The sequence below is a fragment of the Melanostigma gelatinosum genome, assembly GCF_949748355.1.
Source record: "Melanostigma gelatinosum genome assembly, chromosome: 17".
Lineage (NCBI taxonomy): Eukaryota > Metazoa > Chordata > Actinopteri > Perciformes > Zoarcidae > Melanostigma > Melanostigma gelatinosum.
The window spans coordinates 8988090-9058788 of record NC_136650.1 but is presented as its reverse complement, the minus strand read 5'-3'; the positions used below and the strand labels follow the sequence as shown (position 1 = coordinate 9058788).

The 70699-nt window shown below is 42.4% G+C and overlaps 5 protein-coding genes across 7 annotated transcripts in view; all 5 read left to right on the top strand.

Moving 5' to 3' along the window:
* The first annotated feature begins 677 nt into the window (after nt 1-677).
* On the top strand, nt 678-4530 carry ciarta (circadian associated repressor of transcription a). The gene is made up of 6 exons (XM_079287975.1): nt 678-708; nt 1797-2147; nt 2253-2328; nt 2443-2521; nt 2659-2812; nt 3052-4530. Exons 2-6 carry the CDS (start codon nt 1797-1799, stop codon nt 3403-3405), a joined length of 1014 nt encoding a protein of 337 aa, XP_079144101.1. The 5' UTR covers nt 678-708; the 3' UTR covers nt 3406-4530.
* Nucleotides 4531-5644: 1114 nt separating this feature from the next.
* rprd2a (regulation of nuclear pre-mRNA domain containing 2a) lies at nt 5645-19776 on the top strand. 2 transcript variants are annotated; one of them, XR_013772743.1, is made up of 11 exons: nt 5645-6070; nt 9842-9971; nt 10526-10677; nt 10940-10992; nt 11151-11277; nt 11397-11572; nt 12385-12727; nt 14226-14501; nt 14845-15009; nt 15115-17203; nt 19645-19776. XR_013772743.1 is itself a non-coding variant. In XM_079287962.1 (10 exons), the coding sequence occupies exons 1-10, from the start codon at nt 5896-5898 to the stop codon at nt 16836-16838; spliced, it is 3321 nt and encodes a 1106-aa protein (XP_079144088.1). In that variant the 5' UTR covers nt 5645-5895; the 3' UTR covers nt 16839-17895. The 2 variants fall into 2 exon arrangements, 1 of the variants encoding a protein (XP_079144088.1); XM_079287962.1 differs by lacking the exon at nt 19645-19776 and having other exon boundaries at nt 15115-17895.
* Nucleotides 19777-23600: 3824 nt separating this feature from the next.
* On the top strand, nt 23601-46912 carry celf3a (cugbp, Elav-like family member 3a). Its single transcript, XM_079288090.1, has 14 exons — nt 23601-23707; nt 24563-24715; nt 26158-26240; nt 35968-36016; nt 37352-37480; nt 38628-38707; nt 39157-39300; nt 40470-40614; nt 42515-42664; nt 42865-42924; nt 43458-43580; nt 44043-44186; nt 44349-44481; nt 46748-46912. The coding sequence occupies exons 2-13, from the start codon at nt 24571-24573 to the stop codon at nt 44474-44476; spliced, it is 1380 nt and encodes a 459-aa protein (XP_079144216.1). The 5' UTR covers nt 23601-23707; nt 24563-24570; the 3' UTR covers nt 44477-44481; nt 46748-46912.
* Nucleotides 46913-49878: 2966 nt separating this feature from the next.
* cers2a (ceramide synthase 2a) lies at nt 49879-61018 on the top strand. The gene is made up of 11 exons (XM_079287988.1): nt 49879-50210; nt 54681-54854; nt 54988-55105; nt 55354-55472; nt 56165-56222; nt 56542-56592; nt 56792-56884; nt 57769-57897; nt 58196-58302; nt 59015-59168; nt 59269-61018. Exons 2-11 carry the CDS (start codon nt 54682-54684, stop codon nt 59413-59415), a joined length of 1149 nt encoding a protein of 382 aa, XP_079144114.1. The 5' UTR covers nt 49879-50210; nt 54681; the 3' UTR covers nt 59416-61018.
* Nucleotides 61019-64653: 3635 nt separating this feature from the next.
* The window catches only part of LOC306791286 (histone-lysine N-methyltransferase SETDB1-B-like), a 6317-nt gene continuing 271 nt past the window's right edge, over nt 64654-70699 (top strand). The window contains exons 1-8 of one of the 2 annotated variants that reach the window (XM_079287936.1): nt 64654-64724; nt 65128-65217; nt 65579-65911; nt 66062-66235; nt 66722-66923; nt 67078-67151; nt 69566-69756; nt 69848-70699. The exon at nt 69848-70699 is cut by the window's right edge and continues 271 nt beyond it. In XM_079287936.1, coding sequence (XP_079144062.1) covers nt 64706-64724; nt 65128-65217; nt 65579-65911; nt 66062-66235; nt 66722-66923; nt 67078-67151; nt 69566-69756; nt 69848-69952 — 1188 coding nt within the window. In that variant the 5' untranslated portion in view covers nt 64654-64705 and the 3' untranslated portion in view covers nt 69953-70699. Of the gene's footprint in view, nt 64725-64748; nt 64998-65127; nt 65218-65578; nt 65912-66061; nt 66236-66721; nt 66924-67077; nt 67152-69565; nt 69757-69847 lie in introns of those variants that run through there. The other variant, XM_079287937.1, reaches the window with a different exon arrangement.

Genomic DNA, 70699 nt, shown 5'->3' with positions numbered 1-70699 from the left:
CTGCTGGGTTTTGTGTCGTCATTTGGAAGAAGGGGGAGTAGAAGGATGGTCATGTGTTAAAAGGGCTTGTCATAGATGACCACGTTGTGTCTTTAAGTATTGTGAAATTGGACAGATAATGTGTCATATTGTTTTATATTTGTACTTTGTCTCACACAACACAGCCTATACACACACAGCCTGTGGCTTCCTACAGTAGGTGTCTTTTTAGAGAAATAGAAATGCTTTTTATAAAGGTAAATAGAAACATACATAACAAAAATGACACAATGAAAAAGCAGTGGGGTCTAAGAAACAAATTCCACCAGCCAACACCTGTAGTTGCTTTGTTATTTCCCCCTAAAAGTGTTGTATCTGTGAACGAAGGCCAAATGTGACCCAATTTGCATACCAACATTGTATGCACATGCTATTTGCCGCGTGCTTCTCCTCTCGTTCTCCAGCCACACCACCAACACGTGCTGCAGATAGGCGTGCGGCGGGATCTACGCATTTAGCAGCCAACTGGCGCTGCGAATGCTGCCGATTGGCCACGTTTCTGAGCCAATGAGGAGACGAGCGAACCTCTCTTCAGCCAATCGCGGCGCCGCATCTCACCAGCACGTGTAGCGTCCGTTGGGTTCCGTGGGTACTTGTCGAGCGGGCTTGAAAATCTGACAAAGTAAACGAAACACGGGCAGAGATAGCAGCACCAGGGCGGTACAGCACGTGTGTACACTTCTACTGTTGGCGTTTTAACGTTACTTCTTTACGACTTCAATTCGTTTGCTTCCTCTAAACGTTACCGTTTTGTTTTGACCGTTTTTGTGAATCCAGTTCTGCTCCGACTAGAAGGTAATAACTCCTCAGACTCTTTTCTGTTTTTAATGAAAGTCTGCTGTTTGTCAGACTCCACTTATACATTGTTTCACATTAAATATGATTAATATGATATGATAGGAAGCTAGTTAACTTTAGTTCTTAACTTCTAACATTATGTATTTACTATTTCGGACTAGTTCAGGATCAACCCGTCGTATATTATGTTTGTATTCATATTGTCTTTGTTTTTATTGCAAATATATCATAACGTCCAGTGGATAGCAAGTTAAGAGTTCTATAGTAATAGATTTATTAAGATGTAACGTCAGTCGGAGCTGAACGCGTCATGAAAACACGACTTCTAAAGCCAAACCACGCAGTAGGCTAAAGGTGTGTTATTGCTGGTGAGGTTAGATGAGGTGAACAGTAAACAGTGGACCAAAACATCTGTCCTCACATGACCGACTTTGTACACGAGCACTGAGCGCGCGCACACACAAACACACCTACACGTGCGCGCACACGTGCACACACACGCACACACACTCGCGTGTCTCTTTATAGGGTGACTATCAGAGTCGTGTCACTGCGTGAGTTTCTTTGTTTTGTTGAGTTTCTTTGCTTCTTAGGAACAGGTCTTCCTCTGTGTTAGTCTAAGAAGAATAGATTGGTTACCTTGTCTCCATTACATTGTGCTTGCTGAGACTTGGTGAACACATCACTCTGGCAACAAGTGCATTTTTTTTTTATTACACTGCATGATATTGACAAAAGGATCGTGTTTGGTTGCTTTTGCTGGATATCAAGATTGCGATATGAAAGTGGTTTATATGCACGATGTTTAATAAGAGTAGGGGACTTTTATATGAATGCTTATTGCAATTGGAAGACATCAACAGATGTCTTTTAGTACACTGATAATATGATACTCAACCATGGCTGTTGTATTTTGCCCAGTGTCGTTCTGTTTTGACATCATGTCTCTGTCTCCACAGATGAATTCATTGGGCAGTTCTTCCAAATGGCCGTCTTATGACTCGCTGAGCTCCACCTCTAGCCACCTCTTGAGTGAGAGCGAGCCAACTGAGGATGAAGCAGACATCTTCTCAGAGGGAGAAGGCGACGGTGGAATGAGAAAGAGTCTCCCCGGTGACAGCGGGATCACACTCTCCGGACAGTGTCTGGGTTTCCCGGCTCGTTCGGACCAGCTGCACGCGAGGTCCAAGAGCGAGCAGCCTGATCGCTGCTCTGACGACACCAAGCGTCCAGACCCAGCCGCCTCTCACGGAGCTGCCACGTTAGGCTCCTCTTCAGCGACACCCGGTGACCTGGCATTCGCACAGAAAGTGAGTGTCTTCAACCGATTTCCCACGTCTTCCCTTTAAGTATTTTTGTCAACCAAATAGCAGATCAGTCGTACTAAAACCAGATTTTTCTCCTTATTTTCTCAGTGCGCAGATTTGCGGAGGTTCATCTGTCCTTTGGTGGAACTTCTACACGGGCTGAAGACCGGGAGATTTGACAAAGGTATGTGGTTGAGCGACATCAAACATGATTTATCGTCGTTTAAGTTTTTGTGCTTCCTATCAATGAAGTGTCTATTTGCCTTGACGTTTGGGTGGTGCCTTTTAATTACTGCAGGTCTATCCAGTTTCCAGCAGAGTGTTGCCATAGACAGATTGCACAGGATTCTTGGAATTCTCCAGAGGCCTGAAATGGGGTAAGACGAACACAAGTAGCGAGCCTAATATTGTGACAGTAGTGAAAATGGTGATATTGTAATGGTTATCCATACCCAGCTTTGTCGTTCATGCTTGTCGCCTAACTCCTTTTCTTTCTTCTTTTTTTTTCCTGCAGGGAGAGATACCTCCAAAACCTGCTGCAGATAGAGATGATGCTCAAAATATGGTTCCCTCGGGTGGCATTTCAGTCCACAGTTAAACCAAGCCAGACCGGCACTCCCAGTCTCCGACCACACTGGTGCCAAAACCAGCTCCACATGCCAGTTAAGGTGAGCTTCATAATGGATGTTCCCTTTGTTGACATATGACAGTGCCTTTACAAACGTGCATTAATAACACCGTGGGCCTCGTGACTCTGAGATGTTGAAATACCAATACTAAAAGTTTAAAAGAGAGTGGTTGATGAGTAAATCTTGGGTTAGATTTCGTACCTCAACTCAAATTGTAATAAACTGTAGTTTTCTTCTAAGGCCTTGGTTTCTTATGGTTGTTTTTTTTTCCGCTACAGAAGAGAAAGCTGAGCTGGTCCGACCCCGAGGAACCCAGCAAAGTCCCAACAAAGCAGAAGCGCTATCAACACGGAGAACATGGGAGCCGCCAGGCTGCGACTCCACTTCCCACAGCTTCCACATGTCTACCAGGATCGCCGAAGAAGCAGAGAGCTCCAGAGGAAGGAACAGTTGAAGCTGAGCACGACTTTACATACAGCACTGTCACTTTAAGCAGGCCCTTATATTCATGTGGCACGAGAGAAAATGAGAATCGGAGTCAGTCTGAGCTGCCCAGCGCTTGTGAAAGCCCGGCCACACAGGACAGCTCAGTGTCCTCCAGTGACATCATGACTACAACTTACTCGGCTTAGCTGTCCTTAGATGCCCTCGCTACCACGTGGACGTGCCACTGCATGAGTGAAGAGGGCGGACTTGATTACATTAGGATAAAGCTTGACGCAGAGCCAGTCTGTGATGGCTGAAAGGCATGTAAAACAAGATGAGGAGGAGGAGGAGTAATGCAGTGGCACACTCGTTAACCCTTAACTCTCCGGTGTGTGTTTGTTTTTTATACAACACCTGAGTTATTGCTCTACAATACCAGGAACTGTGTATTGTCTGTCTGTAAGAGTATCACTTTTTGAATACATTGACTTTTACAAAGTTAAAACCATGTTGGAAATACTTTTCATGTGTAATGTTTTAAAGCAGTCCGTGCTCTGTTTTGTAATTTTTCACATCATTGTAACGCACTTTGACAGTAATAGTATAGGATTTCATAACACTTGTGAAAAACTTATATCGCTTTTATAAAAGTGAGGAAACACAGTTCAAGCTGAAAACATTAGTCAGTTGTCCATAAAATATTATTTTCCACCAGAAATGCCCCATATTTGCTAGTTTCAGCTTCTTATATAAGAGGAACCTTTCTTTTTTTTTTTTTTAGCCCTACTACACAGATGATTAAAATGTAATTTAGGGAAAGTTACAACTGTATGTTGGCAGCTGACTGATTGTGACATATAGTGGAGCAAAGGCATGTAGCCGCTGCCAAAATGTGCCAAACCAAACCGCATTATCATATCATATGCAACTTACTTCACTGCCACCACATCTATATTTATTAGCACGTAACAAACATACACACACAATATTTTAGTTTCTATGTAAATAAGAATAAATGTAGTTGCACTTTTAGTTAAAGAGCAACATGTTGCACAGGAAATACTACAACCTGACTGATCAATAATGATTGAGGCAGTTGAGGAATTATGAGCTCCGTGGCTAGAAGTTAACATCAGTCAGTTACTCCATCAGTCAGTGAGTGAAAACTTAACATTTTATTACACAAGTGAGATTAAAGTGACTATATTTTTATATTTTAGAACAGGCATAATATATTTGATCCCTTGTACATTGGAATTACCTGCATTTTGGATGATAATTTGTTAATGTCAAAGAGTTGTGATAATACTTATTAAAGATGTTGAAGAGGATCAGTCCTTGAAAATGTTGATTCCATCGACAGGTGGATGCTTCACAGTTCCTTGAGACTTATTTAGATTAAATTTAGCTTATTGTTATTACAATTTCCCACAAAATGCCCCAAATGCAAGAACATTATGAGGGGAAGATCACTGACTTGCTGCTTCAAATTTGTATCACTCAAAGCACTTTACTATTGTTTATATGCTACAGAATATCATGGGGATGTGCTAAACTAGACTATTTTCATTCTCGAGCACATCACTTCTTTTTTTGACCTCCACATTTTAAATCCGAGATTATTCATGTTGAATGGTGTTTCATCTCTGGTGGTTTGTCACCAGTCAGCCTTACTTTTTGTTAGAACTCAAGGTAACCATAAACTTTCATCATCTGTCATTCAAACAGTATAATAATTATTTAATGATGTTAAAGTCTTTACCGTCATTCATCATACGTCATTGCAAACCAAATGTGCTATAGATGTAGCTGTAGAGTCATGTTATTTAAAATGGAAACTGTAGGTGGAGAACAACAGTGTAGTGTTGTTATGGAATAGATAAGGTGGAATCCCACAGCACAGGTTGTGCTGTTCTATGTTACACAACTTTGATTTGTGCAATAGGAGAGAAACTGAACGTAGAGTCACAATATTATCATTTTTCTTGTTTTTGTTTTCATTTGTTTGATGTCACAATATTATCATTTTTCTTGTTTTTGTTTTCATTTGTTTGATGTATTGGTGAGTGATTGATAAACACATATTTTTATATATTAATTGAATGGCGTGGTTCATATAAATACAGTATGTTTGTTGATTTCTGGAATGAAAAAAACACTGACAGTCCAAACTTGTCTAAAGTTGGTCAGATTAATTCCATTTGTTCTGTTTTTAACAATTAAAGTGTACAATAAAACATTTTTATTGTACATAAAAATAACTAAAAGTCAAAAAAATAAACCAGAAGCTACCGTTAACACGCAGCAGGTGGCGCTAGTAAATATGTACTTCCGCGGCACTGGGTGGCGCCATAATCATATCGTGTTTGCGGAAGTGTCCTTCATCCCTTCACTAGCACGAGTAAACAGACCTCCAGGATGTCGTTAGACGCTATATTTTAGCATATGTTAGGTTACATAAACGACTATTTATGGTACCGAACCTCACGGGGGATAAACTCTAGACCCACAAAGTGATTGGTAACACATCATACCGACTATTTAAGATAGTGTAAGCGTTCAATGTGCAGCTGATAGGCTGCTGAAGGCGATGATGTTCGTGCTACTTTCGGCTAGCATGCTAAGCTAAGTGCTAGCCCCCAGCTAACTTCGGTGGGTGTTTGGAATGGTAGAGCGCAGCGCGAGCTCCTCCGGACATGGCAACGGGAGCACGAGCCGCTTCTGGCGGCTCTCTGGAGTCAACTTTAGAGAAGAAGTTCAGAGGTGTCTCCAACACGATGGACTCGATCCAAGGACTCTCGACGTGGTGCATCGACAACAAGAAGTACCACAGTGTGATTGTGCGACACTGGATGAAGTGTTTGAGGAAATGTGAGTAACTAACTGACGTTACTGAGTGACCGGTTCTGAGGTTTGATTTTGGGTCCTTAGCTGCCCTGAACACTGTATCAACCCGGAAAAGCACCAGAATGAGAACCGTTTATTATTATTTATACAAATGAATCTGACTAGGTGATTGGTGCAGAACAATACACATAATATACATAATTTAAACATATTACAGTTTACAATATAATATGTTAAACAAGCAAATAGCAGTACGAGAAAGGATGTGTAACAGTAGGACATTGTCCTGTGGATGTCAGTCAGTCAGGGTCCCCAAACAAGCCCAAAAAGTCCCAGGTGTCAGTTGTGTTTTGGCAGTTTAATAGCTATACATTATTTCGCACCACTAAAGTGCAAAATATTTTAAAGCTGCTATCTGTCGTGATGTGTGCACAGGGGCCCAAACCAGCTAAATCCATCCAAGGTACACTATTCTGTGTTGTGTTGTTCTTCTGAGCCGATGACCGTCACGTATTTGCAATAATCTCATATTTTAAACCGTGTTAATGAATTGCTTTATAGTGTACTGACTATAACTGACGGTTGAAGCAGCTAAACCATGATCGAATTGTTTTCAATGTATCTCTAAAACAAAACATTTGCTGAAGGTGCAATACTCTTCAGTCTGGTAACTTATGACAGCCTCTGTTATTATGTTTTGGTATTTGATAGTGATGAATTGGTTGTCAATAAAGATAACCGATACACCAGTTGATGATGCTTTTGATGTTTTGGGATGGTGGCAGAGGGAGTGATAAAGAGAGGCCGTTACATTTAATTTATACTCGCTAATCTAACCCAATTCAAAAGACTGAAGCATGAAAATGAATTCAATCGTCATTTGGCACTGCAAAGAGTTGGGAATACTGTTATTTTTCTATAACAGATGCAAATGAATAGTATATTTGGGATGTAAAATAGAACATTGCCTTTCAATATTTTCCGAATGTAAAGGAAGGAATTTGCCATATTGGAGGAACCAAAGTTGCCAGTTTAGATTTACAGATAATAAGTTAAGAAAATTGAACAAAACATGTAATTAATCTTTTAAGAGCAAGAAAAGCCAACGTTTACCAACGGGTATATAAAGATACAAATGCACAGCTCTTCCCAGCGTTGTACCTTGTGTGGCATTCACAAGCGGTCTCTCTGTTGAATTGAGGTGTTGAATCAATCACCGTCTTTGTTTCTGCATCTGTTCGGTGGTTTGTCTTTGTGTCACATGCTTCTTAATGTGGACAACACACGACCCTAAAGAGGGATCATAGAGTTTGTCACGGGTCTTCTGAGACGTTGTCTTTTTATTGCCCTTGGTTGCATAGCTGTTTATTGGGTATGTGTTGTCATTCAAAAACAAATATTGAATGAGCCTTTACTACAGGATTTGACAATATGTAACTTGTAGACCTTTTTTTCTGTGTATGTCTGCTGTGTAGGCCTGCTGCTGGAGTGAACAAAGTCAACTCTGAGATGTTTAAAAGTCTTTAATTCAAACATGAAGTCTGGCGATATATTTGTAAAATATACATGCTGTTGCAATAAGTAGAGATTGAGTACATGAAGAAGTCTACACTTAACAATTAAAATCACAAAAAATGACAGACAAACCGACAATGAACATGGTCGTTAGTTGAGTCCTTAAAGAAGACAAGACAGTACATCCACAAGAGTTCAATAAGCTTTTGGTGAAGTGCTTTAGTTTTAACAACATTTTCTGATGCTTTTTGATTTCCTGTGTGACATTTGATAGAGGTTTTTTAAAATTATTTAATCTATAGCTGCTTGGAATAACAGTAAAAATACGCTTACCAGACAATTCAGTTTTATGTAGAAAGGTTTATTGCGGCTGGTGTTGCGCTAACCTGAAGAGCTCCTTGTTGTTGTTTTTAAATTGAGAATCGTCTGGATTCTGTCACAGAAACAGGTGTTGATTTTAGATACAATAAAGTAAATAGGTGATTGACCCACTTGCATTTATTGTGATTTATGCAGGAAACTATCTTTAGTGTGTTGACTGAATTTAGTGTGTTTTTGTTTTTATTATTCAATTTGTGCACTTGTAGATGCCAGAGAATGGTATACCCCTGCATGGTATTGATCATAAGACAGCAGACAGACAAGCTCAATAGGTTTATAATACATTTTTAACAAGAATATGTGTTGTATTGTTAAATGTCTGTTTTGATGTTCCATAACCGTTTCTGTGTTGGTCACATTCACCATGGCTGCAGAAAAGACATTTTCTTCTGCTCTTCTTCGCCGCGGTTGACCGTTGACTCTGGTTTTCCTCCCGTATGTTTGTAAAGAGCGAGGAGGCCATGCCTCGTTGTTGTCTGTCTTTCAGATCGCGGTTTGTGTTTCAGGAGTGTGTTGTGAGTTTCAGTTTAAATGTAGTTTGAATAAGTCTCTGCTTCTGTTCTGCTGGATAGGTCACGCATGTTGTACTCATATCAATGTGGTACATATTTGTAGCTGTCAGATTGCTGTTCAATAACTTGATAGCGATGGTGTTTTGATGAACACTTAAACACAAATGACGGAGTACCTGTAGATGTTTGGTTTGGCTTGTTTTGTAGTTAAAAAGTTGTAACTCGTGAAGTTTGCGTAAGAAACTCTTTTTTTTTTTTTTTATCCCCTGGAGGATTTAAATGAGTCAACGGAAACTGTGTTTGCAGGGACTTACCTCTTTGTGTACATTTACTGGCTGTGAGTTTGTCAAAGGTTGATGGTTCAACCTTTGCTCACAGTTGATGTTTAAAGTGCTTAGTTTGCACCGTGATAAAGTGTGTTTGTTTTAAACAAGATAGTCACTTTCCTCGAGGTCTTTTTTGCAATGTGTTGCATTGCAGTGCACTACCGGTAATTGGATCTATTCATTGAGTTATTTATCATTTGTATGGCTGCTCGTTATTCCACAGTACTTTAAAAGCACTGAATTATGTGTGTAGCACATTTTCCAGTACAGATTACACAGAACGTTTGGTCCGATCATCAGGTTTGTTCACACATTCCTTGATGAGATAATTACATTACGCAGTTGAGTTTGATTCTTTCTGTGAATTAAAGAAAAGGTTTTGTGGGAAAAGCTGTAGTCAGTCAGTAAAGTGTAAATAAAAGTATTGATTTGGAGTCTGAACCACAAATTTAAATGACTCTGTGGACTGTGTGTGTGTGTGTGCGCGTGCGCACGGTTATTTCACTCCCTCTTGAAATCTCTTCGTAGTCGTCATAAAATAACTTTTTGTGTGATGTCATGGTGCGTCGTGTGATGCTGGTTTAATGTCATGTAGCCATTGATCTCTTGCATGACTTGCTCTTTCTTTCTTCTGACCACTTTGGATCTCTAATAAAAACAAGTTGATTGATTGACAGTTAGTCACAATTTTAATAACTCATGAATGGTTGTTATCATATATGTGTCTGTCTGTCTGTCATATATGTGTCTGATTCATTAATTGTGATTTGTTATTAAGTAAACATACCAAACATTTTAGATTTACAGTTTAACAAATACTTGTTTGCAAAATGAATTTGTTTTGATTTGTTTTTGCTGATACTTTATTTAGGTTCTGGTTATAAGTGATGGAAGCTTCTCATTTTGGACATTTTACAAAGTAGACGATTAGTCGGTTAATCATAATAATAGTCGATACATTGCAGCACTTCTGATATCTACACGTTTGAAAACTGTTGAAAGATATTTGCCTCTTTGCCGACCAGTCAAACTAACACGATTGTCTCGCTTTCCTCTAACAGCTGATCCCTCGCACAGACTCAACCTTTTTTACGTCGCCAACGATGTCATTCAGAACTGTAAAAGGAAAAATGCCATCGTTTACCGCACGGCGTTCGCCGAGATGCTCCCTGAGGCCTTCTTGCTGGTCAAGTAAGTCGTTGGTGGAGATGTGGTGTTGTGCTCTGTCAGCAGTTACGGTCATTGTCTGTTCCTTATGTGAGGAGTCCTGATACATGATGATACATGATGATACATGCACCTGATACATGATGATACATGCACCTGATACACTGTACATCATGTACAGATACACTGTACATCATGTACAGATATACTGATACACTACATCATGTACAGATATACTGATACACTGTACATCTGATACACTGTACATCATGTACAGATATACTGATACACTGTACATCTGATACACTGTACATCATGTACAGATATACTGATACACTGTACATCTGATACACTGTACATCATGTACAGATATACTGTTTGTGTATTTTGCCCTCGTCTTTCTCTTCTTTCTCTTCAACCTCATCTTTTGCTATCGTTGTCTCCCCTGTCCTTGATTTTATGTTTTATTCATTCAATGAATTGCCTCACACATAAAACACGACCGTCATTACAACAGCACCATATAAATCGCTTCGCTCCATCCTTTCTCATTCTGCCATTCCTTCTCCTTTCTCCAGCAATGAAGCTGACCCCAAGGTAGTTAAATCGGTGGAGAGGATACTGACCATCTGGGAGGAGAGGGGTGTGTATGCAGGGACCCTTATCACTGAGCTCAGGAGTAGCTTAGTCAAAGAGGAGTCTCCTCCAGAGACACCTGTAGAGCAAAAAAGTGAGTCTCTTTATTAATACCTCATTACAACATTTAAATTTTGTAAACATGTTCGATCCAGACTTTACTCACACTGTGGTTTTACTAGTCACAGTATGTTATTCTATTAGCTACTATACTTTATTCATATGTAAGCCTGTTTTTACCATGTCTGACATTGTATTTAATTCTATTCTATTTTCTTTATCAAAATACTAAGATTGCACACCCGTGTGGGATGCTCATTATTTTGCTGTTTGATGTGATCTCTTATGTTTTAAAGCTCCAGTTGAGTCTAAAGCAGATCTACACTCCAAGATTGTTGCTGAGTTTGTGGTAAGAAAGACTTTAAAGTTGAACTGAACTAAACTCTCACTGAACTGCAACATTGTTCATTTACAAATTAAGCTAATAAAATCTTTTATGCTTGTAGTTGCCCCTTTTTTTTCTCTCCTTTAATTGAACGTGCTGTTGGTCTGCTCCCCCTGCTTTAGCCCCAAGCACTAGTGGAGGAGCTGTCCAAGTACAAGAAGTCTCTGGAGGAGGTGGACCAGAGGGAGAAACAGCTGGCAGCGATGAGGATCGACATCTGCAGCTCTGATGCCCTCAAGAGACTCAAAGGTTCCTGCTTCAGTCTTCTTCTACCGTTGTATCGTTGGTTCTACTGCAACACACAGATGAGTCTTGGTTTCTCTCTTGCATTGCCTGAATACTCATCCTTGCATGCCTTATTCTCACAGATAAGGCCGGAGGAAAGAAATTCTCCAAGGACTTTGAGGAAGGAAGTGCACAACTACAGGAGTTTGTTAAGTTCTTTGACAAACAAATCGAAACAGGGCCCCCTGTCATGGAGGCCCTCAGGAACGCAGATATCTTCTACGAGATGCAATACAAGGAGGTCAAGATTGTTGCTAATGTGAGTGTATTTGTGGTCAGATATCTGTTGAATCACTCGACCTGGCACAGCGATACAATCGTGGATATGTAAGGAAAACTGAAGACAGCGTTGGAGAGAGGGATAGAGAGAGAGGTAGAAGTAGAACGAAAGAAAGACGTAGAGGTAGACAGAGACAGAGGTAGAGGTAGAGAGAAAGAAGTAGAGGTAAAGAAAGAGGTAGAAGTAAAAATAGAGAGGTAGAAGTAGAGAGAGGTAAAGAGAGAGAGAGAAAGGTAGAGAGAGAGATGGCATGTGAATAAAATTGAGTGTGAGGGGTTATAAGTGCAGGTAAATATGGATTACAGCAAACATACAAATTAATTTGTTGAGCACAGAATCGATTTGTTTTTGCTCAATTATTTAACTGTATATTTTCTCTTCAAATTGTGATTTATGTGCTTGCAAAATATATTGTTCTCTGCTCCAAATCTCCCAGTGCTCACTCAGGAAATGAGGCACAAATTTAAAGCCATAAAGTTCGTGCATAAAAGATTTTAGTGGACAAGGACGATTCAAAAGCAGCACTCCATGATATATGTGCAGTAGACGCATCATAAGTACAATAGTTTAAACGTATTAACTGTGACATGACAGCAAAGTCCACAGAGGAAGAAATATACAGCAATATAATTAAAATGACTAATATGCTGACTCAACATGAGAAATAGCTGAGTGATATTTAATAATTTTCTGGGTTGTGAGTTGAATTGTAAGTTGGCTGTAAAAGCTGTTGGTGGGCCGTGTTTTGTTTTGCTTTTCACGACTGACGCTCCGTGACTTCTCCTCTCAAGGCCTACCAGACGTTTGCCAACCGGGTGTCCCATCTGAAGCGTAAACTGGACACCCTGAAGGCCAACCTGCCGGACCTGGACGAGTCGCCCATCCCCTCGCCCTCTGCAGACGCACCGTCTCCGAGTGGATCGGAGTCCCCGTTCCGTGGTCTGGAACTGGCCCATCCCGATTCAGACCTCGATGGCTGCGCTATGGACGATGAGGCCGAGCCGCCGGCCCCGAGCCCTCTGTCCTCACCGGGAGGGTCCCCCAAACACACGGCGACTCTCGGGCAGAATGACAACCGCGAAGTGGAAGACATGGAGCTCTCTGAGGAAGAAATTGACGGCGGTGGCATCATAGGTGAGGAGTGGGCTGCTGATTAGGGACTTAAAAGGGGCAGTTCACCCCAAAATCTAAAAATACATATTTCCCTTCTTAACTGTTTCGGTGTTGAGTTGCCGTATTTTGGAGATATCAGCCGAAGAGATGTCTGCCTCCTCTCCAAAATAATGTGAGCGAGCAAATGCTACAGCTCAGCCGAGGAGGACGCAAGAGATGTTTACATCTCGATCTGTCCCGAGCTCAAGCTTCTCGTCTGCGTGGTGATACGGTCGGTAGTTGGGTAGAAAGAAAATAGTTCCTACGTGAAACTGCTCACGACAAGGTCTGTGGATTATCTTCAGTCACCAGGTCATGATTCCTGGAAAGACATTGTTGTTGAGTTTTGCAAATGTGTTTTTGAGCACCACATGCTAAGTGCCAGATAGTCCCATTATATTCTAGAGAAGGGAGACCTCGCTATAATAAAAGGCAACTCGCAGCAAAACAATCTGGACTGACATAGCACTACAGGTAAGAGGAAAGAAATGTATTTTTGAGGTTGAACTTTCCGTTTAATGACTGACCGCACAGTGACGGCTATTTAAGCGCATTGTTAATAAATGCTGAATGTGTCTGGCAGTGTTATCATGTGCAGAAAATGTTTTGAAATAATGAAAATGAGAAGCACACAACTAAAAATAGACGAGTGAATCATGCAGAAAAGTCGCACAGAACTCCGATCGCAGCCTTCACATGTCAACGAAGACGATCCAAGTATTCCTTCCAGTGTGTGCTGCAGCCAATTTGGCTGCGGCACTTTCCCCACCCGTAGAGCCATCTAATTAAAATCAGATCCAGTTCCACCACTGCAGACCGCCACTTGTCTGCTGTTCTAGTACATCTTCTGTCCAACACCTGCTGCTTACCTTATATATGATCTTTGTTAATAACCACACTCAACTCTGATGGGTTGAATGTATTATTTTACCAGTATGTATGTATGTATGTATGCACTTACATTTTGTATTTGTTAGGGATTTACGCGTTTGTTTAGCTTTGAGCTGAAACTGGACATCTAGTATTTATCATCTCAGAGAGGGAAACAATCAATTCATTACTTGAGAATATAATCAGCAGATTAATTGACAGTGGAAATTTATATTTTTTGCTGCCGTTCATTATTTAAACGTTACACATAATATCTTACAGACGGTACAAGATTGTTTTTCATCATGATGTCTGATGTTAAGGAGTTTTGTATTTGAACTTGGTTGCGCTCTTTTTTTATCTCATTCTTTTGATGGATGACTTGTGTATTGCAATTTAGTTTTCCATAGAAAGCTGGACTGTTTCATTGTTTTTGGCAGCATTATCCACTCTATTCATTTATTAGCATAGACTTCCTGGTCTCATAAATTATCTGCGCTTGTAGAAAAACAATGACAAAATAAATTGTGTTTCATAGAGTACATATCTAATAACATCAATCTCTCTCTCTCTCTCTCTCTCTCTGTCTGTGCTGGATTTTTCTCCTCAGTGGAGGAGCAGAGTGAATGCCGCACCGACCAAAAGCTATCCACTTCAAAAACAGAGACATCAGTGGCAATAGAGCAGCCTGTCACACAGGTCACGGCCCCTGTAGCGGCCCCTGTAGCGGCCCCTGTAGCAGCCCCTGTAGCGGCCCCTGTAGCGGCCCCTGTAGTGGCCCCTGTAGCGGCCCCTGTAGTGGCTCCTGCAGCAGCAGTGGAAAGTGTCGACCTGGGTAAAATTGGCTCCATCCTCAACAGTTTAAACTCTGTCATGAAGAACACAGGTGAGTGCTGGTGGCTATTCAAGCATCACAATTCACTTTCTTTCAAAATAAAATGAATTGCAAAAAGAGTATTTATTATGCCATGGACCACATAAGAAAAAGAAAGTCTTAGCCCTGGTGTGTCTCGACGCCTGCAGTGAACTAACTTTGCAAATGAACCTTTAAATATCTGCAACATAGAACTGAATAAGTCTGAATTCTGATTTACCGTTGTTGTCCCACACAAAAGATGATCCCAGCATCTTCCTGTAATAGTTCTGAATTCTCCGAAATCAAAAAGCACTTCCCGTCTAAATGATCAGTTATGATGGTTTTTAAGTGAGTGTCCCTCTTTGTCTCCCAGGACCGTTAGTGGAGAGTCCTCCTGCAGCTGCCCCTGCTGGCCCCTCAATGAAGACTACACCTGCTGTGTCTGTGGCCCCTCAGGATGCCAGTTCACTAGTTAAGCTCCTCTCAAAGGTGGACATGAGTCCTTCCGACCTCATCGGCGCTCTCTCCAAAGTCCAGGGTGAGAATAAGGAGTCCTTTGTTTAATTCTAAGAACAAAAAAACTTTATTTTGTGCCATGCAAGGTTGCTTAAAATAGATTTCTATACTCCATTTCTTCACTTAGGCATCACTTCTCTTATGAAAAGCCCTGCTGCAAATGTCCCCTCAGACTCCTCCAGAACAGGCAAGGTTCCTCCTTCTCCCTCATCCACATCTGCTTCAGCAGTACCCTCTCAGAGCCCGTCTCTCTCCTCTGTCGCACCTGAGCCTTCTGCACACAGCGCCACTGCTCGGCAGAGTACAAGCTCTCAAGCCCCCTCCCAGACTCCCAACCCGGCCTCTGCCCTGGTCCAGGCTCTCCATAGAGAAATGGATTTGCCAACAGAGACAAAACCGTCCCTGTCTTCTAAGAGTTTAGAGTCTAAAATCCACAGCTTCCTGCAGGGCAACCCCGCTTTCAATGCATTTGGCATCGGTCTTCCAACTACGAACCCGGCGCCGGGAGGAGATAACCTCAGCCCGGTAACTGGGACAGACACCCAGGGTGGGACTCCGGTGCGGGACGAGGGCGGGGGCACCCCAACTCAAGATGAGATCATGGACAAGCATTTACCGGTCCCATTCACTTCCAACGCAAATCAGTCGTCGATCGGAGAAACTCTTAAAACGGCTCCTGTCGCATACCAGAACAGCAGTCAGCAGAACCGCAACAATCCCCAACAGCCGGCTCACCTGCAGCCCGGCGTGGCTCAGAATGGGCAGCTCCACCAGCCGTACCCGTACGTCAAACACAAGATGTCCGAGCACGGCGTCACTACACCTGTTGCACATTACCAGCAGTTTTCTGCCCAAACAGGAGGACCAATGCCTGGAGAAAGAGCCCCAGGCAGCGCCGGTAGCACACAGACAATGGAGGACTTTCAAAGGGTGAGTGAGAGGGGTTGGTATGGTGACGCTCACCCAGAGGGGAGCTCCCAGCAGCCCAGGGGCTACAACGTGACGGCGCCTGGAGGGGCTGGAGAAAACAACAGGTCAGGACTTTATCCGTACCAAACGGAGAATTTTCAGGAACCTCAAGAGTTTCCCTGCCAGCAGGGCGCCTCCGCTTCCCCTGAGTTCTTCAGAGGCAACCTCCCTCCTGTCCCAAAGTTCCCTCCCCCTCCTCGTGTCTTTGACGCCCCTCCTCCCGTGCCCGGCGGGATGATGATGCCGCCGAAGCAGCAGCAGCCGGGGCCCGGCGCAGGCCGAGGCGAGGGGATGGGGGCCAGAGGCGACAGTGTCATCAGCGGGATGGTGGTCCACGACCATCAACACAAATCCATATTTCATCCCGATGAGTCGCTGTATGAGCACGACCGACCTCCCCCTCCTCACCCTGAGGATTTCCCCCCTCACCCAGACAACCTCCATTACCAGGACGAGCACCATCACCGCGACGCGCTATTCTTTCCAGACGACACTTACCACCACCCAGAGGATCCGTACTACGGACCAGGCAGCCCGCCGCACCACTTCCCCAGAGTTCGGGGGCGCCTCACTCCCCCTCTCTCACCCTCAGAGGACCCTTACTACACCCCTGACTACCAGCGGCACAGCCCCCCTCCTCCGCACTACACTCCGATGAGGCCTCCACCTCATTTTGAAATCCGTCATCCCGGTCTACGGCCTCCACATCGGCCTCCCCTCCCGGGACTCCACCCGCACCCCAGAGGCCCCCCACGTGCGCCATTTCCTCGGTTCCACGGCCCCAACCCAAGGTTAAGAGGCAAGCGTCTGGGTCCAAGAGGAGGTGGGAATCCTGGTCCAATGTTCCCCCCGAAAAGACCCTTTCCACCCCCGCGGTACTGACCGGACATGTAGCTTTGAGCTCTTCAGATCGCTGTGGACGTCACGAGGGCGGGGGCGGTGCTTTTTAAGACTGTTCAGTAACTTGCTCGTCACTCAGTGTTGAAGTATAAACGCTGCCATGAGAAACCTGTGAACATCCGGGTGCAGATACTGAGGGGTGGGCATCTGGAGACGGAGCAGACTGACTCACACTGAAGAAGATTCCATTCAGCAGCTACCAGATGAAACGTGTGAATGGCGGAGAATTTAAGGACGTTGAGGAGAACAAGAGACAACAAGCAGGAGATGGATGAGAAATGTGAGGCTCCGAGAGGGCTGCTGAGCTGAAGAGTGAAGACCGAAGAGAAGATTAAAGAAAATAAGAGGTGGATATCTATATAATTCACTTTTTGTGTTGTTTGCCCCAGTAGGAAGCATTGCATTCTATATATGTAATTTGAGTGCGAGTTTGGCAGAGGCCAGAGTGTGTGCATGGTACGCGTGTGCATGCGATCAAGTGTAAGTTAAGTAGTTACAGAAGCTGAAACCGCGATAGTTATTTTTGTGAAGAGAGTAACAAAAGAATGAAAGAAGAAAGAAGAAGTTGGTGCAATGTTTCCGCTGCTATTTAGTTTTTCAGTGAGCAGTTTTGACTGCTTCTCTTCATATCAGCAGCCCACCCCTCACCCCCACAGTAGCTTTTGGTAGAACATCAATTTCAATCAAATCACTTTGGGTATGACGAACTGAGTGTATGTTATAGAAATTACGTTTCTTCTACAGTACTCGTGAACATATTCAGGGAAATTTATAAATCATTGTTCCAACTCCGAATGTGATCAATTTGTGAAGCGATGCTTTCTCGACCAGTGCGTGAGATCCCTGCGGCGATATTTTTACGTCTCGTTAAGTTTCCTCGGAGGAGAGCGGCACATGTCTACTAGAGAGAGAGAGAGAGAGAGAGAGCGGCGTGAGAGGTATTTTTTTTCTGCCTCCAACACCGACGCAGACGAAGTGCAGTTTTGGAGGGGATGAAGATACTCTTCTTCAGTTTCGTTTTACTTGTACTGATTAATAAAAATCTGAGTTTGAAAAACTGTGTTGTTTTTTTCTTCCCCCTCCTTCATCCTTTGACTGTTGCATCACTGCCCTGAACTATTAGTCATCATCTATACAGAACATTTAAGTGTTTTAATGAGTTTTATGGAATCATGCTTTCTATTTGAGACAGTTAATCACTTTTGAGACTAAATTTGTCAAAATTCAAAGTGTCTGTTTCCTATTGGGTTTAAAGTAGGTTGCTGTTACCATGTAACATACCAGATATAGGTCAAAGAATACAAACAGGCCTCGCTTATGTTCATTTACTGTATTTAAATGGTAACTAGTTAAATATAATGGGTTATGTTTTCATGAAGACGCTGCCGTTTGAAAAGAAAAGTTAACATTTTCACAGGTCACATTAAAATCCCTAACAAATAGTTGTTGCTCTATTTATACAGTGAATGTTTTAAACTAGAGGCACAGGCGGATTAACAATCCCCTTAAATGTGTGACTGTTCCTGTTTGATATCAGCTGTTTTGTTTAATTGGTCCCCTCTAATGGAAGAGGGGAATGTTAGGGACTTTAATCCACACTGACTCCACACGGGGACTCAGTGTGAGAACCAGCAAAGTGATTATCAGTTCGGCAATTACCAAACAATGAAGTTTGCACACAAACAATCTAATGTTAATTAGATGTTTGGACTTGAACACCCGAGTACCGTGTTGCATATTAATCTATTTTGTATGTTATGCTCTAAAAATAAATAGATTTCATGATTTCTTCTTAGAGGCTCTAAATTAATTGAAACATCAAATCAACCCAATAAAATTCATCTTATTCTCCCAAACTTAGATTGATCTGGATTCGGTTACTTTAGTGAAGAAACAAATAGTAAACCTTAACAAGTAACCTTAAACAACACGCAGGCTCCAACTGATGAATTAATTCGGCTGAGATTGTCCTTAATTAAGACGAATCATTGCAGCTTGTCGTTGAAAATGTGTATGGATTTTAACCAGACTCGTGCAACTTTGCAAAACCCGTTATTAGATGAAATGATCAAAGGGAAATAAAAGTAAAATCAACACGTTTATTCGACTTTTTTTTTTTTTTGCGTAATAAAGTAGGGCGGCATTATTTCGAGGAATGTATTATTAGGAGTCGGGAAGCGGTGAATCAGATAAACAGATGATACATGTTACTGGTGATGAACAGCCCAATAAGTTCAGGTGAGCCAACCGTGATGTCAGTAGATCGTTCCAGGATCACTTTCACTTTACCGGGCTGCTTTGAGAGGCGAGGAGCAGCCATAGCACCTATATATAGTCACACATATATATATATATATATATATATATATATATAGTCATATATATATATATATATATATATATATATATATAGTCACATATATATATATATATATATAGTCACATATATATATATGTGTTATTAAAGTCCCTAACATTCCCCTCTTTCATTAGAGACACAGGAATATTTGGGAGTCAAGAAGCTGGTGCCACGAGGGAAACAAACATCTGTTTTCCCCAAATTTTCAAATTTCAACTGGAAATGTGTTCATCATATATATATATATATATATATGTCATTTATTGCGCTAAAAACACTGAAGTGCGTGATGATAACAGCTATTTTATTTGTGTATTCGTGTATCCTGAGATAGAAATAATGTGTTATTTCTTAGACAAGTCGTCTCTTCCCTTGAATTTTAACATATTTCCTGTTTCATCCCCTCCTTCCTCCTGTCGCTATCCTCAGGGACCCAGAGCTTCACTTTGATGTGTCTGATGTGATGGGAACCTTTTCCCCTCGCGTTAACTCAGAGGAGGGGGGGTCGATGCTGGTGGCTCACCCCTTTGAATCCTGCACAGCTCTCCCAGTGATGGCTCGTCTCTTCATGGTCTGACACCAATGAGTAAGCCCATCAGAAACGGAGTGCCACCAGCAGGAAATCCAAACAATCAGTTGCTACAAAGGTTTGGGAAAATAAAATGTTTCTTTCTTTCTCTGTTTGTGTGTTTAGGAAGGAGAGGGAGAGGGGGGGTGGACAGAGAGGCCCATGTGAGTACATTCAGTATTATTAGATATACTTTTTTTTAAAACATATTCTCACTCATATACAATAACCTCAGGTTGCTCTCAACAAACCCAGGTATTCACATGTCTCCAATATGTAGCCTACATGATGTCTATTAAATGCACGTTGTTGTGAAATAAAGAATTGTTGTTCATATCAAAATAAAACGAGGTTGTGTGTTTATTTATTCACAATAGCTCATAACAAGGCATCAGCTGTGTCCTGTCGGAGCCATTCATGTCCACAAGTGCAGCCTCTCCTGGAGCTAAGAAAAAACGTTCTGACAAATGTGAAATTGGAGACACATTGATTTCACTACAGAAGAAAAAAAAAAGGAAGACCATACCTCGATCAGGCTGTTTGTGGAGTATTTTACTGCTCCAGGAAACACTTCATGTCATTCAATTAAACCCAGTTGTGGAATCTCAAGTACTGTAGTACAGTTTGAGGTACTTACTGGACTTTAGTGTTTCCATTTCATCTAATCCATTCTAAGAAATATATCGTACTTTTTACTCCACTACATTTATTGAACATCTGTAGACTTGTGACTTTATTAAGATTTTTCATACAAAACATATGACCACTTTTTAAATTATGAATCACTTGTTCCCTTAAAACAATCATCTTACTCCTATAACTCATTTCCAATATTGTTTTGAAAATAGTTTGCCCGCAGTTCCGCAGTTAAATGCAGTATTTTTTTAAAATAGAGTTTAATTTTTCATATCTGTAGTGTGCCGATGCGCCTTATACTTCCTTGTTTAAATTTGTTAATTTTAGAAAAAAAAGTTTTTTTTAGGACTCAAATAATGGCAGACATGCACTCAAAGACATTGAGCTTCCCAACAGTTCTATATGAAGTAGTTAAGTAGTAGTTAAGAGTAGCTGCACCTCAACCAGTTGTAACAGTAAAATGCTCCTTGCACATGAATCAGTAATGGTAATCCAACAATAGAGTCCTTATATAAAACTATGGAACTGGTCGTTCTACAGCACTATTACTGTTGACACTTAATGCAGGACTTTAACTTGTATGGAGGTTTTTTTTGCATTGTTGTATACTTTTACTTCAGTAAAGGATTCTTTCACCTATGTTTGAATCACGAAACCCCATTTAAATTCCCAGATATCTTTGTCATCGTTATCCACATTCTTAAAGCAATAAACACGAGCACCGGCATGTGCTGCACCTCGTCACCAGATGTCGTTGTTGGTCACACGAAGAAATTAAAAAATTAAAAAAATTAAAAGAAAACGACATCCATTGTGAAAGATACACATATACGTTTTTTTGAATCGCAGTTACGTCTACCATTTATTTGAATGAGGTTAAAGTCAGATGAATGGCTGCCTGCGCTGTGGGTTTATATTGGGGTTGGAGGGCGGGAGGCAGATAGGATTTAGTGACTGCTGGCAGATGGCCGTCTTAGAATAACAGACAAGCCGAGGAGACATTCTGCTGTTGCAAATAAATAAATAAGGGTTCTGTGGTCGCAGGTTTGACGTGTTTTCCTTTTTAAATAAACGCTCTGATGTTGCTGGAGCCGAGCACGACCAGCTCGTGACTCCTTTGAAGTGTCACCGTGTGCGCAAGTCGGGTGTGTGCAGCCTCCTGCGTGTCATGTGGGCTCATTGTTTACATGCTGTCGAGATTTCACACAGAGGGCGTGTGTGTCCCAGATTACGGTCCGTGCATTTACGAGCGTATTCATTGAAAACAGGTTGCTGTTTTATTTTTGGTTTGTTTTTTTACTCGGAGAGAGAATATCGTGGCCGTGATAGTGTGTCACGAGTTGAGTATAGACCCATTTCAGCACCATGGCCAGCTCCACGACGAGAACAAAAGGCGGATTTGCATCGCTTGATGTCAGGGACCGTCTGCGTTTTAACCGTCCATAGGAAAAACGAAGAATTAGATAAATACCTCAGATAACCCCCCCACCTCCTGCCTTCTTTACAGATCTATCTTTTTAAAATCTTTTAGCCACATCTGATTACCTTATATCTAACATTGCCTGTCATATAGTGTGTTTTTGCTGTATGCCTCTGTCCAAAGTGCCTTTAAGCTTGATTTTAGTCTGCATGTTTGTGTTTCAGACGGTGGTAGTCATGTAACACTCTTGCAGTGAATCCGTTCTCTGGTCACTGAACATTGCAGACTTAAGATAAGATATCACCTAGAAACTAGTTGGCCTTTGATGGGTCCACCTCAGACAATGTCTTTCTGTGTGGAGTTTGCATATTCTTTTGTTGTTTACATTTTCACCCTTCTTCCAATTAATTGCTTATAAACACATAAAGTATTAATTAGATGTTATGATTAGCCGTCCACAAAAGTGAAACAAGGTATGAAGGTGGTGCACCCTGTTAGCACACCGGATGGAGCACGAACTACCAAAGCGGAGTCTTGGAAAGCAGCCCGAGTTTGAGTCCGGGCCTTTTGCTGCATGTCATTCCCTCTCTGTCATCCTGAATGTCACCATCAAATAAAGCAGAAATGCCCCAAAAAAGTATACAACAGGGTAGAAGTAAGAAGAGCAAGATGAACCAAAATATATTTTCCCTACAACAATCACTACAATTTGTCTTGGATATTGGGGTCCGACAAGTTAGGCTAATGACTCACATCCCCAAGTCTGATAAGACTGATATGCAGTTAGCCTTTTCTTGAGCAGAAATATCAAAAATCACTAATCTTCTATAACATGAAATTGAATACCATTGACGGTCACAAATGGGTGCTGTCAAAAAGCCAGGACTGTAATACATATGACAGTCATGCAACAGGGATAACAAGATAATATGAAAATAAGGTAACACTTTAATGCCTTTATTGATCACCAGAGGGAAAATGTGTTTTTTGCAGCTGCACAAGAACATAAATAAGTATACATAGAGAAATGCAGCATTACCTACTGCATAACAATGGTGTTTTGGGGGAATTATTATAATATTTGTTTTGGATATTGGGCCATCAAAAGATATAGAAACAGTGCACAATCTCCAAATATGCAAGAAGTCAGTAAGAACAAGAATTTACCTTAATGTGAAAAAGCTTTCATTTCAAATTGGCAAAAAAAAAAAGCCCTAATGTACACAGGAACATCCAGCATCACGTTTTGCCGCGATGACTGTGTTTTATGTGCTGTCTCTTTCGTTACCTCTTTCCAGCCTCTCCGCCTGTCACAGGGCTGGTAGTTTAGCGACGGTCCCTGGCGGCAGACACCACGGCTCGTACAGCCCAGGGGAGGAGGGATGGAGCTGAGATGGACAGGGAGGGAGACACCGGCTTACGACGTCAAAGGAGTATAGACACACACACTGGGAGAGGGAGAGGAGAGGACAGCCAACCAGACTGCCAATTCCCCACGGTCTGCTGAAGGAAGCCTAACTTCATCTACCAATATACTCTTCATTCAGACTAGCGAGAGAGATAGAGAGACATCTCTTTATTGTTGTATCAGATTTATTTGAAAGGGAAAAATCACGGAGCATCTGTCAGGGGGGGGGGGGAACAAAAAGCAGGTCTAGAAAAACACGCTCATGCCGAATAAAGGACCGTCGCTGGATGCTACTTGTGTTGTTATAGTGGAGGTACAGGCCTAACTTGTTACAGGATCCAAAGGCGCTCTTACAGACAAATTAACTGAATCATTTAAATTCAACAACTAAATAACAGCGGGGGGAAGAAGAAGGCATCCACTCATCGCGCCGATTTTTTTGCCACGAACAGCACCACAGGTATGATTGTCTTCTCTCTTTTTTTTACAACTCTTTGTTGTTCTGTGTTTTTTGGGGGGTTGTTTTGGACAGAGGTGTAAAATCATGTTCGGGACATTGTTGTTGTCTTGACAAAGAGAGCGCGGGTCTCAAACTGTGTTGACACTGTCATGTTTCTGAATGAGGCGGCCTAGACCGAATACCAGTGCATTCAGGATTGTGTGTAGCCGACTGTTATTTCATGTACTTTTTAAAATGATTTTGATGGCAGGCATTGATAATATATCTTAGCTCTGTAGCTATGAATCATGATTATTGATCCATAATGTTCAGATAGCTGCCAATAATGAACGTCATGAGATTATAATCTCATTTTCTGTGATTGATGTGTTTTTAGTATTCTATGCAAATGATACACAACATGGTGGCCTCAGCTGTTGAAGTTACATTGAAATATAAAAAGATGTGTAATTGCAAAGAATCCCCACTAAAATAAAATTGCATCACTCTCACTACTATCACTGTTCCTATAGGATTCATAGTGCTGACCTCTGACAATGTATCTGTGTCAACAGTGAACTTAGGTTCTTTTGTAATAGTTGTTATTTGTGGCAATCATATGTGTTTTATTGGGATATCTATGTTCAAAAATCTCAAAAGAATCTCCCACCAGATTACTACCATGTCTAGGGTGTAGATATTATTTCTGCCTCCCATCTGCACCTCCATCCACGGCCTCCTGTTTGCACCTCATGTGCAGTGTGAATTTAAACCCGCAGGCTCCTGTCTGCTCCTCCTGATCGCCTCCTCCAATCTGTGTGTGTGTGTGTGTGTGTGTGTGTGTGTGTGTCTGTGTGTGTTATTATTCCTCCCCAGACCTCTCAATGAAGGAGCCTGACGCAATCAAGCTCTTCATCGGGCAGATACCCCGAAACCTGGAGGAGAAGGACCTGAAGCCCATCTTCGAGCAGTTTGGCAAGATCTATGAGTTGACGGTGATAAAGGACAAATACACAGGGATGCACAAAGGTGAGGAACGTGTTGCCAACAACTCCCATTTGATAAGATTTTGTCTCACGGAGCTCATACGGGGAAAATATTGTTAATTTAGTATTAGTTATGATGAGAGCAAGGCCTGTTAATCGTATATGTCCTAGCTCGGTTTTAATACTCAGTAAATAGTCCTCATTCAGCCATGGTCTCTCTGGAGCCGCTTTAAGAACCCATGTGAGGCCAAAACCTGATGTTTAACACGATTGATCTAAAAAAGAAAGCTGATTCACAGTTGGTGATAAGTTTGAATCGTCACTTAAACTGTGACGCTCACTTTGTGGAGCTCACTATGAAAACAGTTGAAATGTGGAAACTTTGTTGAGCACAGTGCAAAACACAAATCAAACACATGAAATGAGGATTGTGTTCATGAGACCCCCTGATGCATGCTGGGAGGTTTCCCTCCACGCCTACCTCTGGATGCTACATCAAAAGAAAATGCGAGAGAAAAAAAAGCGAAGAGATTTCAGGGTGTTGGACAAATGTTGCACAGCACGCTGCATTGTTTTCAAATGTTCGCAACCAGAGAGCTATAGCCGTCAAATCGATCTCACCAAAAGTATTTTGTCAGTTCATAATTGGACTCACATGGTGATGTCAGTCACTTTTTAAGAGTTAAGTGTCACCCACATACTAAGTAATGTCCCAGCACATTCAAAATCAAAATCCTGCTTGACAGATGGACCAGAGCTGGTCAACGTGATGTAAGCTAAACAATGATCCTTACTGCCATTTCTAATGCAAATCTGAGCACAGAAAACAAAGGCCTTCATAAATCCACATAAACCATCAACCGTTTGGGAGACGTATAGACCAGGTGGTATCAGTCCTCTAACACCTATAACACCTATTCTGCATACATTTGCATATTCATGATTTGTGGGAGTCCCTAAAGGTTAATGAAGGCCTTTCTCTATTATGCGGGACTACATTTGGCCTTAGCAGCGTGATATTAAATACCCATTCAGAGTGTTTGTGTCTGAATAGTCTCCAGGCATTATGATTTAATAATCCCGTAGATCTCCAGTGCTGCTGTGAGAAGTATTTAGCAAAATATTAGTTGTGCGTTGTTTTATTTGAATTCTTGTCTCTGTTTCACGCCGACTTAAATACATTTGAATCATGACGGCCCGATTAAAGGCGGGAGGCATTTTTTTTCACGAAATGTTTAACGCATGCTGACCCAGACCAGTTGTTAAGATAAAAGCAGAGCACATATATCAAATGGAAGGTTAATAACAGCACAATAAACTCCAGCAGCATGTTTCTGCCGACAGGCATTCAGAGGCAAATGGCCAATTAAGATTAAGTTACAATAACATTGCACTGCCGACTCCACACATTATGTGCAGCGTATGAATCTGACATTAAAAATACATAGACTTATGGCTCTCTGATCTTCTAACACTTGTCTCCAGGATGTGCCTTCCTGACATATTGTGCACGTGAGTCCGCCCTCAAAGCCCAGAATGCACTGCACGAGCAGAAGACACTACCAGGGGTGAGTGCGTCTTTTTAAGATCCTTGCATCTAAATATAAATATATATATATATACACATATATACATATATATATATTTATATATATATGTAGAGGGAGCAGAAAAACTGGCATGCTGGGCTATCTGAACGCACCACGCAGACACACAGTGACGCCAGAAAATTAACCGAGTTTGACATGCAGGCCTGACTTCCCCCTTTAGCTGATATGCTCCTATAAAGGTCAGAGGCTGCTCTCTCTCTCTCTCTCTCTCTTATGTTTCATATGTGATGCATCCAGACACATCCATCCAGTTAAGGCATGAGTCATCTTGCTCCATGTCACGGGTCGAAAGAGACAGCTATGAGGCTCGCTGCTGGAGTGACTATTCCAGCTCTTATTCTCTCTCATGTTTCTCTTCCTTTCTGTGTCCCCCTCCCACCCCCCCCCACCCCCAACCCCCACACCCCCCTCTTTCCATCCATCTCTCGCTCTGAATTCTAATCAAAGTTAAACCTAGCTTTATTAGCATAGCCAGGCAGCAGGTGTGCTGCCAAATGACATTTCCAGAGCTAAATATGACATGACAGCCGCGTCTCTATAATAACCGGCTATATAAGAGACAAGGCGACAAGGCAAGGAATTACTGAGACAGAGTGTGCTCCCAGACGTGCTGCTGCTTCCTCTTTGACGAGCAAGGCCTTACCCCTGTTTCCTTTTGGTTATTTTTGTTGAAATCGACATCATTCACTTCTTTTTTTCTCTCTCTCTCTCTCTCTGCCGAATGGCAGCGCATGACCATAGTGTTTGAGGAAAGAGAGGAGGAGCAGGAGAACAGTGTCGGGCTGCACCTTACGATTCATTTCAGTATTGATTTATCCGATGAATCATTCATTCAGCTTTGTGATGTGATCAAATTGCTTGTTTTAATCCTACGAACAGCCCACTGGTATTCAATTTGGGTCATTTTTCAGACAAAAATGCAAAACATTCTCTGGTTCCAGCCTCTGAAATGTGAGCTGCTTTTCTTTGTCTCGTGTGATAGTGATCTCTGGGTTTTAGGCTGTTGGCAGGACAAAACAAAACAAGGCAGATCGTGATGGGCATTTTTCACAATTTTCGAAGACATTTTTCACAATTTTCGAAGACATTTCATAGACAACGTAATTAATCGGTGACACCCTAAGGCAGACAAATAGCCCCAACCCTCACATTTTGAGACGCTTGAGCCAGCAAATGTTTGCAATTTCAGCCGTGATAAATAAACAGTTACTCAACGATTCAAGATGTTGAACACTGACTTATTGATTGTTCCAGCAGAACAATGTCGTCATGGCAGGCAGGAGGTTATCGGGGGAACATGGAGACAATTGAAGGAGCAGGCTGGTACTAGGGTGGCAACTAAATAAATCCCATTGTTAGCGTGACAGTAGCGTGACCATCCTGACCTCTCGTAGGGGATCAGCAGGGCCCAATGCCCCATGGCTAAAGCCCTGTCCCCCCTGCGCTTCAACCCCAGCGGCTCTCCTTCTCACAACCTCTTACCTCTAAGCCGTGTGGAACAAGCTAAACCCTCCTGTGCTCTCTCAGTCCTTCCCTGCCCTCCCCCCCTCCCTTTGCCAAAATAAGACGAAAACCATATTATTAGCTCCACACACACACCCACGCAGACTACAACTGCCTCCCACCCCTGCTACCAGCTGTGGTGTAATTGTCATCTAATTGCACCTGCACTGCCAGCGAATAATTAACTTTGGCATCTCACGGTTCGGCCGATACAAAAGAAATAACATAAAAGCAATTATTGGACTGAGAGGAGAATGAAAGCTCACCTGAATGAAGAGAAAGCTGCAGGAAGTCGTTAACACTCAGTGCTGCTTTTCTGTTAGCATTTCTCCTCTCTGGAAAGTAAGAGTTTGAGCTTAAGGCTTTTTTTTCTCTCCTCACTATTTTACTCATTTTTTGTCTCTCTGCTAACAATGGGCAAGAAGAAAGAAATAGAAAGAAAGAAGTCAGGCAGGGGCGAACAGATGGTAGTTTGGGAGTGGCACCTGGCCTTGTGTTTCATTTCAGGTGAGAGAGGCCGTCTCTGAGTGAGAGGGGGAGGAAGAGTGTCAAAAGCACATTGAGCCGAAAGTGAGAGAAAGATGGAGTTAGAAAATGGAGGAGAGAAAAAAAGAGGCAGGAGCAATATACCAGATTCACTCCGAGAGGAAGAGTGGAAATGGAGGTGGGAGGTAGTCGCGTTCAATCCTGTTTGTACATCTTGTACTCTTGTCCCCTCTGTTCACTTTATCTCTGCGCCGTCTCAGGTCAGTTCGTCTGGCTAAGTCAGCTGCTGTGAGGCTCAATAGAGACAATAACATCCAGATGTGCCACATTAAAAAGAAGCCATTTTACACCGCCACCCCAAACTTATATTTCAACAACTTCAAATAGATAACTGTTGAATGAGCTGAATGATTGCAGCTCGTTGCTGTCTGCCATTAAAGGGCTTCAGACACAAAGGGATACAGCAACTATCTTCATCATTCCTTCATTAATTAAGCATCCAAGTCATTTTTCAAGACAAAATATCAAATATACACTGTTTCCAGATTTTTAGGAGAAAATGTTTTCTGGTTTTCCTCTATGATCGTACACTTACTGTATTTGGGTTTTGGACTGTTGTCCCCATTGGATTTTTCTGGGATTTTTGGAGACGACTAATTGAGAAAATAATCATGTTGGTTGAACAAAAAGTTAGACATTTTGGGAATTTTGCTTATTTGCCTTCTGATACCACTCTCATGTATGTCCAGTAACTATGAAGCTGCAGCCTGTTGGCTGAGCATAGCATAAAGACTGGAAACAGGGAGCAACAGCTGGTCTGGTTCTGTCCAGATTTACCGAAATTCACTTGCTAATCAACACATATCGTGTTTGTTTAACAGCCAGCCTAACTGTTTCCAGTCTTTATTCTAAGCTAAGCTAACAGCCTTTAGCATCACATTTAGCATCTAGACATAGAAGTATTCTCCTAACTCTTGGCATGAAAGCCAATTAGCGCATTTCCCAAAATGTCAACATTTTTCATTTGATCGATAAGGAAAGGAATTGTCAGTTGCAGCCCTGAAGCTCATATCTGCATCAGCAGAGATAATCGAATTAATATTTGCAACAATGCCTCACAGTTCATTTTAAATGCAATAAGTATTTAATAGTGCCACTGTGCCCAAGTGAGAAAGTAGCCGCGCGGGTGTGTGTGTGTGTGTGTGTGTGTTTTGGTGTATATTTGCATGTGCAGCGGGGGAAGGGAGGGCAGGTGTTCGCACTAACGCGGTTTAATGAAGGGTGCGTGTGCTTTTGTGTGCGTGCATGCCTGGCTGTGTGTAAGTGTCTGTTTGTCTTTGTGTGCACGTGTTTCCATGGAGAGTACACATCCAAAGATATGGATGGATGGAAGTTGTTGGGTTTATTGTAGGTTGCTCTCAGGTTTCTTCATTCATTATCTACCGTGTGTGTGTGTGTGTGTGAGAGCGAGAGCGCGTGTGTGTGTGTGTGTGTGTGTGTGTAGAATCTGAGCGATGAGGCCTTCTGTGTTTAAGCTGCCCATACAAGAGGAAAGAGCCCTCTTTGAGTGGAACATCTGACTAAGCCTGACATTTACTCAGCCATAAGGACTCAGACGGAGCAGACAGAGGGGTTTTATCAATAGTCTGAAATAAATGCATATGCTAAATATAGCTCAAGCTTTTCACGCAGGATATGAGATGGGCAGTTGTAGTGACAGAACGTTGTGCCCTTAATGTCTGAGCAGACGTTCTGCTGTGGAGACACATGTGGGCCATGAACAGTTGCAGGGTGATGTTAACAGTCACTTCTAAAATCTTTGCATTTTAGTCTCTTTTCTGCTAACAGCTAACTTGGCAGAAACTGACATGTTTTGCGCGCAACGAAGGCAACAAATGACAGAAAATAGATTTGTTTCACTGCGGCCCTTAAACATTATGATGTGAGCACGAGCAGGTAAACCTGCTCACATGTCGTTTCATGTATCTGACTCTGAGCAGATAAAGCAAGGCCTCCATATGTAGCCGTGTCCTGATGTCAGTGAGTTGCGGCGATGGTGACGATGATGACAGCAATTAGCGCGGCCTCGGAGCAAATGTGTTCACTTGATGAATCTATCTGGAGTTGAGTGTGCATTCAGGCGTCGATTCATTTACATATGCATGCATATCAATGCACAGCGGGGACGACGCAGGACAAGCGGCGCTGACTGACAAACGGAAAAAAAAGGGGCCTCTGTACGTCACTCTGGGGCCACTGTTATGATGAATGCAGATTGGATTTATAAAGGTGGTAAATGGGTGTGAATTAGAGAGAAATTGGAGAAATGAAGGGGGGGGGGTAATAAGGGAGGGTGGGGGAGGGGGAGGAAGAAATGAATGAAAGTTTGAGATAATGAACAGTGGGTGGCAGTAAGGGTGGAGGGGGTTGGAGGTGCATTGAGGCAGTGTGTTTATCAGCTTAAATACAGACATCTGTTACTGAGAAATAGTGTGTTTTGGGGGGTTAGGGAGTGTGCGGTGGTACGGGAGCACACACAAGTGGGAAGAGGCTGTTGTCTCAAAACTCATCAGGCTCTTTGACCTACATATACACTGGACTATGGTGGAGTTAAAAAAACAACAAATAAACCAAAAAGAAAGTAGGACATGGACCATATCTGTACCCACACACACCCACACACACACACACACACACACACAGAAATGTGTCCTGCGATTCAGTTCTTTTCCCCTTCTGCTCCACTGAGTCGAGTCAAACAACACTTGACATGAATATTTAACAGTCAGAAGAGACAAAACAATTGAGAGTCAACTTGAGTGTTGTTAGAAATTGACTCTTTGATATTCAGTTTCTACACTTTGAAGGATTTTTGTTGGCTGTCTGACAAAAAAGGCTGAATGTCAGCTTCAATAGCTGTCATCTTCGCCTTGATACTGGACAGACTACTGAACCCTGTAGGGGAAGGAGACAGCACTGGGAAGCAGCTTTGACACCGAAGACTGGTTCATTGATTCAATATTATTGAACTGTACAGGCGTGGAGCTGTCAGTCTCTTTGTGTTTGATTGACTTAGCGACTGGCTGAATTCAGGAGAAGGAAGGCTTTCTCCCTGCTTTCTGTGCTTGCCCGCCCATGTGTGTGCGCATCTGTGTGTGCATCCACGTGCGGAATCATGAACAGACCGTATACTTGTGCATCCCTACTTTTCTCTTTGTTTTGTCCCTGCTTCTGTCGCTTTGTTCCAACTCTTTGTGCGAGCTCATAATCATCTGCGTCTCTTAATCTCCCCCTTTTTTTGTTGTTGTTCTTTTCGTTCTTTTTTTTTCCTGTGAATATACCAATTTCCACCTGTGCTTGTTCTTCTCCCCCGGGTGAATTCACAAGTGCGTCCCAGCGTAAGTGCATTTGCGGTGAGGTGGTGGATGGAGAAGCGAGGGAGCAAAAGCAGCGGAGACTGGAGAGGAAACAGAGCAGGGAGATGTGGGGGGGGGGGGGGGGGGCTGGCAGGTTGATTACGGTCGCAGGTCTCGTTGCCTGGAGACGGCGGGGACGAGGGATGCCAGGTTGCTAGGCGACCGGTGCGATGCAATGACCAGCCCTGTGTGATGGAGCGGAGGGGAGGTAAAGACAGAAAATTGTCTTTGCGGCCCCCACCCCCCAAGCCTCACCCGACTACACCCCAACCCTCCACCTCCAACTCTGCCTCCCTGCTGTAAGTGTTGTTGAAAGAGCAGCGGAGATGGTCTCTGCTGATACATTTAACATTCAGAGTGGCTGCTTCTCAGGCCAGAATGCATGGATTGAAATTGGAGAGAAAACAGACGACAGAAATGTGTCACCCTCACGCAGCAGCCTGCTATATAGACTCAACACTGGCTGCGTTGAGCTCAGAGCGCAGAGATTATCATCTGCTCTGCGCGCATAATGGAGAAAAATATCACCATCAATATGCCTTACTCGCTCCGGCTGTAAACGGTCCTCTATCTAAAACACATTTAGGTTGTCGTGGTAGATGAAAATGGGAGCCTCTCCTCGGTGCGTATGTACGTTGACGTTCTAAGGGCTTCATGCATGATTTGATGAAATGACCTATGGATTTAATATCTCATAATCCCAGGAAAATCCCCCGAGGCATCGCAGAGCGAACAGATTATGTGTCGATGTTGCTGTGAGCGACAGGAGCAGATAGAGCGAGTGTGTGTGTGCGTGTGTGTGTGGGAACAATAAATGTGTGTTTAGTCGTAGGATGATTGTATGTAATATCTGTGTGTTTGGAGAATGGAGCATGGGGGAGAAACAAATCAGAAACACGCTGCTAAAAAGGGCTGTAGAAAGGTTTCGCCTTGTGCTGTCCGTGCACAGTATGGGACTGTTTTTGTAAACAAGCCTAAGAGAGAAAGGGGAGGGGAGCAACAGGAGGGGGAGGAGGGGAGAGAGAGCAAATTACTGTAAAGTGTGCGTTAGTGGTTTAGGCTTAGAGGGAGATATTTGTCTCCCTGCTTCTGCATCTGCTCTCGACGCAGCGCCAACATTCAACAGGCACGAGCGCTCCCCCCCATCATCCTTTTCCCCACTTTTTGTTTTGTTTTGCGTGCGGTGTCTTTCATTTTTCCTCTCCTCCTCGCCTCACCCCTCCTCCCTCACACGTCTAATCCCTCTATCTCTCGACCTAGAAGCAGCCTTTGTCCTCCTCGTTTGTTTTTCGCCCGTCTCCTCCGCACGTCGTTCGGGGCAACCTTGTTTACCTGATGTGGCGTTCTCATCACCGGGGTTGTCACGGCGATGGCCATGCGAGCACTGTCTTCGTCAGAGGAGTGCAGGCCGGTTGCCGTGCCGATGTGAAGTGGCACAGCCTCAATGGCCTCCATTCCTCACTGTTTTCCCTCTCGTATATATATTCTAATTCCAATCTCCCGAGCCGTCATCTGCTCTTCTCTCCATCGGCACCGCCGCGGCCTTCACTGTTTCCTCCTGCAGTGAAATATGGGCCACGGCATGTTCTACAGGCGTCATTCAACCATCATGTCAATCAACGATGTCACACAAAGCTATACTGCCATATGGTTGAAGCATCAGCTTTGACTCCTTAATGCAGCTCAGGGATTAGACAGGATACTACACCAAGACTTTATCTTTGCAGTGAAAAAGTAATCCATCTAATCTCGTTCTGAGTCTGCTTTTGCTGTGGATGGTCTGTCATTTTTCAGATAGAAAGAATTTGTGCACGTATTTGCTGTTAGTGTATTGCATGTGGGGCAGGAGCAACCACAGAGGACACTAAGGTCTTGTTGTCAGTATGGTGTTTGTGACGGCTGTGCCAGCAAGAATAAAGTCGATTTTTTAAGTTATCCAACCGGTAGAAAGCCCAGTCTAGTGTAGCCCATTCTTTTCCAATTAAAGGAGCTGGAAGACACCAGTGACGAGCGATGAGTGCGCGTCAGGGAGGCAGCTGAATGAATTGATTGATTTTTCTCTTTTGTCAGAACATTTGATTTATTGATGGCTGTCAGGATGTAATACAAACAAAAAAAGGTTTCTAACATACATTACCTACCCAAGCTTTAAATGTAACGTTGATGAATACTATGCATGGGGGAAAAAGACACAGGAATAAATGGATTTGAAAACATGAACCACTATTTTAAGATGCAGGCCTAAACTGTCTGTCACATCTTATTTGTATATCTGACCATGCACCATGTCTTGATCATGCATCTTTTGCTGTAAAAGAAAACTGTCCCAACTGCCTGCATCCTTCACCATCAGCCTTGATTAGAATTGCTTTATTTAAAACTGCCCTCTTTGCGTCCCAAAAAAAATTATATTTTTAAAAATACTTTCAGGTCAACCATTCTTTCATAAAATATGGAATGCATCCTCAACTACCAAGACCTCTAGTTGATGACCTTTTGATGAAAACCAGCTTAATATTTGACCTGATATCCACATCCAAAAATCCACAATTAGATAAAAGAGTGCAAATAAAGAGTAAGAACACAGCAATGTGTAGTTTGATGTTCAACACACTTAATATATAGCAGAACAGAAATGATAAGGTGGTAAATATATAACATTGCATATAGGCCTACAAGTGCAAATAGCATAAGAAATGATTGGTATCGAGGTAAACGGTGGACCACCTGCAATGAATGAACACTTTAGAATAACAGAAGTCATTGTTGTTGAGTGCTTTTTTCCAGAGCACCGTACGACTCCACGAGTACCTGACTCCTATGCTGGCCCTTATCAGGATGAAGTTCTCTTTGCCGCCAACAAAACTATAATTTAAACAAAAATTATTATTCACTGACTGCAGGAGCAGACGCCCACATTGGCTTGACTGATTGGAAGATGGTTTTGAGACATTGCCCCTCCATCTACTCTATCATCCCATTAATTGGTGCAATCAATTGGACGCTCTCAGTGCACGGGGGCCACAGGGGGCCTCTGCAGCAGTGCTTGGTGGTATCTCAGCCGGTGTTTATAGGTACAATGGTGGCGACGGTGTTTGTGCATGCGGGTCCTGGCGGCAGAGCGCAACCGTGGCCCCAATCGATAGTGTCTCCTGGTGACCGATCACAGCGGATCAATCAGTGACACAGGATCAGTGACTGGCTGAAATGTCACCGGCTCCATAATTAAGACCTTCATTAAGCCACAGCTAACAGAGTGTCACTCTGTTGCTCTCACCTCGACTCCTCACCGACACCACCCTTCATCCTCCTCCTCCCCTTCACACGTGCTCACATCCCCCCACCTCCGTCCTTTCCTCCATATGCTCCTTCCCTTCCCTCTCAATCCCACCCTTCTCCCTTTTTTGCCCTCTCTTGTTCGCTCTTTTCTTCGTTTCACTCAAAACCTCTTCTCACCGTGCTCGATACATTTGAAAGACGAGGCACTGATGTGTGCGCAATTTCATACAGGGGTTTTGTTAAATAGTGGCGAGGATAATTTAAAAAAGGCATTTCAGCATCTTGTCTTTTGATGAATTGTGAAAAGGTCACCTAATCCCTCTCTGTGTCGTGTGTGCTCTCCTTTTTCTTTGTCGTTCTTTTATTCTTTGTTGTTTTTCTACTTATAATTCCTTCCTTTCTAACCCTGCGTGCCCTCATCTCTGTCTCTCTGTCGGCCTCAGAATCTCTCGCTATTCTGATGCTGCGTGTTCCTGTAATCCAGATTAGCCGGCGAGTGTTCTTAATCTTATCACTTCCTCAATCCTGCGTGGGTGTGTGCTTTTCCTGGTTTTGTGTGATAGGGAACGATAGACGGCAGGATTAGAGGAGACTCTGAGAGAGACTTGGAGAGAGAGAGAGAGAGAGAGAGAGAGAGAGAGAGACACACACACACTGTACGACAGTGTGAATGTAAAATCACACATATCGGTGTCAGCCGTGTTCTGCTGGAGTAGAGTTGGAAAATAATAAATTAGTGGGGGATCGTAGGAGGCTGGAGCTCAGCCCAAATTCACTAACATCCGTACATGCATGCATGTGTCACCAGCTTACGTCATACTAAAGCATGAATAGCATTTCTAGGTGGGTTACAGGATGTCGGCAGTTTACATGACAAGAACTGGCCACATTGTGATGACGTGCCATGGATGCATCGATTAAATAGTTTTTGTTGTGTTCATGATTACTTCTGCTGTCCTGTAGTTAAAGCTGACCCTGCCACGTGACCTCTTTCTTTCCAGATGAACCGTCCAATCCAAGTGAAGCCGGCGGACAGCGAGAGCAGAGGGGGTAAGAGACACCTGTCCCCATCTACAAACACAGCACCTGTTCAAACAACACCGTCACCGTGTACACGACCGACACAGTCATTCAGTCTCGAATCCACGCGGAAACACTTGCAACGAGTAAAATGCAATGTTTTCTTTTGCGTACAGCTCTTAAGACTGTCACGACATCTCAAAATGTCACCATCAGAATCTAGACAGTACCAGTTAATGATTGAGGGGATTTCTACAAACAAGCAATTGCAACAACAATTTGCATAGCAAATATGCAAGAGGTTATCAAACAGCTCAAAACTATGATTGAAGGTGCCACCAGTGTCTCAACAGCCTCAAAGCTGCAGGTTTAAACTACCACAGGTGTGCTACACTGTTCGATAGAAGCCATGAAAGAGCCTTCAGCCCTAACATCTAGTCACCTAACCACAGCTAATTTTCACACGTTTGTGAATTGAAAACTCAAACTTAAAGCATCATTTTTTTTATTTTGTATTCATCAACTACAATTCCTACATACTTTACGTTATTCTTGCCCAGTGTCAGCAAACTTGCTGACACTTGGAATTAGCTTGATCCATCACAGTCAACATAATGGTAATTGCTTTAGTTTGAAATGTTTGCTGTCAAACCACAACTTTACAAGAAATACAAGAAACGAGTGTGATGGCATGATAGCTTGTGAATTTGAATGCTTAATGGCAGCCAGCTCTCGAATCCAAAACATAACACCACATTTTCACCCATAATCTCAAAATAACAGCATGACATGCTCACTGTGATTGATTCTGTACCTCAAGCTTTTAAGTCTCGGGATTTACATGCCATACCAAAATGAAAGCCAAATGAATTACAATCTCATGTTCTGGGGAAAATAAAAAATGAGGATCTCTAAATCGATTGGCATGTTTTGGAGAACGGTCCGCGGGGATGCAACGCGCGTGCGATTGGTGGTGAATGGGCTGAAACATGCAGAAACACTGGCCTGATCCTTCACAGACGGAGCAGCTTCTCTGACAACACAGAGGGTGACAAACATTTGAGTCACCGCCAGATGCTGTTTGTCTCTTGTCATGTTCATGCTGCTGCACTCTGGTGGCGCTCTGAAGCATAGCAGGCTGATCCCTCCTACGTTGTAGCTGCTTATCACACAGTTGTCCTTTATTATTCATGCTGTACGGTGACATGGCACTCCCCCCCCCCCCCCCTCTCTTTTTTCACTGCCTGTATCACCTCTCCCATGAAACATCTGCTCCCTCTTTATTCCCTGTATAACCTCACTCACACCATCCGCACATTGTCCTGTTTCTCTCCCTCCCAATCTCGGCGACCTCCTTCCCATTAGAAGACAGGAAGCTGTTCGTGGGCATGCTGGGGAAACAGCAGACGGACACCGACGTGAGGAAGATGTTCGAGCCGTTCGGCAGCATAGAGGAGTGCACGGTGCTCCGCGGGCCGGACGGCACCAGCAAAGGTAACGGCAAACGTGTGAGAAGCACACGGAATAGGTTCAATCCAGCATTGGACATGTAGAAACACAAACACATGACTGTAACTAACATACAACACAAAGTAATTGTTGTGCATGTAATCAAATGACAGAGGGTCAAAACAATGATAAGATTTCCACTCAGTGAACAACAAAGACTGCTGTGCGTCTGTTACAGTGCATTCAACCATCACTTCTTTTAGATTCTTTGAACAAAAAATAAAAAAAATTTAAAAACCCCACACATTAAAGGGTTTAGAGGCAAAAGAGCCACATCTATGGATTTTGACGACTATACCCATGCAAGCCTGTAGTCCACTCAAACACCTGCAGCATGGTGCCTGGACATTGTTATACACAGGACTGAACAAGGTTAGATATATTTAACCATTTCAGTGATTTCAAATGTCCTATACTGTACTGAAATTTATGGAAAAGCTAACTTATTCCTGGTCTAAAGTACCCACAGTGATTAGGCTACCTAAAATCCTAGGCACTATATTTATATGTGTTCCAGTGAATGATCATTTTTTCCCCCCAAGCTTTACTTGCCACTATTTCCAAAACACCCACAGCTCAGTTTTCCTTGAGCTTTTACAGATCTCTAAGATAAATTGATTACACCAAGAGTCCAGATCATGACTGTTAGAGTGAAACGCAGTGAAACAAACTTTGGTTAACACTGTTTGTGTTTTTTTCCAGCCTTGAGAATTAAGCCTTCAGCACATTACCACCACGTGAATGTTAATTTATATTGTCATGAACAACAAAGCTAATGTTATTTGCCATGTAAATCAAAGTCCGGCGACAGTTCAAACACAGATGCTAGATTTCTTTCTGCGTTTGGTGCATGAGGCATGACTAATGGTGCAATAGGTTTTATGGGTCATGGCTAATGATGCGTTTGGTGGTTTACGGACTGTGATTGATGAAGCAATGAATGTTTTGTGGACCATGTTTAATGATGCCACGGTAACTGATGAAGCGCTGGATGTAAGACGGCTCCTAATGTATTTTTAAAGGGAAGTAGTTTCTGTATACCGTGAGTGAGTGTGTGTGTTTTTCCTGTTGTCTGTCTGTCTGTCGGTCGGTCTGTGTGAGGCCATGTTTAACGGTGTGTTGTTTCATGTAGGGTGTGCATTTGTAAAGTACCAGAGCAACGCAGAGGCCCAGGCCGCCATCAACACTCTGCACGGGAGTCGCACTCTACCAGTGAGTCCCCCCCTACACACACACACACACACACACACACGTGTGCACACGTGCAGAGAAACACATGGGCACACACATACTGAAATACAGTATACACACTTTTAGATGCTCCCGATCCACTCATTTAGACACTCAACGTGGTGACTCAGCTAGCAGTCACCACTTCTCATTTCTGTCCCCCTCCTCCACACACACACACACACACACACACACACACACACACACACACACACACACACACACACACACACACACACACACACACACACACACACACATTGCATTTATTTCGATGTCACACAGTACAGAACCGATAAGAAATGAGAGGAGACAAGAGGAGAAATGACTTTCAACAAAGGTTGGAACCAGGATGCAGTGATTGTCTTGCATCCTGGTTCCAACCTTTGTTGAAAGTCCAGTTATGTTGAAGTGTCCCATTTCCTCCGCAGGGCGCCTCGTCCAGCCTGGTGGTGAAGTTTGCCGACTCAGAGAAGGAGCGAGGTCTCCGGCGGATGCAGCAGGTGGCCTCTCAGCTGGGAGTCATCAGTCCCATGACCCTGCACCTCGGGGCCTACAACGCTTACACGCAGGCTGTGAGTATCCGCAATGAAACACAGAGAAAACAACGTTTCATGTTCTTTGTGCCGACTGGTTGTCTGTGAAGAACAATTACGCGATTGAAGATGAGTCCAGTACTGCAGTAAGAGCTGATGTAAAAACAAAAAGTAAAAAATATTTGACTCAAAATGTTCTGGAGAGCAAACTTTCCTCAGTGTGTTCCATGTGATACTAATAGAAGCGTTTTAATGTCATACAAGAGGATTTTAACAGGAAAGATTGAGTGAAGCCACATTACTGCTCCTGTTGTTAATTGACCGTTTACTGCAAATGGTTTCAGATTTGGCTCATTTACAGTCGTTCAGTTTGTGATGCTTAAAGAGGCCTGACGACGCTTTTTTCTTCTTTTTGTTTTTTACCTGTAATGGATGTGTTGATTTATAGCGACATTCTTTTCTTTAATAAAAAGCGAAACTAAAACCCCAAATAAAATTGCCATCTGAAACTGTTTACCAATTAATACCAATTGTAACCTGATTCAGCACACTGACTGATTAGGAATATCATGAAGCGTCTGGTCAGGTCTGAAAAAACGAGTCACCAAGGACAATTTGTCTGTCTGTGTTATGTTGCAGCCGCAGCGTATACAGAGCTGAGGCCTTGAAATATATTGAATCCTGATTGAGGTTCAGACGGGAGCCATTATAACTATATTAAATAAGTTTGACTTTTATGACTCGTTAATATCGTAAATGTGAACAAAGTGTGTCCATCTGCAATTGTAATCTACAGAAATCACTCACTAAATGTCTGAAGTTGAGCCTTTTCACAATTAGTTGGATGTGCAAAGTCTCCTGGTTTAGTTTCTCTACTTTACAAGCCTGAGATTACACTCAGGGAACACACACCTAAAGTCTGCACGCTGCACACAAAGAAACACTGTCAGATCCTTCACATCATTCTCCTTACTCTAAACACAGAATACCCTGACTCCCTCTCTCCCCTCCTCTCTAACACAACCCCTCTCTCTCTCTCTCTCTCTCTCTCTCTCTCTCTCTCTCTCTCTCTCTCTCTCTCTCTCTCTCTCTCTCTCTCTCTCTCTCTCTCTCTCTCTCCTCTCTCTCTCTCTCTCTCTCTCTCTCTCTCTCTCTCTCTCTCTCTCTCTCTCTCTCTCTCTCTCTCTCTCACTGTCTCTGGCCTCCAGTTGATGCAGCAGCAGGCCCTGGTGGCGCAGTCGGCCTACCTCTCTCCTGTTGCCACCGTGGCGGCGGTTCAGATGCAGCAACTCGCCGCCCTCAACCCCAGCAGCATCATTGCCACGCCGCTCTCATCCATCACCCCCTCCTCAGGTAATGAGAGGCAGTGATGTCTGGGCCCGTTCGGCCCTGATTAGATTTCTGCCTGAAATATGAGCGCAGCTACACAAAGAGAGGTGGACCTAAGAGGACAAAATAACAAACATCTATTTTGTAGTTTTTTTCTTCTTCCTCAGTCTGCCATGATGTTAGCCATGTCAGGTTTTACGTGTAATGTGGAAAAGGCAGTACAACGGTAATTGAATTAGAGTACCTGCATCCTGCAAGTACTTGGATAGTCTGTATTATAGCCACTGCCGATACCAATGTTGATATCTGAGAGTTTGAAAAAGTACAACAACTCAGTACTCAATTTAGTGTGATATGAAACAGACATAAGCAGCAACTTTTAACTAATGAAACTGTAAACAGCAAAAGTACAGACATTGATGTCCCCCTCAGGATGAATTGTAATAACTTTGGTGATCCCTTAGCTCATTAATTTAGTGCCATCATCAGGTCAAATTTTAGTGTGCCCAATCCTTTGATTCATGACCAAATACCTTGGCTGTATTTTAGCAAATGTTAGCATGTTGAACTAAGATGATGATCAGAGGAAACATCACCTGCACCCTGTGGAGTTTATTTTTTGTAAACACGCAGAAGTTATATTGAGAGTGAATGTTACTCACCACAACGCACTCTGTTGTCTCCTTTAGGTCTACAAAAATAGTGTTGAATGCATTTCCTCTCCTTTAAAACATTTGCAAAGTTGATTGATGGAGAGAAAAAAAATCATTTAAAATCCTGCATTGTTTGCATCCATGATTACTACCCAGTGGCACTAACCCAGATTTCAACGTTGATTTCTGGTTGAAAAAGCGTTGATATGGGGTCTTGTTGGGGGCTGAAACTCAACCCCACAGAGAGGAGGCCGGAGCACGTGTGTCCGGCTGCTTTGTGCAGTCGACACGCTCCAATAAGAAATCTACCAAGACTGGTTTACAATTATAAGGAATTTAATTCCACTGATGCAAGTACGATTACAGTTAAACATTGGAGTACATACTCCTACGAAATATTACAATATTAACCCCCTTTGGAAAAAAAACTACCTCTGGTCCCATGAGACACAGCCGTCCCAGGAAACCTCACGCTAGTAAAAGGCAGAAAAAGCACTTCTAACTCCGCCCACATATTCGTTCGCGACTCCGCCCCTTCCGTCTATCTCAATTTCTATTGGCTACCTCCTCTCACACCTCAGTAAACGCCTGCCTCCACATCTCTCTCTCCCTGAGCAGCTAACACATTCAAATTCTCAGTCATTGCTTAATTCCTTCTATGATAATCCTTCAGTATATAAACTAGACTTCTGCAACCTTGGCAGAAGCTTCATGTCTTTTAGCTACTAATCCTACATCACTTTATGTTTATCTTAATTATGCATTCCCAAAACCCTTATGTTTATGACTAATTATGAATTCTTAATTATGAATTATTAAACACTTTTATTATATCTACTAACTACAGTTTTTTGCTCAAATTTCTTACAGTCTGAACGTCTAAGACGTATTTTAACCGTCTTTTGAACCGGCTAAATTACGGTTACAATATCAACGTGCCACAAAACACCAATTTGTTTTAAAATATTGATGGTTTGTTCAGTTGTAGGTTGAAAGAGACGCGATTTTGGTTACTTTAAACGTATTTCTCCAAAATCATATTCCGCTGTCCGTTCATATGTGGTCTACACGAAGACGAAATAACGTCTTCGTATAGAAATCCGGGTTAGGGCTCACTGGGAAGAAACAAACGTCAAAAATGGAAGTCAAATACTTTTCTGTTGATTGACAAATCGATTGATACCCAGCACAAATCTCCTCTTTGTCTTGTTTTTAATTCCGTATTCCTGCTGTTGATTGGATTTATTTGAATAGAAATAAAATGTCTCCAGGTACCAACTCTCCACCCTCCATGGCAGGCACACCTCTTCCTGCTCTGCCTCCACCGCTCACATTGAACAGCTACGCCTCGCTTCCAACTCTGTCCAACGGCCAATCAGCAACCGAGGCCCTGTACACCAATGGGGTTCACGCCTATCAAGGTATAGCCACAACGTCCTCAACAGCAGCTCCACAAGAAAGTAGAGAACAACTGTGTTACTCATCAAGGGCCTAATCAAGAGGAGATTAAATGAAAGCACTAAATGTTATTTGGAGCGTGCTGATGTGCCCCAAATAGCATTCAGGATTTATTTTGTGTGTGCATATAGCAGTTGTTGACGATGTGTTTACTCTGCCACAGCTCAGAGTCCTGTCCTGGACCCCATGCAGCAAGCTTATACAGGCATGCAGCACTATACAGGTGAGCCTCACCGTCTCAGCGTTAGATGTGTCCGATGTAGCGCCATAAATTGCCATTTATTCATATGAATGTATCGCTATATACTTGCCTTACTGCTGCTACCGATAATAAGTTTGCATATCTTTTTTGAAGTATCAATGTTTGTCGGAGAATAAAAAATAATCTCACAAATATACATTTCACATAAAGTTTGACTGGACTTCAGATTTTTGTAGTTTTGATTCCTAGAAACATCCTTCCAGTCAGTGTAACCAGAATGCAAAACAGTTTTATGCAACATAATGGTATGCGGCTACATTACCCAACACGGCATGTATAAAGTAGAAATTGGCATCCAAAATCAAAACATGCACATATATTACAAATTGTAAATACCTGCAGCCCTATGTGTGAGTCACAAACTAGTTTTCAGCAAATCTGTGGGTGGGAATGCAGCTCTGTCAGATGTTGTTTTGAGGAGAAACTGATTAGTTTGCAGTGTCTATCGTGCCTCACCGCTGCTCTCTGCTCACCTGTTCCTCCTCCCCCATCAGCCACCTACCCTGCTGCCTACAGCCTGGTGGGACAGCCGTTCCCCCACCAGCCCACGCTGGTGGCTCAGCAGCAGCAGCCGCAGCAGCAGCCGCAGCAGCCGCAGCAGCTGCAGCAGCGAGAAGGTAAACGCAAAGAGCTGTGCACAAATATTCATATCTGAGAGAAACATTCCAGTGGCTTGGCATGTTTTAGCCCATTCACCACAAATCAGACACACATGCTTAATGTCACAGATAACCTTTCTATAGGTGTCTGTTCGTTTTCATTCGTGGTTTTCATGATATGAAAATGTATTAGCAGACTTTTACAACTCATTTGAATGATGCCATTTCCCACAGTGAAGATAAAGACTGCAACTACTGATTATTTCCATTACTGACTAAACTATACAGTGTTATTTTGATTATTTTGTTACTGTTTAGCCTATAAAATGTCCATCACGATGTCCCAGAGACCAAAATGTGTTATTACTGTTGTAGATTGTGTTACTCACACGAACTCAACACTGCAGTCCTCACTGATTGCCTACCTTGTCTTGTCGTGTCATGTCATGTCTGTGTCGTCGTGGCTCTATTTGTGTACAGGTCCAGAGGGCTGTAACATCTTCATCTACCACCTGCCACAGGAGTTCACTGACTCTGAGATACTGCAGATGTTCCTTCCCTTCGGAAACGTCATCTCTGCAAAGGTGTTTGTGGACCGCGCCACCAACCAGAGTAAATGCTTTGGTGAGTGACTGGCATGGCTGAAATGTTCTTTCTTATGTGAAGAAAGACGTGTTTTCAGATCATTTTAGCTTCATCTACTTCCCCCTCTGTCTTCCCTATACATGCTGCTGCTGTTGGCGACTGTTTGTGTTTGATTCCTTCGTCCTGTTACTTCCCCCTCAGGTTTTGTAAGTTTTGACAACCCATCCAGCGCCCAGACTGCCATCCAGGCCATGAACGGCTTCCAGATCGGCATGAAGAGACTGAAGGTGCAGCTGAAGAGGCCCAAGGATGCCAACAGGCCTTACTGAAGGAGGTTAGTTATTGTGTATTGACATGCTTGAGGAGATGGGGGGCGGGCTCGGGAAGGGATTGATAGACAGACGAAAATGTGACTGGAAGTTAAAGAGACAGAGTGGATGTAATTGGGGGGCTCAGTGCTTAAATGGCTGTCTTTCATGGGGAACTGAAGAAGTCAATAACCCTACAGTAGATTAACTTTAATGAGGTGGCAGCACTCATCAATTTGAAATACATTGTGTGCTCAGTATGTCGAGGGACAGTTTGATTGAGAAGTAGACTTTCACTCGGTTCAAATGTTCTGTCTAACCAGTGTTCTGTCGCAGGGTTGGCTGCCGACTACTGTTCGTCATTAATTTTTGTTTTACTTTTCGTTTATTGTTTTTGTGCTGTGCCATATGCCATTTTTCCTGAAAAAAAACATCACACCACGCTCAAGACTGTCCCGTCCATACATATGTCGTGGAGACGTGTGTCGCTATGGCTACGGTTGCCTAGCAACCGCTAAAACCTCCCCCCCCTTCCTTCCCACTGCGTTGTAAGTTAATTGGCCTGTGTTGGTTGCTGTGGCGATATTGCCTGTGATGGTTGCCATTAGCGATTTTTTTATTTTGGGCCGTTGCCTTGATTCACCATGCTCCAACTGCATGGCGGGTTACTGTGGCGACCATGAACTGTGTTTGGTGCGTTGTGAGTTTCCTCTTATTATTTTGTCCTGGTTTTATTCCTTGCAAACACTGATCAATAACTGTCACTTACCTCAGCATTTGTAAGTAATTGATTATCATGACATGCTGGTTTTCCTTTCCCAAGTCCTCTAAAAGCTTCAGTGCTAAGAGCTAAATTAGCCTGCTGTCCATCAATTATGGATATGTTAGATTCATTTTTTCCTTTTAGACTTTTTGGTTTTTGATTAGTTTCCTTTTTGTCTGTCATGATTATCATTCTTATACATATCCCCTCTGTTTAGTTGGTTGGTGTGGTAGTTTTCCGTGTGTGCGGGGTTTTTGTTTGGGTGTAACTCAATTCCAAGTGACTTTGTGCCTGAACTTTGTTGTTTTTTTGTGAGATTGGAAATGCACTGAACGTGCCGCTGTAAATGGTTGACAACAGAGTGTTTGTGTGTGAATGATGGTGCGTTCGTGGGAGGCCCGAGTGTAAGACAACGAGACGGTGCGTGCATTTATATATCCGTGTGAGTGTTTTGTATTCAAAATATTCATGTACGTGTGTGTGTGTGTGTGTGTGTGTGTGTGTGGTGTGGTGTACCAACTGAGACACTAACCTTACTTTAGAAGGTTTTGGGTAAAGCTGTTTGGTTCCTGTGACACGTGCTGCTGGCTGAGGATCTGCATTCCTCTGTAGGAATTCTGGGACTTCAAAACCATGCAACACCAAAAAATACTCAAAGTGTTGTAGTATTCAAATAGTGCATCCAAAAATGTCCACTTAACATTTCTAATAACCAAAAACACACAGTAAGTGTCTTATGCAGGGTTTCTGTAGTTCACTGACCAAGTTTGAAAAGGTTAGATATTGATTACCAGAAATAAATCAGAATTATAATTTACAGAAATTTAAGAAGGTTTGAACAAAGTTTGAGGGTTAATGGCTGCTTGTTAAGGAGTTTTTAATTTAGTCAATATTTATAAGAGAGAGATGATTCACATTTTTGTTGAATTTGTTCTATTTAGATAAACTGGCATTTGGTCTTAAAATGTCACAAATAGATTGTTCTGGTACCAGATGCCCTGTTTGCAGCAACCTGCATCACAAATGGATGATTTGAATACTCTTACCTCCCTGAGAAACTACAGTTTGGTGAATGACATGGTTCTGAATATCATTAGAATAAATGTAAAATGAGCTCCAACTGGTTTCTAAAAATGTGGAGGTTATAGTTATCCCCACCAGAATTCCTGCTGTGCATGTTCTGAATAAATTTGCCTGCCAAAAGAGATGACAAACTATTTTCTAAGAACGTGCATATACACTTGCAGCAGTTTGACTGTCACTATTTGAGTTGCATGGACACTAGTTGATTACCGAGACTCCCCTCAGGCATCAGTGCAAGCAGTGTGTATTGCAGACACCACTCCACTTCCAAAGTCTTACATTTATGTGTTTGATGTGTGTGATTTGGTTTAAAATGCTCTGTGCTTTTTTTTCTTTTCTCTCTCTCTCTTCTTCTTCTTCTTCTTCTTCTTCTTCTTCTTCTTCTTCTTCTTCTTCTTCTTCTTCTTCTTCTTCTTCTTCTTCTTCTTCTTCTTCTTCACCTCCAGGAAAACCTAAGAGTTCAATCAAGAAAACCACTTGGGATGTCCCAGCCTTTTTTGGTTGTTTGACCAACCGTATAGCACAGGAGCAAGACTTCACAACAAGCAGTATCACGTGTATGCGCTTTCAAACAACAACAAACAACAGCAGTAATATCGGCAACAAAGTGCATCTCCAGAATCCGCATCCGCAATATCAGAAGTGCTCCCGATTTCCAATCATTCCACAGCTGGATTAATTTATATTATGTACATACTCTATTGTCAGCAACAAGATCTACATGTTAAGAAAAAGCATATCACTGATGTTATTCTTCCGAACAGGGTTCTACTGTATAGTGTGATTTGTGGTCTATGGCATTAACAGAAGGCCAGTCTACACAGTCGGAGAAAAGAGAAAATACTATTCTGTATTATTACCATTGGTAATATTGTTATGTAGAGTTAGTTTTATTATTTATACGTAAATTAAAAACATGGGGTAATTAAACTGGAAGAGATTTGAATTTCCTCTCACTGTACATACCTTGGTTTAAAAATGGAGTTGAAGGACTTCACGAGTTAAGATTCTCTGCTGCCACTACTTTTCAAATTAACAAAGCTGAAGGGATGGCTGGGAATTTTTCTATCTTGATTTTTTACGTTTAATTTATTTGGTAATCAATTTGATGAGGGTGGGGCGGGTTGGTGGGGGATGTGACAATTTCTTTTTTTAATTTAAGAAGAAGAAAAAAAAAGAGGATTTCTGCGGTCTTCAAGACAATGAACACACTTATTATAGAGTTTTTAATTGCATAAATGTACCTATGGAAGTAAAAAAACAACAACAACATAATGTTTCTTTATTTATTCTCTACAATCGCTGTTTTAAAACATGTCTTTAAAAGAAAATAAAGTACAATTTAGAATTAAAATGTGTGTCTGTTCACATCATGTGATTTACCAAAAAAAATCCCATCTTTCCTCTGCACGATGAATCAACAATGTTAGAAGAGATGAGAGAATAGACGATGGTTGTGTCAAGGTTTGGGTGTTGGATCATACATGAGCTATCCAGGGGAGTTTGCTGCTCTCTATAGGCCTGAGGAAGTATTGCGCAAAGTGGAAAACATCTGGCCTCCTGTGTTGGTTGCATGTGAAACTGTGGACCAACTTCACCAAGGAACAGGAAGAAAACCATTTTTGCTGATTTATTGTTGCTACTTGAAGTGCAGTATAATTACAAGTCTGTACAAAATGTCCATTATAATGTGACACAATTATGTTAAATGATTGATAACCCAACCTTGGCCATGAGTTATTGATGAGACAGCATGCAAAAATTTCCAGGTCAGGTATGGGAGGATGGAAAAGGCTGAGGTGTGTGTCACCACATTCGGGGCGTGCACTGAGTCCGTCTGCCGCAGCTGTTTGGTTTAGATCCGACCCGTCCAAACATGTCTCGGCCTCCTTTGGCATGCATGGAAGTATGAAGGGTGATTAATGCCATAAACAGATACCAGGATGAGGAGAGGGAATCTGTTATCTGATGAGGAAAACAGCTGCAAAAGACTGTAGCTTGATGATATAATATTATAACTTGTGTTGCAAAATATAAGACAGATGCATGACCATGACAGGATATAGGTGGAGATACAACCAAAACCGTTGTGTGTGAAGTTGACGAATCCTATTAAATGCTATGGAGAGCAGAAGAGTCGGCCCTACGCTGCACGATAGACGACGCGGCGAGTTGGCTGACCATTTGCCGAATCTGAATTTGCCTAATTCTGACTTTACCTCAATTGTATGCAAATAAAGTCCGTCCATCATACACAGATCACACAGTCAAATTGGGCAGTGCGCTACAGAAAATAATCAATATCCGGTTACTCTGTTGTCGATTTCACATTCAGCTGTAAAATGAGAACATTTGTCACCTGGCCGCCATAAAACAGTCAAATCAAAACTAAGCACCAGCCAAAGCCTGGATATAGTGAATGAAGTCTCCCTCTGTTTGTGTTGTAATCTGAATTTCTCTGTTCTTTGTTTCCATAGTCGAGGTGGCCACGCGTGCTTTTAGTGCACGTGAGCATGCCCCACAGGTTATACAGTGGTTACAGCTGATAACGCCATCACGACCAACAGAATCAGAATCAGAATCAGCTTTATTGGCCATGTATGCGTGCGCATACATGGAATTTGACTCTGGTTACACATTACTCTCATCGTACATACACACATATGAAATATATACAATAAACAAGAGAAATATAAGAAAAACAAGGACATTTAACAGCTATATACAATATAAGTATAAATATATCCCACACAAAAGTGTGTGTATATATATATATATATATATATATATATATATATATATATATATATATATATATATATATATATAAAATACAGTAGTGCAAACAGAGGTAGTGCAATATGACTTATTTATTTTTCATGTGAGTGACGGCCATATAATACAGTGACACCATAATTGAAAGGGGTTCACGATATATAATTGAAGCCTTGTTCAACTTGAGTCCTGGCTACGAGCACAGCTGCCTGGCTAAACACAACTTAAAAACAGATAGATATATTTATATTCATAACATGCCCAACCCTCGTGGGTTTGTAAGATACCAAAAATACAGCTGCAGTGGAATCACATTTCATTAAGTTTAATTCAATAAAAAAGCACAGCGGTTACTTCACCGCTCGATCTTAAACAAAACCTTCTGCCTTCTCTCCCAGGCCTGGCGAATACAATCTGCAACAAAAACCTGCTGCCATACACAATTCTAATAAGGAATAGCTCACAAAAATCACGTAATTATTCTCATTTGTTGTATTTCAACTAATTATATCAGGTCCTGTACTTGACTACAGTCAGGTTATTTCTGCAGTAACATTGAGGTAAATGATAAGAGAGTATGTTAATGGGTGAATACAACATCCTGTATACATTACACATTTGTAGTAATTCCAAAATATTAACTCCACCCTTTCCACTAGAGGGCATGTCTTTCTTCGTCAGCCTCCCTCTCGTGGCACTAACCACCCCTCATACACGTAAAGGCTCACGTCACTTTAAGCCCCTCCCCCCTGGTCCTATCCTAACATACTACCCTAATACCCACTATAACCGACCAATTGAACGACCCGGCTAAACGGCAACAAGCCGAGGTCCACTGAGATTACTTTGATAGGACGGAAAAGTGACAAGCATTTGTCCTCGGTGGACAAAAGTGTTTTCGGGCGAAAGTGCGACACAGTTAGAATGTGGCAAACCTGAGGTTGTCGGGAAGAAGGAAGACAAAAGGGGGTTTTGCAGCTCAGTTAACGACCGACAAGTTGGAGAGTGGTTTTTGTGCTGGCCATAACTAACGCTACATGAAATCCCCTCCGCGACAACCGGAACAGAGGACGAGCAGCAGCTGCGGGAGAGAGGAGACATTTTAAGAGCGGCTACATTACCGGATAGAGTGAGGTGAGTCTGCTGCACCGTTAGCTCACGTTACACCAAGGACGTGTCACTGGAGGCTGTTAAAGCGTCGCTGCACGCTACTTAAACGCAGTTAAGCTGCTATGTTGTACACGGACGCGGGAGGGTCTTCCTCTCTGGAGGGCTTATGTGAAGTTTAACCGGAGTACAACGGTACGCGTTAAACTTTGCTGACATAACGTTGACTGACTGAAGCTCCGTCGGATTCAGCCGGCGGCAGACGCCCGACTCGCTCATCAGAGTCGAGCTAACAGGCCTTGTCCTGGTGTCGGCGGTGTTTGTTTAGGAACAACCGCGGTTAACGGAAGGTCGTGAAAGCATTCCACGCTAAAAACCAGCGGAGCACGGGTCGCCCCGCGAGCAAATACAGAAGTTGTGTGTAACAGATAAAGGGCCGTGTGTATCGTTTTGTGGTGCAAGTTGTGAATGCGCTAAAAAGTTTTCCAACGTAAACTGTGCAGATGTCGCCAAGAAGAGTTGTGTTGTTGACACTTGTGACACAAAATAACGAGTACACGTGTCTCTCCAGTGAAACTAAAGCATACAACGTGAGTTAGTGGACGATTGTTGGGACAGTGTTTTGGGGAAATTTTTTTCTGGTTTCTTTTCAAAGCTCCATCTCACTGAGTCAGGCAGTCTGTTCCGCTATGTCCGGGAGACTCCCCGCTTGCGCCATTCATGCGCACTCTGCCACTCCCTGCAAGAGTTTACGCAAACAGCGTAAAAGGCCGTGTGCCTGACTTAACTCCTGAGTTTTAAATTGGGACAACAACCCTGAAGTAGAAAGCATACAAAGGCTGAAGGACGCTGCCTGTCTGACATTGTTTTAGATGTTAGATACGAGTCATTCGTATCTTATTAACCGCTCTACAACAGGAGGAACAATCCTTCAAGGTTTTATTAAAGAAAGAAAACCAACATCATATACAGAGCCCCTTTTTAAAGCCCCATTCCACTCGTGTTTACACATGCAGTTTGGTAAACCTTTCCTGAGGAGTACTACTGTTATGTCTGTGCCTCGGGACAGAGCTTTCCAAAGAATGAAAATGCCAGGCCTGGGCTGTCTTGCCTGTACTTGCGGCTTTAACACTTTAAAGGTGTGTCTTGTAATTTTTTGGAACATTGTGAAACCTGCAGAGTTATGCACATCTATCCCAAATCTATTTAGCTGCCTCATAATTGCATTACCACCACTTTAACCGCCATGTTTAGTTGTGTGAATGTATTGTCAGCTATTGCATCGCCCCATGCTCAAAAACCACACATTCTACCTATTTCACAGGAAACCGTGGGTGTAGAGAAGAAGCGGGCATAGAGTGCTGCAGGGATGTTTTTGTAGGCCAGCCGTGGTAGTTGGCATCATACCGTCATGCGTACGGTGTATTTCCACTGGAGTTTGAACTATTGCAGAAAATAAACTCTGGAGCAAACAAAAGTTTCCTTTACAAGATAATGTTCACAAACAAACACCACTTTTAGGATTTCTGAAGTGTGAATCGGCAGAAGTAAAAAAAGCGTTGTGTGACGTTATGCTGTAGACAAACTACATCACAGGTGCAGGAGCACGAGTGTCCACAACGAGGCCGAAGAAGGACTAGACGGCGTGCTGATGTGTTGTAGTCTTATTTAGCAACCGCCTTTTTAAAGACGCGTAAAATTCACGAGAGGGATATTTACTGAGACGTCGTATGTCCTCGAACAAAACGTTAAAATCTCTGAAGCTTGTGTTAACCACAGACTTGACTCATACTAGGGACTAACAGTCAGGATATCTCGGCCTCTGTGCACAGAATTTGACCATTATGATTTAAATCCGTGTCTTGTTAGTCCTTCAACGAAACAGATATTTATTATTAAGATAGGAAAAAATATACATCTATTTGAAACATGGTTATCAGTCAAGACATTGCTCAAGGATGGACTGTAGATGGCCAGCAGTGAGTTTATTCAGTCTTTCTTGTACAGTACATACTGTTGCTGAGATTCAAGAAAATATATGTGAATTGACATTATAATTAAGACAAAGTCACTCTTCTTGGTGGCTTCCCATGAACACCACTCCTGTTCCCTGACATTGTACCATCAGTGGCACAGTGCACTTTGGTCTCTCCAAGCACCGATGTGGAGATGTGCATGCACTAGCTGAGTGGCGAGTAATGATAATGGGTTAGCTGATAATGCCAGAGAACATATGAGGGACAGTACGACAAGCCAATTAATACAGAGTGCAGTAATTGCTGCTTCACTAATAGTGTGCACATGCCTGATGTTTAGTTTCCAAGTGGAACAGCATAAATGTTCAGAAATAGCTTTTTTTCCCCTTCTTTTTAAAAACATAAAGTCCAAAATGTGATTAATTTGAAGGTCGATGCTAAGCTGTTTGCACCAGTCTACAAGTCTTACTTGTTTGTAGGGTTGTCCTCGACCAAAGACATTCTTTAGTCGACAGACTAATCGATGAGTCGATACAATAAACAGATCTGTAAAACAATAAAGAATCACACAAAAGCGCCACTTTAAATCCTCGGTTTCTTTGAAATAAGTCATTCGACCAAAGCAATCCTACTCGACTAAGACCAACACGATCGACTCTGAGGGTGCAGCCCTGCATCTTTGTTCATACACCTACACGTCATACTGGATGATACGTCAACACAGCTTATTTGACTAAATTAAATGGAAGTTTACTTTAGCTTGTTGCAGCTGCTAAACCGCTGGTGCCTGACCTGTTCTTCTGTAAACTCTTGAGGAAGTCACGCACCAGCAGCAGCAGCTGTTAGATAACATACATTTCTGGCTGGTACTGCTTCAACATCTCGGAACACAGTGATATTTACAACGTTATAACCTGTGCACACTTTAGTTCTGGTTGCTGCGGTTTGGGGAATCTTCATCTGCTGTTTTTAGCTTCGATCAGCTACAGGTAAATGAGTACTTTGTGTGTAAGAAGTGGGATGTACACCTGAGAGCTTTTGCAGCCCCAATGGGTGGTTTCCAGTTACCCTCCTGTTAGACAGAAAAGAAAAAAATCTGTTTGTTTACCCAAATCCTATAATTCACTCCATGACTGAATACAAAACGTTTACTCATTAACATACTTTAACACTATTCACAGAGAGCCCGTCCTCTTTGACGCATTCAAAAGAGTTAACGGGGTCTTCTGTCAGACAAGTTGGACATGTTCAATTTGACAGTGTTGTGGAATAGAAGTAAGAGCTTCTGGTAGATCGCTGACATGAGACGTGACACACAGGAGGCAGCGGGTTCACCAACATCCCCGCACTGATTAACTTCCAAAGATAGGAGACGTCGACATATCTCCGCCGTGGTTTCATGGCTGAGGAGGATCCTGTCGAAGTGGAACTCCTCTGCTGACAAAAGGCAGCCTGCATGAGTTACTGTGCTTTCACGGTGAGCTAATAACGGGTTAAAGTCCACACACCCACACTCGTTACTAACAGATCTGTTAGGAAATGAGTGACGAGCAGAATTTCCCCTCTTTAAATGATTTGCCCCAGAAAGACGGTCATACTAAAGACACAAAACCTTAACTGAAAAAGGTGATCTGATCAGACTCAAAATCAGCTGATCCGACATTGTAAAAGGTCACATGTGACTTAATGTTCGATTGAGGAGTTGCCAGTGAATATAGCGTCGCTAATCTCATCTTCGGTCGTTTGATTGCTGATCTTGTTGCTCTTTCTGCACTCTCGATAACAAAGCAGTAAACGTGTCCGTGAGGCTGCACTTAGGAACCTTAAATTACCCTAAAAGATAACCGTTGCTAATTAGAGATAAACCCAAAGTACAGCTGACAGATAGTTTGTCATAAATATTGGTCAAAGTTGAATTTTGACCCGATGATGCAGCGTGTGAGAAATCATTAAATCAGGTAAAAAGACATCATTACAACATTTTGTTAACTTCTAAAGGCCCTTGTGTTCAGCTGTTCAGCAGCTGTTTACTGCTCCTCATCGAGCACCATCGAGCGTTTATTATACACGGAGTGATTTCAGACACGTGTCTGAGTAAATATGTCATCCAGCTACAGGAATTTATCAAGGAATGGGACTTGGTGCCAAGCTGCAGTCTGGTTTAGAGGGCCTAATAAAATGCTCATGGGCTTTCTCATTACGTTGTGTGCAGCATAGCCAAAAAAAAAAGAACTTCATCGATCCTCTTCATCTGGAACAGGAAGTGCCCGGATACGGCGCCTGTAGCAGATGCCCACTGAGATTCATCACCTCCAATCAATACTCATTCCGCTCTGTTTCCTCTTCTTTCTCTCAGGATATTGTCACGGCTGAGATTGAGTTGTTATATTTATCAAATGGGGAAAATCTGAATGGAGATCACCAAGCAGACGAAACCTTTTTTATTACCGGTCTTAATTTGCTTCCACATGATCCGAAAAAAATCACAAATGCTTTTTCTCCCTCCGTTCCATCTCTTTAGGATGTTGTCCCGGCTTCGTGAGCAGATATGGGCGGACTGGATTTGGTTTCCTGAAGGCCACGGCTGGGCTGACCTGAAGGACCATGATGGCCAAGTTTTCCCTAAAATGCAGGACCTGTGGGTTACTATACCCATTGCACTGTTCTTCCTGGTCTGCAGACAGATATTTGAGAGGTGGGTCGTCTCCAGCGGTGATTTGTCACAGTGTCGTTTGCCCGTTAATCTGCCGCTCTACCTTTCTGACTTGCATGTTTCCTCCTGACAAATGTGAGCTGACGTTTAAAGCGGTGTGTTGTTCTCTCTCCAGGGCGGTAGCGACTCCTCTCGCCTCCCTGTTGGGAGTGAGTGACAAGCAGCGTGTTCGTGCTCCTCCAAATCCCGTCCTGGAGTCTTATTTCTGCAACACATCAAAGCAACCCTCACAGGTGAGGATCCTGCCTACTTTAGGAAACTAGCACTGCTTCATACATACCGTGTGTCCTCTGGCGATAGCACAGCTTGAGCCTAATCGCAGAATTCAGAGATGTTTGAGGCGTGAATGGATGAGAGAGACGACATGAAATATCCTAGATCTTCAAACCCCAAGCCTCGTGTAACCACTCATCATTTTCTGACTCCAGACATTAAAGACGGTGCTGACTCTTCCTTCCTTGTCCTGCTTTTTTGTTCTTAGAGCTCCGTAGAGAGTTTAAGCAAACACACCGACTGTTCAGTGCGACAGGTCCAGAGGTGGTTCAGGCGGCGGAGAAACCAGGACAGACCCAACAAGCTCAAAAAGTTTCGGGAAGCATGGTAGCTAAACATCCTCCGCCACACAATACACCCCCAACCCCATTGTCTGTCTTTCATTGTAATCTGTGTGAGTGTAATAGCCTGATTCTATTTCATGAATTGTTTTCATTGAACGAGACTCACTTCAGGCGGACCGGCTATTCTCGTTTTATATATTTTCTGACGGATAGCATTAATGGGTCAAAATAATTTGACGGTTAATGGTTAATTATTAACAACCGTTGTCATGACCTGCTTTTACGAATGCCAGATTCTTTAAAGCAGCGTTTCGCCAGCTCGGGGTCAGGACGCCCTCAAGGGCTCGCAGGTTAGACTTCAGGGGTCATGAGGTGATTTAGAGCTCTTTTGACGGTGGTGTGAAAGCAGCAAGAAAAAAAAAAAAACCTTTGACACACCGCACCCAAGTATTTTTTTTGTTGCAAAACAAGGATAGGAGGATACATGCTGTGCGTTCAAGCAAGAAAACGCTGCAAACTGTAAAACGCATTGATCAAAGGGATTCATTTTCTCCCCAATGCAGTATTGAGTTAGTTGAGGTTCAAACTCCAGCGACGTGCTTGTAGTGATTACGGTTTTAAATGTTAGTCCGTTCATCATTTCCTTGTGATGTAAAGTAAAATAACTGTGTCCTCCTCATCTGTCTCTCATAACCCCACATTGGATTTCTGAGACCGCTGTGTATTCTCTTACAGTTGGAGATTTACGTTTTACCTTGTTGCTTTCTTTGCTGGCCTGGCGGTCCTTGTTGACGTGAGTACTGCGTCAGAATCTGACACTCACGAAAGAAAATCACTACATGTGTCACTTTGTGAAATCATCCCGTGTAATCGTCATACACTAGTCAATAACTTGAAACATATTGTTCTACCGGCAACCTTTGTCTCCCTGACTTGTTGGGATCTGTTTGCTTCATACAAACAAAAGTAGGAAGTTTTATGTTTGCATTGTAACTGTGGTTGATGCCACAAAACCACAGTTTTCCACTTTGTTCTAGTTTTGCTGTTTGTGCTCGTGGTGTTGTGTGGGACACTTAAACCCTCATTAATATTGAGCATCCACTTCTCCTCAGAAACCATGGTTGTATGATATGAAGAAGGTGTGGGATGACTTCCCGAAAATGGTACGTCAGTACAATAACCTGGAACATCTCTTTATTGAGTTTAGATTCAAATCATTTTCACATTTATTCTGAATTTAAACAAGCCGAGAGAGCACGGGAATTGCAGAAACGTACTCTTGTTTAGCAAATGACTGAACTAATAGATACAGTTATTGGTTGCATCATATTCTAATACTTTGTTCTTCCTGTTTTCTTCCAGCCACTGTTGCCGTCACAGTACTGGTACTACATGATCGAACTAGGCTTCTATGTCTCGCTGGTTTTTAGCGTAGCAACGGATGTTAAACGTAAGGTAAGTGAGCCGCATCTTAAGCGTTGTTATCCCGCGTTTGCATCTTTACAGCCCCTCAGAAACCTTCCATCAGGAGCGATTGCTCTCAGAGTGCATGACATAATGAGAATGACCTGTTGTGCTGGCAGTGTATTTTGAGGTTTGGATATTGATTTCCCCATTAAGAGGTCCTGACTTCATGCATGGTATTGAGTGGAGCTCTCAGCGTTGGGAACATGATAGATAATGTTCAACTCCACTTCGTCCGTTTGGTAAAGTTGGAGTGATTGAGCAACAAAACTAAACATCTCTCCAGTCGGGGGAAGTTGCATCAGGAGGCGCCCTGTGGGTTAATGTGTGACCGGCTCTCTGTGGTGAAATCTCACCGCGGAGAGACGTCTGCACCGTTTTGTCCACAGGTCTTAAGCACTGTTGTGAATGGTGGCCGACCTTCGAGCCCGCCACCTCTGTGTCACCTCTTGTTTTCTAACTCGAGCTCACCAAATGCGAGGAACTAATCTGTTCAACCAAAACAACAGTTTTCTGGACTTTACCAGCGATCCCCTGCGTTGAAATCCAACGTCTAATGTGAGGATTTGCTTCTGTATATGGTTTATTTTGATAGCCGTGAAGCCATATAATCTGCAATGTTCAGAGTGTTACTCATTTGTAAATCCAGCATCAATCAATCAGAACACGCACTGGTCGATCAGTGACCAATGTCCACAGCTCGACCAATAAGTGACCAAACGGGTTTTGATTTTTGCCTTTTCATTAAACTCTGTCTGTCTGTCTCTCTGTCTGTCTCTCTGTCTGTCTCTCTCTGTCTGTCCCGCTGTCTGTCTGTCTGTCTCACTGTCTCTCTCTGTCTGTCTCTCTCTCTCTGTCCCTCTGTCTCTCTCCAGGATTTCAAAGAGCAGATAATTCACCATGTAGCCACCATTTCCCTCATCGGTTTCTCCTGGATGGTGAACTACATCCGGGCAGGGACTTTGATCATGTTGGTGCATGATGCCTCTGACTATTTCATGGAGGTATGACAACATGCTAATATGACAGAAAGAAGGGGTGTTTCCCTCATAAAAGTTGACCCGAATGGGTTTTTATTTTACACATTTGTTGTTTTTTTAGTAAATATAAATAATTTCATGAATTGTTAGTGTTTTTCCACAGGCCAATAACGGGGAAAGTGTCTTTTTTATTTTGAATTTAATTACAATCGCACAGCAGTACACGCCATTAAAGCAACACTTCTGCCGCCCTCCCTGCGGTGCCCTCTAGAGGAGAATGTATGAACCGGTGAAACTCTGATCTCTCTACCTTTCATTGCAGTCAGCCAAAATGTTCAACTACGCAGGTTGGAGGAAAACCTGCAACTTCATCTTCACCGTGTTTGCTGCAGTTTTCATTTTCTCCCGCCTCGTAATCTTCCCCTTCTGGTAAGAACGCAGTTACAGGATTCACCGTGTTAGTCACTAACTTTACTGTATGACGGGAACATTTGAGAAATGTGTGCAACATTTTGACACACAGTCTTTCAAATATGTGATTTACAGGCAGGAATTTGAAGGAAAAAAAATGACATATCTCAAAAAGGCTTTTATTCGTGGAAAGGCTGGCATATCTATCTATCTATCTATATATGTATATGACAATTTTGCTGGGAATATGAAAAATATAGAATAATACCAGCATTATCCTTTATAATATTTAAGATTAACACAAGCTGACACTAACATGCCTCCACTTCAGAAAACCGTGGGGTGGATGTTCATACAACAAAGTCCCCCCCCCCACACCCACCCATCCCTCTATCACAATAGCAGCTCAAAGGAGAAAAAACATTCATTAAGAAAACTATATGCCATTGAGCTGCAATGAAATGCCATAATGAGTTACTGGTGCTCTATTTTAATTATGCAATTTGATCGTGGCCTCTTGACGATGTCTGCATACAGGTAGCTGATGGAAACACGCACTGATTCCTTTTGCAGAGATGTCATGAATTAGCTTAACGCTAGGGCAACAAATTAATGGAAATGTAACAACGGACACATTGTGTACAGTTCTGGCTCCTCTCAATGGGCTTTTGATGGAGACTGTAGGTGGCTCTGACTGGACTCTCTGTTCTGCCTTTGTCCTCTCGTCCAGGATCATATATACGACGGGTGTGTACCCCCTGACCCTCTACCGCCCCTTCCTCGGCTTCTACTTCTTCAACGGGCTAATGCTCGTGCTGCAGGCTCTGCACATCTTCTGGGCAGTGCTCATCGTGCGCATGGTCGTCAAGTTCCTGCCATGCAACGTACGGACTGCCACTTTCGACTTTCCTCTCGTTCCGCCACATCGCACGTTCACCTGAAAGCAGCTACTGTACACCTGTTGTGTCTTCTTTTACCCAACAGGCAATAGTCGAGGACGAGCGGAGCGATAAAGAGGAGACCGAGTCGGAAGATGAAGGCGATGCTCTCGGGCAGAGGGGAAAGTTTCAGAACGGCCACGTGCAGAACGGCCACACTCTCCTGAACAACAACCACAGTAAGGCGGACTGATTGGACTGTGAGCGCTGGAGATGAGGCTGCGTGAGGAGTGATGATGGGCCCTCACATGTGGCCCTCACCTGAAAGCCAAAGAACAGGAGCGTGGCATGTTGACAGTGCAACAGGCGGCAGCACACACACACACACACACACACTCATTTCTTTACCCTCCTTTCTGAAACCCTAGTAGTCCGAAGTGGATAATTTCACTTCTTTGTGGACTGCATTAACTTAAATGGGGAGACGAAGGCTGTGGTGCAGAACCACAATGATCTGCTTGGCACCGAAGCAGCAGAGTGGTCCTCTCATTACCCGCTCACACCTTCTCCTCTTTTCTCACCTCTCTTGTCTCCTTTTGCTTTATGCTAAGATTTTGTGCTGCTGACCAAGTTGCCACATGCCAAATCTAGCTTCATGTTTTGTGCAAGGGAGCGTTTTAAAGAGCTGCTGTGGTTAGGACGGGCACTCCCTTCCTGCACAGTCAGTTAAAACTCTTCCGAGTATTAGTGCCCTTAAACCTGACTGAATTTTGGTCTAAATAACCACGCTGAAGTCAGTGACATGGTGAGGAGATCCAAGGTGATGTCTTTTCGTGGACCATAAGCTGATTTAAGTCTATTTCCTTACGGTTGATAACAAATTCGTGCGATTCAGTTATTGCAGCTGCCAGTTTGTCATTTTGTTTATTTTCTAAATTTAATTTGTTTGGATGTTTAAAAACAAAATAATCTGAGGTAAATAGTGTTTTTAACAGTCTGAGAAACGTGCGATAAGGTGCTACATCTGCATCGCGTCTTGAAATGTGCCTTAAATGGAAGTTTGTCTTGAATGATTTGCATTTTTGGAGAAGCAGAACGCGCCGAGATCATTTTAAATGTTTTGTTTATGTTTAATATCGTTTTTAGTTGTATGATTTTATTTTTGTTTATTTGTTTTCAGTCTAGTCAATGGTTTCAATTCGGGAGCAGTTTGTTTGAGTGTATCCCAAACCAATCAGTAACGGTTTATGAATTCTTTACGAGCTGAAAGAGTCTAGAGCATTTCCATTCAGTGTTGTTTTTTCCCATCCATCCAAAGATGCACTTTATGGTTCCCTCTATAGATCCTTGGCTAAATATCTTGAAAACAAGTTTAGTAATAATGTTTGATGTCAATTCAAACCAGATTGCCTTTTTAGTTTGGGTATGATTTAAATTTTTGTCATATTTATTCTTGTCATCTACCCAAGATGTTTCTTGTTGCCAGTGTTTTGGTACATTTTGTAAAAAGAAAATAAGTTGAATGAAATCTTAAGTAAAGAGGTAAAAATTAAACACCAAAGTATGGTTTACATTGTTTACTACCTGTGATTTGCAAGTGCCTTTATCATTTCAAGTGTTTGTTGTGAAAAATCATGTTATTTCGTGCCCATTTGTCTTTATTTCTGCTGTCTTTGTGCCCCATCACATCCAACACTCCATGCACTGGAACGCTCTGGGCCTCTAACTCTCCTGCGTCGGCTCTAGATAACCAATCACCTGCAGCGCCCTCTAAAGAGCTTCGCTTCTAGAGAAATGGTTTTTAATCTGCATTACATGTTGCTGAGATGTAACATCATAATGACGATAAAGATAATTGTGGATAACAATTCTGTCTTTTACGGTTTTCTTTTCTCCGCCAAGATCTGAAATGACAATTTTAACGTTCAACGTCATTATTAGTGCTTCAGGAAATCCAGGTTTGCTTTTTTAACCAATTGATTTACTGAGAAAATAAAGGATGAAGAAAGTGTTAATTCCTCTTAATAATGAAGGAGATGCAATCTTTGTCAACAACTAAGGGCTGCTACTGGTGATTTCATTATCAACATCAGTTTGTTTTTATATTAAATAATTTGTTTAGATGTTAAAATGTCAGACACTAGTGACCACCAGTCCAAAACTCCAAAATACAGATTCACAATGGTTTAAAACATGATTTAAAAAGCTAGAGCCGGAATAAGTTTCGCATTTTTGCTTGATATAAATGACTAAACTGGTGAATTGAGTATCCAAATTGTATGTCAATGAACGAACTTATTGAAACATCACTGTAGCAATTTATTCTTTAAAATCAGAAAAGGCTGAAGTCATAATGCGGTAATAAAGTGGACTTTTTAGTTCCGGTTATGTCTGTTGGGTGTCTGAAGGGTAAAGTGAAAGGCTACAGCCTATAATTCAGGAACTGATAAACGCGCCTCTCATTGGCTACGCCAACATGAACGCACCGTCTTGGAGTAATTCCGTCACTGCGGAAGTGGAGCGAACACAGTCTGGCATGAGCACCATCAATCAGTCACAGCTTCCGCTGGTGTAGAGTGGCCCTGAAGGCACCATGGAGCGATTATAATATCAGATGGCGCGGTGTGGCGACACGCTGAGCAGCACCTGGCTGGCACACTTTTGGGAGGCGCACTGCTGCCAAATATGTCTCGAATGTTTTTTTATAATCATCCTGAGTGGAGGAGTTGGTCTTCATCCAGCTTGAAAGTTTGAGAGAGTTCATCAACTTCTTTTTCCATCCATCCTAAAACGAAACCAGTTCTCGTTTCTTCCTCCTTTCCTCCACCACTTTCCCCCGCAGTAGTTTTTGGCTTCAGCCGAAAAGACCTTCTTGACTAATTGCACATGGAGCGGGATCACTTTACCCTGGTGCCTCCACGCTGTTCTTGTCACTGGCAGCCTCACTGTAACAATCTCCGCTCTAAAGAGGCACGGTCAATTTCCACCCTGCTCTCGCATCTGGCTCTGTAATTGAATTGCTAATGCATCTCCTGTTTCTGCTGTTGCGACGTCTGAGTTTTCCTTAACACGTCCCCCCCCCCCCCCCCCCCTTCTGTGTCCAGTCTTCCGCCTCCTCTTTAAATCTTTACCGTTCCTTTCACATTACGTTTCCCCTCCTTCCTCTGTTCCCTTTTCGGCCTTGTGTAATGAATAAGCTCAGTGTCGCCTAAGGTGCTTGAGTTATAGTGCTGTGAAGTCTAATTGGTGACAGCTATGGAGGTCCTTGTGACAGGAGAACAAAAGCGCTGGGGTGTTTCATTCACTTGTGAACTGTGTAGACTGTTATTCAATTCCTGTTTAAGTATTAATAAAGGCTTTATATGCCAGGGGGAGGTTGGACGGTGCAAGTGTATGCTTGGGTATCTCACGTGTGCGTGTATGTGTGTATGGCTCACACATTCTCTGCTCATTTTTCCTGTGATGATCATGAGAGGAGGGGGACGGTAAAGTCTTTGGTAACCGATGACTGTCTTGTGTAACTGGAGGAATGAGGAACCTCAGAGGGAGCCCGTGGAGATGCTATGAAAGCTTTTAAAAGCTTTGGATGAGACTGCAGCAACAAACACATGATGACAATGCAGAATGGTAAGTTTGAAAGCTTATCTGGAAAATGAAGTGATAGTACGTTTCATCAGTTTTCGCTAATCTGGTTCTCTTTAAAATCATGCTGCTGTCAGCTGTTACAGTGATTAAAACTACTTCATGACCCTGTGGTAATTTCAAAAGTATATGAGATAATTGTTTCTCACCATCAAGTTTCCATCATTTATTTTGTGATCGAATCTATCTGTTTTATTAAAACCTCAAAAGCTTTGCTGTATTCATGTAAATATGCAAACAGACAGAACAATGTGTTAATATGTGTCAACTTGACGAATATAAAAGCAGTAGATTTAAAAATATTAGTGGATTAATCTAAGGGTAAAATCAACAAAAAAGGTATAAAGCACATATTTTGATAATCAATGACGGATGTAAGTCATTTTTCATGCGAAAATATCAAACATTCTCTGGTTCCACGTCCTATGAAATTGAGCATTTGAACTGTTCTTTGTTTAATGTGATAGTGATCCAAAACTATTTGGGGTTTGGACTGTTGATTGCACCAAAACAAGCAATATAGAGACAATATCTTTCCAGTATGTGATGTTATGTGATGTCTCTGCATTCAGAAGCTGTAATTTCTTTAATCTTTGTGTGTTTTTCTGATTTGTATTTCTGGCATCAAGTAGCCTAATCACCATCATCTCAAGAGCAGCCATGCACACGCCTGTCCTTCTCCCAGAGTGGTGGTGCTGAGCTGACAAAGAAAACAGTGAAAAGAAGGATCAGCAGTTGCCATCGCCCACATGGACCAGGCTCCTCACGCCGCACCACAGTTTGAGGTGGACGTGGACCTGGGCTTCGCTCTCTTCTTCCTCTTCCTCCTGTGTTTCTTTCTGCTGGTGACGGTGGTGCGCTGTGCCCAGACTGTGATGGACCCCTACGGCTCCATCTCCACCTCCAGCTACCAGGAGGAGCAGATCACCTGAGAGAGGGGAGGGGAGGGGGTAGTCCTGCAGGACTCACTCTCACCGCTATATTAATACATGTTTTTAGACCATGCAGTTTTGAATGGATTTGAAGTCTGGCCACTTCAGAACAAAAGGGAGTCATTGTTAGGCTACACTCACGGTTGTCACAAGACATGTATCAGGTTTTGTGTGAGTGTTTCTGTCTTAAATACCTTTCAAATATACCATGGGTGGATTTTTCAATGGACCTCCCAGGGGTCCAAGACGTCAAGAGGCCTGAACCAGCCCAGAAAGTCAAAGAGCTCCGTCAAAAAAACAATGTCCTTATCACGTTTGTTTGCTCCTGATGATGATCTCAGTCTGTTAACATTAAGCCAATCTTAAGAGCAATCATATATCCATTTTTTATTACATATTTCTTTTTTTTGTTTTTTTTTATATGTAATACAGCTGCATTGTGCATAGGCAATACGCCTACGTTCCTATATTTTGAAAAAAAGTTACAAAATGTACATGTCTGTGACCACTCACTGTAAATGTAGTCTGCCCAGGGAATAGGAAACAGCAGCGACTACTAAATGTGCTTCTCTGAAGAGACCTGAACCATCCTCTTCAGTAGCAGACCGACGCACATCTGTGCAGCTATCCTGCTAATCTTACAAATCCTTTGTCTGGGAGGAAATTGAACCTGAATTTGCTGTCTTGCTCATAGAAAAACATCAACAACAGAAATTACATTTATTATGTTTCACAATAAACTGTTTGCATGTCATGTAACCTCGATATTTGTGAGATATTATTTTTGACTGTTTATAATCCGGAGCCAGCCATCCGCTCCCAACCAGCTGGTGGCGGTATTGCGCCATGTTGGTGTTTGCTACCGCTAGAAAGCCCAAGAAGAAGAAGAAGAAACAACACCACATGCGGAAGCCCAAAGAAGAAGAAGCAGCAATATCTACGGTAAAAACAGAACAACAGAAGTACAAAATGGAGAAAGCTGACGTGGGTGTGTTCATCTTGTGTAATTCACTTTATTAGCAGAATCAATTTTCAAATCATTTTGCATTTTTTATTTCTACATTCGTCACACAAAACCAATACAACGGTTTAACTGCGAGCTTCTCAAGTGAATCTGGTGTATTTTCTAGCTAGCGGTGTATGCTATCGTTGCTAGCCTGAAAGCTAGCTTCTGCTACTGCCACATTTCACCTTTTATAATTACACAATCACACAAAACAATTCGCTTATCTGCACTGTGCTGCGAAGGACACCACATCAGGTGAGTTGCGAATGTTTTGTATCGTATTGACCAACGCGAAGTCGGAACACACCGAAGCTCCCGTAACGTTAGTTCGTAACAAATTAACGTAAATGTCAATTATTTTACACCGTGTCATTGTGTGTTGCAGCTATTATGGAGGTGGACGAGATGGAGCTCCAAGAGTCCGACAGGAGGGTCGAAAACCAGACAAAGAGAGATGAAGAAAGAGACGATAAAGGTACAACATAAACGTTTTAATTAAAAATGAAACATGGTGGCCCTTTACCAAGTTTAACTTAAACCTTGATGTCCGAAAACGGCATTCTTGACACTAATTTGTCTCGTCTATGACGAGGTTGTCCTTAATTTGTAATGTAAAAGTTTAAAGCAATATATCTGAGATGCAAACAAGCTCCAAATTCTCCATATAGAAGAAGCTGAAACCAGCAAATAATTGTAATTTTTGCTTGAAAAATGACTCAATTATCAAGATAGTTGCCACAAATTTACAAATCAGCTCAAGTTAGAACACAGTAATTCTGCTGTAGGTTGTTTTGTTTCTGCAAGCCACAATTTCATCAATGCGTTTTTCTTTTCAGAAAATATGTCAGATTTCCCATGCAAGTCTGTTGACTCCACAAATGAATCTCCCAGCAAGGAGACAGAATTGAAGGACAGTCCCGACTTGCTCAATGTAAAAAGAGCCGTGGTGGTCTTGACCCGACTCCCTGACTATAAAATCAGCGCTCTGCGACCACCAACGCCCCCGCAGTTCTACAGCGAAGACGACTCCCTCAGCAGCTCTGACTCTGATATGCAGTGGGAACCAGAAGATGATTCTAGTGATGCCGAATTCTCGCTTACAAACAACAAAAAGAGAACTGGAAGACACGCTACTGCACCACACACAAGCAGGATGAACAACAACAACGGTAATGCCCTGACCTGACCACTGTCATTTATTTAAATGTGATTTTTAGGTCATAATTATTTCCCTGAAAATTCCCATGACCACTCATTCATATTTTACCATCCCGCAAGCTCATACATTTTTAATGTACACATTTTGTGTTTTTCCACAGCGCCAGAACAAGCCCCTGTAATAATATCCTCGGTTTTCGCCCATTGCTCCAATGAAACCACGAAGGTCCGCCCGAACTTGCCAGAAGAAGAGGTCATTGTGGACACGGTGGTCCTGGCCAGGAAGAGAACCATGAGATGGCAACGTGGAAAAATATTGGATATGGTGACGAGGGGTAAGAATGTGCATCCTTTTGGCAGGAAATTGTGCCTTGTATTCAGTGTGTATCTAACACCTGAGTTTGTACTTGAGTACGTTCGATAGACTTACTGTTGGTTGAACTTAGTACAAAGGAACTTTGCTTTGTGAAGACTAATGTATAATTATTTGTGCTGAAATCAGTAGCTAATTTACTGGTTATTTGAATATCTTTTAGTTTTGGACTCTTCAAAATATAATTTTGAAGACATGACAATGGGGAAAATGTAGTGGGGCCTTTTTAAAAACTATTTTATATACGAAATGACAACTGATTAATCATTTAAAAAAAGGCAGGTTAGTTGACAACAAAACTAATTGTTAGTAGCGGCACCAAATCATTTTCGTTTGTTTTCTTTATACACACAAATGCAGATGCAACACTGCAATCACTTCTCTAATTAATTTGAAGCAAAGAATGAAACAATGGTGGTTTAACTCACTGATGTTTTGTTATTTGCAGAAGATGGACGGTTGAAGTTCAAAGTTGGTTTTGATGAAAAGGGGAAGAGCCTGGTGTCTGGCCACCACATCGCCTTTGACACCACACCGAAGCTGGAGCAGCTGTATGTTGGTGCTCGCGTGGTGGTCAAGTGTCAAGATAACATGTTCTTCTACCGGCCTGGTATTTTGGCAGAGCTCCCCAGCAGAAAGAACCGCTTAAGGTGTGTGTTTGAATGAGTGTTTGTCCCTACATCTATGAACCACCATGTGTTTGGGGAATTTTTAGAGGAAACTAATGCCTCCCTACAGAAAATCAAAATGCTTTAGGTAAGATTTGATTTGATGAAAAAAATACTTTTTTTTTGTATTTTCTAGGTTCTTGGTCTTTTTGGATTGTCACGTGGCGGTCTATGTTGGCTTGCCTTTATTCCACCTGGTGTGCAGACCACGTAAGTTTGGCAGTTTTCGCACTCACTTTCTTTTCACACCCAAATACAACTGTCCACTGTAAATCCTCATATCCCATCCGGGGCCTTTATTTATCTCTACTGCAGAGAGAACAAGACTTTGACGTTTTATTTATTTTTCCTTGTTTTGTTTCACTCGTCCATTATTTGTACGATGTCAGCTGGTGCTTTTAAGGTACCATGGAGAATTTTTTATCTTTACCAGCGTTATGGTGCAGGTGCCTGTTTTGTACACATGTAATTGCTGCGTCCCAATGTGTGCGACTTACCGAACCAATCACTGGCATTTTAAATTGACACTGATACTAATTTTCCTGTTTTTTTTTTTTTTCTTTTTCTTTTTGAAGAGAGGAGCGACTCAAAATTAAAACAAACTACAATGTCGGCGATATTGTAAAAACAAGTCCTTCATAGTCCTACAGGACATGCCTACTACAGGACACGCCCTCGACACGGTCTCAGTTTGGTTAGGTTTAGGCACCGAAAACTTTAGGTGCCCAAACTACCGTACTTTTCGGACTATAAGCCGCTACTTTTTACCCCAGGCTTTGAGGCGTCGGGTTATAGTCCGGTGCGCTTTATATACGGATTTTTCCGTCGCTTTTCTCCACCACAACAACCGCAACTTCCGGTTCCGGTCTAACACAACATTTACTAGCTCCCGACACAGAACAGTTGCTACCAGCAACCCCTCTGCTACCAGCTGTTACTGACAGGGTCGCTACAATATGGATGAAGTACCTTTGACCTACCTCTCACTAGGACTGTTAACAAAAAAGGTTGAACAGCAAGATGCTTTTAACAGTACATGTCCGACTCGCTAGCTTCTAAGCTAATTTTAACATTATGGCCAATGGGGAAATGCTAACCGCGATTAGCATTAGCGAATATATATAATATATCTTTGTACATCTTTTCATGCAGACATACTTGCATTACAGACTAAGGTCTCTCACGGCTACCAAACGAAAAGCAATGAGGCAGTAACTGTTGTTGCTCATAGCTCTGAATAGCTGTTGTGCTAGCAGCAACTGGCCAAGCCAGTTAGCCGTAAATGCTATTCAGAGCTATGAGCAACGTAGACACGCTGCATGAGAAGATCAGCTTTTTCACAATTGTGGCAAATCTTCCAGATATGATCTTAGTTCATGTATAATTGTGTTTGCAATGGCTGGTATGATGATAGTCTGCTTTATCTCAGCCATTCGTTGTTATTCAGCCATGGAGGTACCGGTACATGATGTGGTGTGTTCAAGGACCCAAATGCAGACTCCGGACAGCAGAGTTATATTGCAAACCAAGATGAGCTACGAGCAACAAGTTATTGCCTCGTTGCTTTTAGATTCTAATGAGAAGACACGCTGCTTCGTTTTACTTCTTCAGTTTGGTAGCCTTGAGAGACCTTAGTCTGTAAGTATGTCTGCATGAAAAGATGTACGAATATATATTATATTCACTATATTCGTTAATGCTAATCGCGGTTAGCATTTCCCCATTGGCCGTAATGTTAAAGTTAGCTTAGAAGCTAGCGACATGTTATGATGTTCAGAGAAGACAAGTTTAGTACCGGTACTGTTAAAAGCATCTTGCTGTTCAACGACAGTTATTGCGTGTTTTTGTGTGCGTGTTTTTGAGTGAGAGAAATAAATCATCTTGATTTGCAATATAACTGCTGTCCTGAGTCCTGTTGTTGCAGCTACGGTATTCAGAAGCTACAGCTACGAGCAACAAGTTATTGCCTCGGTCCTTTTAGATTCTAATGAGAATACACGCTGCTTCGTTTTACTTCTTCATTTTGGTAGCCTTGAGAGACCTTAGTCTGTAAGTATGTCTGCATGAAAAGATGTACGAATATATATTATATTCACTATATTCGCTAATGCTAATCGCGGTTAGCATTTCCCCATTGGCCGTAATGTTAAAATTAGCTTAGAAGCTAGCGACATGTTATGATGTTCATAGAAGAAGACAACTTTAGTACTGTTAAAAGCATCTTGCTGTTCAACGGGGACACCTGTGGCTTATAGACCAGTGCGGCTTATCTATGTACAAATTCTTTTTTCTTTTAAAAATCAGCTGGTGCGGCCTATATACCGGTGCGCTCTATAGTCTGAAAAGTGCGGCACTTTTTAGAAAATTTTTATATCCGTAACTCATTAGTCTCTTCAAACTCCTCAAATTAGCGCATCCATCCAAGTGTCATGTTTCCATCACTGCCGATCAGAGCTGGAGCTGATGAATACCTGTGACTCTACCAGAGTCCTTTGTCCCGGGAATGAATGCAGATGATTGGCTTTTACACGGCAGACAAAAGCTCGGTGTTGTTGCGTGTTAGTGTTTTGTTTTTGGTCAGTGGGAACAGGGTTTAAGATTCTTTTTTTTTTGTTTTTTGACAGTGCAAAATGTGGTTGATGACATTCCAGACTGTCCCCACAAGTCTTTCATGACGCAGTACCTGAAGGACTGGCCGTACCCACATCTCACCCAGTACAGGCCTGGACAGAGCCTCAATGTCGAGTTTAGTGGAGTCCAGCAGAGGTGTGAGGTGCAACTGGTCGACAGCAGCTTGATGCAGGTTCTTTTTCAGGTCGGTATTGTATGGCACTGCTGCTGTTTAAACTGCTGATGTTATATTTGTTTAAATTTCTGTAGTAAAATGTAGTTTTTGTCACTCTCAGGATACTCAACACAAGGAGTGGATCCATCGAGGCTCCATGCGACTTGAACACATGGCAAGATTTTTGGAAATGAAAGCGGAAGAGCAGAGAAATGATTCTGACTAAATGCCCACTCAAGAATGACACGCGTTCCAATCCTTTGTTTTCTTTCGTTAATACTTTCATTTGTTGTACATATGTCAAGATGTAGCTACCGGCACTTAGTGGATTGTTGCGCTTCCAAGTAAAGTTGTCCACTATTAAAACATAGTAAAACAAGTTTGTCCAGAAATGTAAATTTATCTTAAGAACGGTTAAAGGTAAATAATATTTAAGGGAAACTATCCATCATCGTTCTCCTACACGTTTGGCACACAGGAGATGTTGCAAGCTACACGACGTCAGATCCTACAAACTGCACCTTTAAGTTCAAACAAGCAACTTAGCATGTTGCAGACAATAATATTAGCTTCCTGTTTTAGTGTTTATTTCGGTTTTTCACAGTGTGACACTCCCAGATTGATGATTTAAATAATGCAGTTAGTGCAGACTTTGTATCGGTCAAATATTTGTAGTGATATTTGTTTTGTAGATGTTGATGAGTTCTGGGATAATAGTCTTCAGTTGTATAATTTTCTTTGAGTATGTCACGACACATACAATTCATTAAGATGACATATTTATCCAAAATGACCTCCAACAAAAATTGCAAAATAAATATTCAGGTACATCAACTTCATCAAATAGGCTAAACTGCTCCATTCATTTAAAATGTTCTGGGTGATGGTGAGCAGATGTGTTTCCAGTCTGCGATGGTAGAGGTGGCACTTGTTCCATCATTGTGGAGCCAACACAGCAAAACGTTTTGGGCTT

What these genes read in the sequence shown, in the direction of transcription:
- celf3a (XM_079288090.1), top strand. Translation starts at nt 24,571, where the DNA reads ATGAAGGAGCCTGACGCAATCAAGCTCTTCATCGGGCAGATACCCCGA. An exon ending in GGACAGCGAGAGCAGAGGGG is followed by an intron (nt 36,017 to 37,351) that starts GTAAGAGACACC and finishes CCTTCCCATTAG; the next exon opens with AAGACAGGAAGCTGTTCGTG. An exon ending in CAACCAGAGTAAATGCTTTG is followed by an intron (nt 44,187 to 44,348) that starts GTGAGTGACTGG and finishes CTTCCCCCTCAG; the next exon opens with GTTTTGTAAGTTTTGACAAC.
- cers2a (XM_079287988.1), top strand. Translation starts at nt 54,682, where the DNA reads ATGTTGTCCCGGCTTCGTGAGCAGATATGGGCGGACTGGATTTGGTTT. An exon ending in CATCAAAGCAACCCTCACAG is followed by an intron (nt 55,106 to 55,353) that starts GTGAGGATCCTG and finishes TTTTGTTCTTAG; the next exon opens with AGCTCCGTAGAGAGTTTAAG. An exon ending in GGGATGACTTCCCGAAAATG is followed by an intron (nt 56,593 to 56,791) that starts GTACGTCAGTAC and finishes GTTTTCTTCCAG; the next exon opens with CCACTGTTGCCGTCACAGTA.
- ciarta (XM_079287975.1), top strand. Translation starts at nt 1,797, where the DNA reads ATGAATTCATTGGGCAGTTCTTCCAAATGGCCGTCTTATGACTCGCTG. An exon ending in GACCGGGAGATTTGACAAAG is followed by an intron (nt 2,329 to 2,442) that starts GTATGTGGTTGA and finishes TAATTACTGCAG; the next exon opens with GTCTATCCAGTTTCCAGCAG. An exon ending in CTCCAGAGGCCTGAAATGGG is followed by an intron (nt 2,522 to 2,658) that starts GTAAGACGAACA and finishes TTTTTCCTGCAG; the next exon opens with GGAGAGATACCTCCAAAACC.
- rprd2a (XM_079287962.1), top strand. Translation starts at nt 5,896, where the DNA reads ATGGCAACGGGAGCACGAGCCGCTTCTGGCGGCTCTCTGGAGTCAACT. An exon ending in TGCCCTCAAGAGACTCAAAG is followed by an intron (nt 11,278 to 11,396) that starts GTTCCTGCTTCA and finishes TTATTCTCACAG; the next exon opens with ATAAGGCCGGAGGAAAGAAA. An exon ending in TGACGGCGGTGGCATCATAG is followed by an intron (nt 12,728 to 14,225) that starts GTGAGGAGTGGG and finishes TTTTCTCCTCAG; the next exon opens with TGGAGGAGCAGAGTGAATGC.